This window comes from Protomyctophum bolini, assembly GCF_963924005.1.
Source record: "Protomyctophum bolini genome assembly, chromosome: 8".
Classification (NCBI taxonomy): domain Eukaryota; kingdom Metazoa; phylum Chordata; class Actinopteri; order Myctophiformes; family Myctophidae; genus Protomyctophum; species Protomyctophum bolini.
The window spans coordinates 41179869-41250721 of NC_137869.1; the positions used below are offsets into that span (position 1 = coordinate 41179869).

Here is a 70853-nt window from a genome sequence, read left to right on the forward strand (position 1 = left end):
ACAGACACATGACTAGCAATAGCACATATTTAAGTGTCATTTACTTGAGTTGAATAAGGCGTCATTTTGTCACATCTTCAGTCTTGTCAGACTCTGAATCACTCTGTTTGTCATAAACTGTGAGTCAGACTAGTTGTTGAACAAATTGATGATGATCCTCACAGCATGCTGTTTTTTTGGTACTGATAGCATGTTGAGTTGTAAGAAATCTACCAAACTGTACCAGTAGGTCTTGTCTGCTGGTTATCTATCCTAACAGTGATATGTCTACTGCTAGGTTTGAGTCTACCAGGACCTCTGCCTACTGCTGGTTTTCTACCCCATCAGGAACCTTACTACTATATTACTACACTACTATGCTATAATATGTTTTAAATGTGAATCTTAACATTTTAGGACTTGTTTAGTAAAATGACTGTTTGACATTTACTCAAGTACAGTTTTCAGGTACTTTTACTTCTACTCCACGATAGCCCCATGTGGTAGGTGCCTAGTATGAGGTATAAAGTACAGCAGCCTTGTGTTCCTAAAACAGAAAGATTGGGTATTGGGTAAGACTGACGTTATGTATCTTTCAGGACCTTTCACTGCTTCGTGACTCTCAACCATTACTCTATGGCTCTTTCCTCAGCTATTATTCTTTGTCTGAAATAATTTCTGCATTATCGACATAATGAATTATGCTCTGTTGTATTTAGTACAAACCTCTGATATTCTCTGCAGGTTCTGTGAGAAGATGAAGGCCATCCAGGTGATTTCTGTGACTGCTGTGTGTTCTGGCAGCCAACGCTCAGGTCCTCAAGCCTGGCAAATGCCCCCAGCCTGCTGTTCAGCAGAACTTTGATGCCACCAGGGTGAATACGGAAATACTATATTACATAACATATATCTGGCCTTGGTTTTCGTGTTTGCTACTATCTGATATCTGCTAAGGAGCAACACAAACATTTCTTTACTAATTCAAATGTACGTGCATGAATACTGTAAAATAATTTTTGATTGATTGAACAGGCTACTTTATTAGCAGTTTGCAGAAAAAAGCACAGGAAAATACAGTTCAATACCAGGTCTGCTAAGAGGATTTAAACCCAAGAAAACGTATGGCTTGTTTCCATTGGCGTCCTTTTGTACTATTTAACCCATTTTGGGCGGGAACCCCTTTTGGTGTTTTAACTAAGCAATATGTTATACTTTAGCTATTGAAAAATAGCAGATCTCGTGGCGCGCTACGAGCTTGTAGGTCTGCTATTTTTTTTTAATCGTTAAAATGTGGCGCAAATCATTGAATATATATTTCAGAGCGAACATTTTTAACTAAAATATTTGCTTCTGGGGGTCCCTGGAACTACATATTTTCAGATGGGGGTCCGTGGCCGAATAGAGAGAATTCTGGGGGTCCTTGACATGAAAAAGGTTGAGCACCACTGACATAGAAACATAGGTTTTTCAGAAAAATGGGTTAAAGCTGCAATCTGTAGGTTACATGTACTACCTGGGACTTGAACCTCCGTATCCCGCATGTTTACCTCCACAAGTTTATCCAGGGGAGATAATCCTCACCCTAACCCTAACCTCCCACGGGGCAGCACACCTAAACCTAACCTTAACCCCTGTCTAACCATTGACTTGTCTAAACTATTAAAGTATGCACCCCTCTAGGGTGAAATGACGAGATGACCAGAACAGCTGGTAGTGGTAGTGACAAGCATTCTTATATTGCCAAAGCATTACATAATGGCATTACATAATCTAATGGCTCCTACACAGTGTATGAAACAAAATAATAAATTATACATAATCAGAACAAATAATGTAAACAAGACTCTCTCTCTCTCTCTCTCTCTCTCTCTCTCTCTCTCTCTCTCTCACTCTCCTCTCCTCTCCTGGCTCGCACAATCATCTTATCGGGGCTCGACTACTACTGTCTGAATTGGACTTCCTGTTTCAAAGTCCAGCTGTAGAAGAGAAGAATGGAGCAGTGTTTTGGTTTAACGCAAATGTTATGCTGTCACTGGCAATCATGAACTTGCTTTTAATGGATCTTTATCATGCTTTTATTTTATCGTTGGGAAACTGAGAACTGTGCGCGTTTCATGTTGATTTTCATGTAGATCTATATCTGCAGTAAATGTGGCTGTCCTCGTGCAGCATAGCTGTGACATAAGGTAAAGTTCACTTTCAAACATTACAGTAAAGGCGCTGTATGACGAATATAGCCTATATGATATTCATAACAATAAAACAAAGTAACAGACAGTGAAATGGGAAGTCAAAACAGGCAATAACAAAGACAGTAACACAACACAGAAAAACAATTTAAGTGCTTGTTTTATGGCTGCGTTTTAGAAGCTTTTTTAAAGGAACGTTTACCATTTAAATATCTTCTATAGCTGCTTACAGTAATATAGTATCATCTCAATTCTCTTCAGTTAGACCTCAGGACTTTTGGGGGAGGGTTATCCTTTAGTTTAGAGTCAGACCAAGTGTATGTCTGTTTGCATTTCTGTCTAGTATTCAATCAATCAACCGGGTGTACGACTGTGGAGGCTCCGTCACTTTGTTTTTGGAGGAGAGTGAGGGACAGTAGGACACATCTGTCCTGCAGACTGTACTGTGTGTCATGCAGGATTCATTGGAGGCTCTGGTCAGTGTGCTGGAATCATATAGAGGAAGAGATAAAATTGTGAGTATTCTTTATCATTCATGATGTCAAACAAGCCTAAGATTTAGACTCTCATAGATGTATTTTATGTTTTTGTATGTATTTTATGATCAAATACATCTACTAAGCCTAAGATTGAAATCTTAGGCTAAGTCAGCAACATCACACAATAGTATACAGTAGTAGCAGATCCACAAGCTCACATTACGTCGCCTTGTAGATTTGCTATTCTAGAGCACAATTAAAGGGTAAGACCACTTTTTTTGAGGTTTGGGTTGTGTAGTTACTTTGCCATGATGCTACTCCAAATGTGGACAAGAGATAAAAAAATACTGCTCCAGTGATTAGAAATTGACAATTCAAAATATGCTCCTCATTGACTTGCATTGTAGCTCAAATAGCTCTCAAAGGCACTCTTTTAGTACGTATACAAACACAAACAAAGTTGATTCAGACAATATAGAGCATCACCAAAACTCATGTAGTTTTATTTTTTCATAAAAATGTTAGATTCCTGTTGATTTTACTATTTGAAGATCTGGATCCGGATCCACGGATCCAGTCCGGGTTTTCTTCCCAATAAAATGGACAAATCAACAGGAAGATAACATTTTTATGAAAAAATAAAACTACATGAGTTTTGGTGATGCTCTATATTGTCTGAATCAACATTGTTTCTGTTTGTTTACGTACTAAAAGAGTGACTTTGAGAGCTGTTTTAGCTACAATGTAAGTCAATGAGGAGCATATTTTGAATTATCAATTTCTAATCACTGGAGCAGTTATTTCTTATTTCTTGTCCACATTTGGAGTTGCATCATGGCAAAGTAACTACACAACCCAAACCTCAAAAAAAGTGGTCTTACCCTTTAAGTGCAATATATAGGGTTGAAGTGGTTAATCAATTATGCTATATTTCTGATCGTGTTTATTGATTTGACTATGGGTACCGTTGGATAAATAAGAATGCTGCTTCTCAGACACTTTTATATCTTTTAGTAAGTACTGTGTACTAGTAACTTGAACGCATTATGATATTATAATGATCAGTAGGCTAAAATGATCTACTGTAAATACATCAAGACACTAATCAACTCAGGATTCAAGAGTGACATTGGTTCCACATGTTTTTTTTAGCACCAATTAACATACATACGGGTAACAACACAACATAACCCTGCAAGCTGTGTAAGGAACAAAGGCCAAGGACACTGGTCACTTGCAGGGACGGATTAACCCCAACGAGGGCCCCTGGGCTGGTAATTTTTGCAGGGCCCCTTGTGTTTTTCCGTGTTTTTATCATCTTTTTTACCTAAATTTAACTAAATCAATGGCCAATGAAGGGCCCCAAAGAGCCCTTTTCAGGGCGTCAAACCTAGTACAGAGCGGTCCAATTTCACTGAAGGGCCCATGAGAGCCCTGGGCCACGGCCCTACTGGCCCAATGGCTAATTTGTCCCTGGTCACTTGTTTAACAGCATCTGCTTGCTCACAATGTGTTTATGTGAGATGTTGATAACCTGGGTGTCCAAGCACCTTAAGCACTATAGGACAATGGACTAAATTGTTCTGTTGTTGTGTATACACATTTCCTTTATATATTGTTTTCCATTACCATTACTAATAGTGCTACAATGTCTGAAGAGGAGCTGACCATTGATTGATTGAAATATATTATTTACAGTTTGCAGAATTACAGTACATTTCAAGCACAAACTCAATACAAAGACTGTTAACTGTGAGTGGACGACCCAATTAAGCATTACACTTGTTTACAAGAGGGTCCACCTTGTTCAAATCATCAAAACATTTAGAGACGTACAAATAGACACTTCTATATAGTCAAAGAACGGAACAGAAATTCATCATAAAGGAGGTAAAATGGGAAAAGAAACATACCGGTATACAGTGAGGGTAAAAAGGGGTGGGGGGGGGATTCATATTTGCAAATAATGTGACATTCACTTGATGGTGAAGATTTATTTCCCCGTGGCACAAAAGGGTGAATGAATAACGACAAAAACAGATATCGGTATCGGTCTGCAATGGAATCTTCACGTCGTGCATCCCAAATAAAGACCATCTTTAACCTTCATGTGAGAGTTCATTATATACTGTATTTCAATAACATATTTCAATATTAAACCCATGTATTTGTCTCATTCTTCCTGCGGGTCTAGATAAGAACCGTGTGTTATGGGTCCCAGCTGGTCGGTGGGGTTCTGTCGCGGCGGACGGAGAAGAATTCGTCTCAGCTCGGTGGCAGCCTGCTGCTGCTGTCCGCTCAGCTCAGCCACTGCAGGACGGTGCTACGGCTCTTTGACGACTTCTCCATGTTGACCTACTCCCACAGCTATGGACTGGGTGCAGGGGTGAGTTCAACGAGGGTGATTTGGTTGGCGCGTAGTGTCATGCAGAAAATAAATTGCTGATTTTTTTCACTCCAAATGACTCGATCAGTGTTGTTCGGTAATTTAATACCTGATCTGGAGAAACCGATCTTTTATAGCATTTACGTGGTATAAAAGAAAAACCGGATATATAGTATAATATCGTTTTGCATCTTTGTGACACTGTTCTACATGCATAACACATAACGGGTCCTGTCTGCATGGCATCACATTTCCCCCTGTCTGGCCCATGACAAAAAATGCGTTTCAACAGTTAAAAATTTTAACTTTTTTTTGTTCTTAGGAGGAGGACTGCGCCGTGCGGTGGATCTCAGTGCTGAACAACGTGGCTGATCAGTTGTACTATCCCTGTGAACACATAGCCTGGGCCGCAGACGCAGAGCTCATCGGAACCAAGTCTGACAAGTGGTGGCTGCTCAGCACTGTGCTGTGGGGAACCTCCCTGCTGCTGGGGATCCTTAGGTAAGGCTCAGGTCAACTCCTCTTAAGCCCTGCGCTCACAACATTTCTAAAAGACCTCCTAAACATTTTGCTAAATGTTTCAAAAAATTGCAGATCTAGAAGGCTTGAGGTTGTAGTCGTTAAGTCTATAGCTGGAGCAACCGTGTAGTTGGTCTAGTTCAGGGGTGCCCAAAAGGTAGATCGTGATCTACCAGTAGATGCCCTTAAAGAATATTTCATTAAAAAAAGAAGAAAGAAAAATGGCATAGTTTTAAGATGTTGATATTGATTTTGCATTCATCTTTAGGGCCCCAAATCTCACCTTAGCATGAGTGTATTTAAAACAGAAACTCATATTTTGACAGCAGAAACTGTCATAATTTCACCCCCCTCCCTATCTAATTATTGGACAGTATTAGGATGTTGATTTTGTATTCATCTTTAGGTCCCCAAATCACACCTTAGAAAGCACTAGTGTCTATTTAAAACACAAAGTGTTTTTTGACTGGGGAGTAACGAGACTCGTTGGACCTCAACCACTGTTAACGTCTTAAAGGGAATCATTTTAACAGAAAACAAAAGAAAACAACCCCTGACCAAAAGGTTGGGAATGTGGCGCAAATGGTGATGAAAATGATTGTCCTTGTCTCCAGGTCAGTCAGGGTTGTCATGAAGCTGAGGAAGAGGCTGAAGAGATGTGAGACAGAAAGAGCTCACAGCAGGTATACTGCATGTCCTTTCATATCACTGACATTCTGTTTCTGTTAGGCATGTAACGATATATCGATATTAATCCCGACGATATGAAAAAAAAAAGAAAAAAAAGGGGGGGGGGGTAGTGTGTGGTGTGAAATGTGAGCTTTAGTCATATTCCATCATATTCAAGTGCTTTTGGAGAGAAATGATAGTCACTTTCAGTAGTAGAGCACTGTAGAGGGGAGCTGTGTGTGTCTGTGACTGTGCCCAGGTGATGATGGTCGTTGATGCTCATCAAGGAAGGCAATTATGTTTCTGCACTGTCAAAAGTAATGCTACTTCTTTTGCAATGTAGTTAAATAAAAAATAAAGATAAAATAAAAGATAAATTATATAAAATAAAATAAACTGTAATCCTTCTTTAAAATATATATTTAAATATATATAGTTAATTTTGAGGACTAAAGACTAAGTCGACTAAGGTTTTTGATATTTCGTCGACTAAGACTATCAAAAAATAATTTCAGAAGACTAAATGGGACTAAAGACTAAAGACTGTTATTCAAAAGACTAAGACTTAAGACTAAATCAAAATATGCTGAAAAAATTAACACTGATTGGTCACCCACAACTCTGGGGTGAGTGAAATGTAATTCAAACTTGCCATACAGATCTGCCCAGGGCATTTTCTCTTTTTTTGCTGTGACAGATTTGTCTGTTTTCCAGTCTAGTTGTATTGGTTATAAACATGTGAATGATGATGTAGTATTCAGGATGAACGAACTTTTAGACGCAACTGAAAAGACGTTGTAACTCTTGGTCTCCCACAGCGAGGCCAGTTCAGCGAGCCGCTCTCAGCTCCATGGACAGATGAGAAGGGAGGTCCTCAGCGTCGTCAGCAGCATGGCCGACCTCAGCAACGCCGTCCACTGGATGCCGCCCGGCTTCCTGTGGGCGGGACGCTTTCCCGTCTGGATGGTGGGCCTGATGGGCACCGTCTCGTCTCTGATTGGCTTGGTCCAGATGAACGACAGCAGCAGCAGCAGTAGCAGTGCATAGATGTGGCCTAGTAGCCGACTAGGGATGTTTTAGACTCTAGTCAGCTAAACACTCTATGCCAGTGTATTATTTGAAAATCACAACTATTTTCATTGCGACCTCAGACTTATAAACGGATCAGTTTAGTGTGTGCTGGCACAATCACCTCAATATACTGTATCAGAAACGTCTAATTAGATAGAGAGATTGTCTGGTGGGACATGAAACCAGAAGCCTTAAAATTATGAAATAGTTTGTATATAATGGTTTCATAAAGAGAATGTGAATATAGCAGGACTGGAGGATGTTAAAACCATTTCACAGGGATTAGTCTTTAGATCATGTCACAATAAAACATGCAGTGCATGTGTGTGTGTTGGCATGCAACAGTCCAGCATTCAATCGCTTATAAAACATGTATAATCAACCCCTATTTTAGGTGCTCAACATCACAGGGTCCAGGGACCCTCAAGGAGGGAGTTCCAAATGAACCCTTAAAGGAACCAAGTGCATCCATTTGGTTCCACTTGTACGATGCGAGTTATGGGGGGGTCATTGAACCACTGCTCTAAGCTTTCCAAAATGTCAATCAAATAAGTGGAAAACTTTGCAACTCAGGCTAATTTCAACTTGTAAACTTTTGTTATACACACACACTCTGGGCTTAAAGTTCTCAGTCCTGGGGACGGATTTCAGTCCTGAGGATTTCATAGTCCTGAGGATCTCATTTTAATGAAATCAGTGCAGATTTGCAAAAAAAAAGAAATCAGTTTTGGGATTATCTTTGGCTTTAAGCCCTGCACACTCCAGTCTGTGATTTAAATCTCTCATTATTCCTTAATAAGTAAATGTTTTATGGAGGAAATCAAATTAAATTATTTGGTTTTATCCATACAGTATTAATCGCGGTCGGGTTTTTTCTGCACTGAGCGAGAGAACCGGTCAAGACACCACACACAGGTATTTGGCTCTTCAAAATAAGGGTTGCAAGCGGAAAACCTTGGCAATGCGTGATAAATAGATTAATCAGTCCTGGTGACCATTTTAAATATCATTGTTCTTCACAGCAGTCGTAATCGAGCGGGAAATCTAGAACTCTTATTTATGTAAATACTCTTGGAGTCGGAGAAGTATTGAGAGATCTTTTTGTTGGAACTGGTGCTGCATAGACTGTCAAAAATAAAATATATTGTAGATTATTGTATTATAGATTATTTGTGAAACATCCCACAAAATGAACATGATTTTATTTTTTAAATAAAACTACTATAATTCAAATCTTGTGTTGTCTTTGCAGATCTTTCCTTTCAACATTTCATTGAAAGTGTCAGTGTGGAGTGACGCATGCGCACTTCATTGGCGTCCATTAGCGGTTACAGGACGACTCGCTTAAAGTGCTAGTGTAGCACTTGCAGTGGTAACCGGAACAGAGTGAGCACCCAATATTTCAACTATGTATGTATGTAATGTACGTATAACGCTGTCTCTTGGTGCCCAAGACAAATTTCTCCTCAGAGACAAAGGCTAATTAAATTGAACAAATGGTACACATAAGACATTGCTACAAAACCTCTGATAGTCATTTTGGACATACAGTAAACAAGAAGCTGAAGGGTACATTTAGGTCTGATATTTACCCTGCATGTTAATCATATGTACATTATGTGTATATTATTTCCAACCATTTATTCATTGTTTTTACAATTTAGGCATTTAGCAGACGCTCTTAATCCAGAGCTAATTTAATGTTGAGGTACCCACTAGACTGGACCTGTATGTCTGTATCCCTTGAAACCATGGTGACAACTAGTGGTTCTCAACCTTTTTTGGATCAGGGCCATCAGGGCGCACTTGACAATCTCAAGAATTCACAGCCCACCCAGCTGCACACGGCTGCTGAGTTAAGTGGTAAAATGGGTTGGCTGTGTGCATTTTCAGAGCATGTTTAATTTAATGATCAATCGATTGTGTTTTCCGGCTTGGATCAATGGAACCACTTTAGTATACCTCCTAATTAAGAAACATTCTTTCTAGACGAGGTTTCAAAGAATAGCGTGAAAGTGTTATTACCGGAAGTTATTTTTAACATTTCTTATGTCATTAAGAATATTGTTTTGACAATTTGGTGGCCCGCTTGCACCGGTTGAGAACCAATGGCCCCTAGACCAACTTCTGTTCACATACCAGGTGAACTTTGGTGAAGAGGATGCCATCATCTACCTGCTAAATGAATACGGCCTATACCACCGTGACCCTGGGGGCAACATGGTTGGGTTTTCTTTTTGAAATGTCAAATGTAGATTTTATTGTAAAACATCACCTAAAATGAAAAGCATTATTGCATTATTATTACGGCTAAATCTTGGTTGGTCTTGGCAGATTTTATTTCAAATAAGTTTTAAACATGCATCATCGTATACAAGTCCATGTGTGCACTGAAGCAGGAGGTCTCTCCACTATTCAAATCATAACCCCATACATTTTCAAGCAGTTACGTTTGTAGCAAATGCTAGATATGGAGTTAAGGATCCAGGACATCCAGGGAATGGTCATAAAATATTAGTATATTAATCTCCGTCATTAAAATAGACGGAATACATAAAATATGCAGGCCACATTGCAGAAATTGCCTTTTCTGTCTGTATCCAACATCGTTAATTTATTTAGTATCTTATTTAGTAACTGTGTGTGTCAGACTGTAGCAGGTTTCATCAGAGCTTGCTCTCCAAACAGCTGCTTGAAATGAACCACATGCTCCTCACAATGTTCCCCGGGGTTAAAGGAGGGGTTCCCTCTCAGCCTGTGGTTCCGCTGTTGGAAGGACCTGAACACCGTGTAGAACAACATGTCGTCTGTGGTCTGCCGCGCCGCGTCCAGGAACTTCCTCGCCGACACGTTGTCGTGGCTGCCGACGCTCCGGATGAAGCGCAGCGCTCCCAGCACCTGCTGCTTGGACAACAGGACCTCGACGATCTCGTCGTTGGCCGTGGACAAGCGCTTCAGCATGTCCAGTGACAGCTGGTGAGCGGGCGGGTAGGTGCTCTCCAGGGACAACAGTAGACAGGCCAGAGGTTTGGAGTCACTCAGCACGTGGTACTGCAGGAACTGGTGCAGCATGTAGAACAGGTTGTGTTGAACTAGGGTCTTTATCACCAGCTCGTACAGGTAATGCTGAACGGTGATCTGGAACTGGTTGAGAGATCGGATGTACTCCATCAACACGGCGATGATGAACTTGTGGCACACGTCCTTCCCCTCGGTGAAAGACGACAGGACGTGCGTGTACATGTCCGACTGGTCGATGACGGCCTGCGTTCGGACCGGGCGCTTCTGATTGGCCGCGCTGCCCCGACTTGAGCCCGCCTCCATCGCCACGGAGTACGTGTGCTCGGCCTCCAGGTACTCCTTGTAGACCTGGTTGAGCTTGTCGAACACCGTGGCTACCACCGGTAGACTGCTGCTGTCTGACGACCTGTCCAACACCTGGGAGCAGACGGACAGGATGACCATCTTACAGTCTCGTCTGCGCAGCAGGAAGTCCATCAACTTGCCTTTGTCCTGCAGGAGGCCTACCGTAGGAGCCAACTTCACCTGGAGATAGGGAAGAGATATGAAAATTACACGTCACGATTATTGTATCGCAATAATCAAAACATGCTTAAAACTTACAATGCCACTTTTGTTAAACACTTGAACCCCCAACATCCCTATTCTGGGGATTCAGAAGGAAAATAACTGGATGCAACTGGGACGTATCCTCAGTGATGTATCCCAAGGTCATCATTGGGATACATGCCACCAACATGTCGCGTCACAACACATTATGAGCTTGTAGATCTGCTGTTTTCGGCGAATAGATTTGTGTAGCGTGAAATACAGGTTAGTTTTTTATCAAGTAGAGGATTTAAGTGGCACTGGATTTGCAGCTCCGTCATCCTAGTGTATGACGGAGCACAATTTTCCGAAATCAAAATCTCTGCGTCTGTGTGGTTATTGTGATTGATTCTTTTTTATCGATAATGATTATCGTCCCGAAGATTTGGGGCAGCGGTGGCCTAAGGGTTAGAGGAGCGCCCTTGTTGCCGAAACGTTGCCGGTTCGATTCTCCGGACGGGCAGGAAGAATCTGGGTGGGGAAGTGATTGTCATCACTCACCCAACACCGCTGAAGTGCCCTTGAGCAAGGCACTGAACCCCCAACTGCTCCCCCTGGAGCTGCTTAGTGGCCAACGGTATAAGACTGTGGTTGTACTGGTCAGCTCCCAGGTTTTAATGTGTGTGTGTGTGTGTGTGTGTGTGTGTGTGTGTGTCTGTGGGCGTTGCTGAAAATGAGCACCTGTGCACAGCTACTTCCCTGGGTAAAAACAAAACATCCCTACCTGAAGATACCACAGGTAACCTTCACTGGCGCTGATGATGATGTCAGGCTGGAACACGCTCCAGGACGAGGAGTACAGCTCACACGGTGCCGGAGGCGGCACCGCGACCGCCGCCGGGCCCGTCGCCACGCACATGGCGTACGGCTGTATGGAGCCGGCGGGGAGGACGGGCTGGTGCGTGTTGACGGCCGAGTCGGGATCCCTCAGCCGGATGTCAAATATGAGCGAGGTCTGTGAACTCTGGTGGTGGACCACCACCAGGTTGTCGACGACGTTCAGCGCAAACTTCCCCGTCGTGTTCAGCGTCAGCACGTGGCTCTTCTTGCACGTTCCCTCCCGGGGCAGGTGGTACAGGACCACCTCGGCGCTGGGGCTGTTGGCCGACCTGCAGTGGTGCTTCAGGTACATCACGTACAGCTGTCCGTAGATGGTCGACATGGCGATGTCTCTCTCGGACAGGCTCAGCTTGGCGGGCTTGGGCACGATGGGAAGTTCAATCTCGAACTTTGACATCTTGGACATGGCGCCGTTCTTGAAGGCGAAGGGCTGCAGCACGTTTCCCTGGACGGTGGAGGACAGCAGGATGACGGAGGTGTCGGGACAGTACTGGTACCAGTTCACGTTGATGCTCTGGCTCTTCAGCAGCTTGGCGCTGCGCTTGTCCGGGTACACCTGGTAGAACTCGATGCCCTGGTCCGTGACGAAGACGATCTCGTTCCAGCTGGTCCAGCAGAAGCCCAGCACGCTGGCGTTCTTCGTCTTGCACTCCTGAGAGAACTCGATGTGAGGATGATCTGGGACGAAGTTGATGAAGTCCACAGACTTGGCTGTCCTCTGCACGGCCAGGATCTTGTTTCCTATGGAGAACTTGATGCATTTCACCTCTCCTTTGTCGTCCATCCTGAAGGCCACGGAGCTCTTGTCATCGGGACCCTTCACCACCACGCCCGTGGCCCCTCCCGAGCGCACTGCAAACACTTGTTTGTTGGCTTCATCGAAGAACACATTGTTGACACCGGAGGCGTTCTCAAACTGCACCGGATTCTCGCACAACGATAAATAATGTTCCCCACTCATCCTGCCCTCATTGACTACTGATTAATGATGATTAGTTATGAATGTGTTTTCAAACCGTTTGTTTTGATAAAAACAACAACAAACTCCAGCTCCGTGTCTTGAACTGTCTTATCTTCCGCGGCCGCTTCCTGAATGACAGACACGTCACATGCCATGGTCACATGACTGTCACACTGTTCCTCCACAGTGTTGCCAGATTTTGCCAGAGAAATAAGCAACCAGGTCTTCGAAAACCCTCCCAATTAAGTGACTTGATTGATAACACATACAACTTACAGTATTATATACGATAGAGTCGGTATACTACTTGAAAATCTCAGGGGAAAAGGGGAAAATGTAACACAAATCTATAAATCTGGCCTTGGGTAGCTCTGGTCCATAGCTCATATCAAGGCCTGGGAAGTTGGATAGGCAAATTAATTGATTGAAGTATTTATTATTAACAATTTGCAGAATGGGTACATTTCACATGAAAGCACAACTCAATACAAAGACTGTTACTGTGGAGTGGACGACACAATGAGTATATAAATCCATTTTGGGGTCTTTGACCTTGACATGAAAATGTGGTTTAACTGGTTTAAACAGTAGAAAACTGTCTCAAATAAGAAATTAGAAACAAGCCCCAAAAACTTTACAACTAAGCAACTTTACAGAAAAACTTCCACAAAGCCGCTTATAATAAGCACACATGCCAACAAGGTTCCTCCTCGACATTCGATTGAGCGTGACTTGCTTCCACCAGAGCTCTGGCTTCCACTCTAAAGGATTTATTTATTTATTTTAATGTTTAGGCCGACGCATGCGCACTTCATTCGCGTTCTAACAACAGTCAGAAGCAATTCCGGTGGTTCGGATCCAAACATGGCACAATGTAACCATTTAATTGACACTATGTTGTCACAGAACGCCGGTGTCATTTGTTGTGGCCGTGTTTAGATTAAGAACAGAATATAGCCGATTGTTTGCAAACAGCCGTCAAAAGCCGCCAACTAGGCTGTCGTGGCACTATAGTTTATTATAGTTCAGCAGCAGATGTCTCAAAGAGATTCCTCCCACAAAGAAAGAAAACCAGCGACCTATATCTAAGATACCAGGTGAGAGGCAATTTCATGATACCAGGTTGGGACTCCTTCATTTATTTCTGGACATAAGCAACGCATTTGTACATTTTGACACTTTTACTTTTGTACTGCATGCCTTAGCTCCTCTGCTCCTGTAACCCTGGTTAACATGTCTTAAATTAATGTCTTTCTTTCTCTATGGTGATTCATTATGCATTCTGCACACACCAACTAAGCCATGGGCCATTTAGCTTTACTTGTTTGCTCATTGGTGAGACACATTTTATAGAACGGTACTGTGGCTGGATTCTATATGTGGCTTTATTGAGACACAGAACATTTCAAGGTGCCCCACTTTGATATGAACTAGGGCACCGTTATTTGAAGATTTATCTCTGGGAACCCAAATCTAAGACATTTTTTGTCAAGATTTCAAGATGTCAAGATATGTTTCAGAATTCCTTTACTGTTATGTAAATGGTAAATGTTGTTATGTAAAGCGCCTTTATCCAAGGCGCTTTACATAGGCTAGAATGTACTCGGGGATATGGAGATACCAGTGAAACTCTGACCAAAGTAGTCATTCTTAAAAATTCTGTAGTTGTACATAACATAACTAAATAATTACTTGCACAGTTATAACATAACTCAAATAATTTTATTTTGAATTCCTGGAACCCCCTCAAGGACCCCTATATGGTCCCTGGACTCCGGAGCCCTACACCACTTCTGAGGGGTGTTTGATGTGTACACGTTCGTTTAATACATGATGATGTGTACTGTGTGTACTACACACATGTACTTTGAGCTTTTGACTGAAAGAACCGTCTGCCTATCTTGATGGTCATAGGGCAATGAGGGTGTATTATGGATGTCATTATGTTCCCTGTCTGTGGGGAAACGACAGGCCCAGTGTGTATGACATGACATCTCTGACTCTGTACAGTCAGTGGCCACTTTACCCTTCCATTGATGCAAACAACCTATTCTAAGCAGAGAGTGATGTGACTGCAACTCACTATACAACATAGTATTGTATGCGGAAAGGGCCAATAGGTTAAGTTACAGTTCCACCAACATCAGAATTAGCAGGTGTTGGACCTAATCTGAGTTGGGTTGACCTGATCTAAGTGACTTTGAATGTGGAGTTGTTATGGCTGGTCCCAGCATCTCAGAAAGAGCTACCCTGGCCTCCTGTATACTGGAGGCCACTCTCAGAGTTTCAGACCGTATGGTCATTCAGGGCTATCTGTTCGTGTTTTTCTAGTAATATTATTGTCCGCTCATCTTGTATGTCCACAGGAACAAAAGTAATTTTGACAAAAATAGAATTTGGGCAAAAAAATGTTTTGTCAAAAATGTAGTTTTAACAAAAATAGCCACGACAAGCCAACATGGCGATGTGACCCGTGCCATGAAGATATTTGGTGCTCAAGGCAAGGGCACTTTGGCTGCATACCTAGCTGTTGATGCACAATGCATCTTTTCAACATAGTTTTGTGTGGGTTGAACCTGTGAGGTCACGCTATGGGATAGCCAGTCTTTCTAACTAGAAGGCCATTATGCTGTCCATGTACCCTTGAAAATGACACGGACCAGGCTTTATCGATCCCGTTAAGGATCCTGGCTTTTCACAGCAGAGAGAATAGGGAAAACTGTATTGTTATATAACAGTGGTTGTCAAAGTGGGGTCCAGCCAGGAACCCCCAGTGGTTCCCTGAGGGGGGTCCTCAGAAAATGACATAACATAATATTTTATGTTCTATGCTCTATTATGGTGGTCCCTGGCACAAAATATTTTTAGATGGGTATCCATGGCCAAATACAAATCACTACACTGTTATAGAACGTCAGAATGCAAGCAAGACATTTATTTTGTGTGTGTTTTTACAGTTCAGAACCCACTGGCAGCAAAAGAGACTGGATTTGAAAAGACCACATCTTAAAGCACAGAGCAATGCCTCGCTGCCTCTGACCATCGCACAAAATGGAATCAGAATTGTGCCTATCTGATGAATCAATCCCAGCTGGCGGAGGCAGCCCACAAAATGCCGAACCGGTGCCCGGCCCTGAGGCGACGGAGGACCTGGACTCCTTTAATCTGATCGAACCTCCTCCGTTGGACTGGAGGTCTGATACGTCGAGTGAGGCCGGTTCCGTCAGTCCTCCTGTGGGCGAGGCCTGTTCCCTGGGGGCCAGCGAGGACCCCAGCCTCCGTCCTCCTGTGGGCGAGGCCGGTTCCCTGGGGGCCAGCGAGGACCCCAGCCTCAGTTTTCCTGTGGGCGAGGCGGCAGGGCCGGGTGACATCATGGCCCCGGCGTCTCCGGATGCGAGTGACTCTGCTGCTGCTTCACCTGCGACGGTAGGCCCGTCGCAATTCACAATTATTTGAGATAGTATTTTGCATAATTGTCACAATTGTTTACATTACGTCTGTATTACATCTGTTTTTTGAGCGGCGCTAGGGTTATATAATACTCGATTGCTAGAGTGTTCAGTACCAGGTCTCCCTGTCTCTCCAGCTTGTTAGTAAACAGAAATTGCATTTTCAAGTCGGGATACCACTTATATCCGGAGAGAACTCACACAGTATACATCTATCAAACAACTAAAATTGGAAGTGATGACGCAAAGCAATGAATAGAAAGAATTTAAATGGAAGCCGATAAATGTACTCTCTTCCGATTGGCTCAAACTGGCAACGCACCTGGAAATGTATTATTAATTAAAGAGCTGGAGAGATGGGGAGACCCCTGTTATTAAACAAACACCCTATAGCTATAATTCCTATCACAACATAGTGCTTTAATCAATAACTATCACTTACCTTATTTTTTATAAAACATTATAAATAGTGAAATAGCAGATTTACAAGCTCACAGTGCATTACGATTTAACTGTCACAAGTCGTGTGACAGTTACATGTCACATAAAATGTCATGATGGCAACAACCGTACGTGCAGGAGGAAGAGGAGGCAGGGCAGGGCGAGATGGCTTCCACTCCGGACGTGAGTGAGCCTGCTGCTCCTTCGCCCGTAGACCGGCAGCCGGAGCTGGTGGGCGAAGAGAAGAAGATGCCAGTCCAGCTGGAAGAAAAAGATCTGGGAGTGGAAGATGAGAAGGCAGTGGAGCTCGTGGAGAAGGGTAAGGAGGGGGCTGAAGATGTTTTTCTCTGCCACAAATGTACTGCGTGTTATTTAGACGGATACTAGGTTCACTGATTAGTTGGTGTAAAGAAGGCTTTCACTCACATTCACGTCATATCGGTATTCGATATAGGTCGCCAGAGTTACCCCACTGAATATTGGTACTCCATATATGGAGATATCCGGCATATCTTAAACACATTATGTGCCCTTTCATTCTTTCAAAATAGCGACGTGGGGTGCCCATCCGATTTCGCAATTATTTTTATTTATTTTTTATTTTTCCCAAGACGTGTACAGACGGGCACTGCATGGGATAGTTCCGAGGACGTCTGTGGACATCTTGGGCACAAATTGTTAATAACACATCCAAGTCAACTATCTCGGTTAAGTTCTTACCGGACACCACTGGGGCGTGTTCTAGGACAACCAGTCCCCTTTGAGTAGTATTTTATAGGTATAATATACCTGGAGTTTCAATTGTACAGAATGTTATTTAGGTAAGATGTTGTTGAGATAGATGTTAGCTAGGTTCATTGTTCACCTGGTATCCTAGTCTTCTTTGAGGCTATTCTCTCTACACTCTATTTATGTGATTATTAACAAATCTATTGACCACTAGCGTTCATGCTTACTCTGTTTATTCGGATAAGAATGTCTGCTAAATGCCTAAATTGTAAATTGAAGACCAAGAGGATTCGGCTGTCGGGGTCGAGGGGCAAACCGTCGAGGAGGAGGAGGAGGAGGACGCGGTCATGAACGAGAGGCCGGGCGACGACGACGACCACACCCGCATTCACGCCCTCCTGAACCGCCTCCAGCTGATGGGAGAAGAAGAGGACCCTTGCCCCGAAACCCTGCTGAAACCCTTTCCCCACCCCTGCCACAGCCCTACAGAGCCGGAGCGCACAGCGGACACCGGCGCTTTGCACGAAGAACCACCTACCGAAACCACAGGCCTGCTCTTCTCCGAGAGCCACCAGAGAGATCTCCTAGGTAGGGCTGAAGCCATCCATTATCATCTTAGCAATTATTCAATCAATGACTATTTCAGTTATAATCGAATAATTAGAAAAGAATTGTTGCAAAAGAAAGTATACATCCACAAATTGACGTGATTTTTATTTATTTTTACTATTAGTCTGATTTACGTGCTATATAATATTTGTTGTGCAACAGTATCGTGGAACATTTCTTTGAAAAAAGCTAAATTGATTGAAATGGATGTCGTTAATTAGTTTGATTAAGTGCATCCCTCTCCCTATAGGACTATTGGAGTGCACGGAGATCGGACCTCCTCTGCGGCATCGAGCCGAGCCCCAGGGCTCATACCAGCGTGTGCCCTCAGGTACGGTTGCGTATCAAAGTTATGTTCCAAGTAGGAACACAATTCCAAATGGTTGGGTACCCGTACACATACTATCCTAAATCAGGTTAGGGGGTCCAGTAGGTTATTTCAGGAGAAAATGTTTCAGCATTGGCGATATCTTGGGTAATATACACAGTTTGCAGTAATAGTAAATACTATTCACTTCAGTTAATGCTTCCAATTATGAAAAATAGAAGGAAAAAAAAATAGAACCAACACAAGGTTGAAGGTTTCTTAATTTTGTCTCCCAAGAAAGAAATTTGTCTTGGACCCCAGCATACAGATACAAAACAATACACAATACAAGACAACAAAGGCACACATTGACCCGTACAACATTAAAAAACCACACACCAACATACCTAGTGCAAAAAAAATAAAAAACATCACCTCATAACCTTCGACCCCTACCCTGTCTGCCCTCTGCAAGGACACTGTTGGCACTGTTGGCAACACGGGGAATCTACCACAATCGATGAGCAGAATCTGAATCAATGAAATCCTAACGTTAAGCGTCCCAACCCACAGGGGATGTGGACGCCGTGGTGTCCGTGTCCTATAGCCAGCAGGATGCCCAGAGGTTCTGGCCTTGTCATACTGGTAACGGCCAGCAGCAGGCGCCGCTGCCGCGGTCCCGGGATGATTCGTTAGATTCTCTGACCGAGGAAGATGAGTACCCCGAACCCGTGTGGATGAAGAGGGGCGAGGAGCCTCCGCGAGAGGAAGAGGAAGCCGCTCGAGAGGGTGATCAGGTGGGTTGCATATATATATTTATTTATTTTTGTAATCAAATAATTGGTGTCAATTGTTATCATTTCTAATATGCAGTGCCTTTAACAACATCACCAACATGTTCTGTTCTATCTGAAAATATGTTGAGCCAGGGACCCCCTTGCGAGATTTGCATTGTTAAAATGTTTGAAAACAATTCCACCAGACGTCTCATTCGATCGATCGGCCATTATCAAAGAGCCGATCAATGTGTATATAGTGTTAAAAAAAAACTTGTTTTTGACTACTGGATATGAAGACATGTGTGAGCTGAGCATAGTCGAAAATAATCGTATAGATTAATTAAAGAATAAAAATAAAAACAGATTGATAAATTATGAAAATAATCGTTAGTGAGTCCTTGTTTTCTTCTATTCTGAGGGATAAGGAAAGTCACTTTACATACAGAAGTACTGTATGTGTAATGTTAAAGCCCAATTCATGCTCTGTCGTGTGATGGTGTCACTCACCTAGAATGGCACAGATTAGCAGATTTACAAGCTCACAACACAACAATTCAACACGTTGTGAGCTTGTAGGTCTGCTATCCTCATCTTGCAACATTCGAACACTCGAAGGAGCAGTGTATACAACAGTTCATCATCAACCAAGTTGAACATTAAATCTACTGCATTTAAGTAGCTTCTTAGTAGCCATCTATTTTGGTCTTATTAAGTAAAGTTAAGTAAAGACTTCCTCTTTTTGGAGGCAGAATACATTTATACTAGTAGATTACAGTGTATTTATTTTTCTTTTCTGTGTTTATTGTCACAGCACTTTTTCTTGTTGACAGTTGGAACAGCATAGTTTTGACTAGACCTAGAATGCCTGTGATCATTTAATTATACTTCGTAAATGTTCATGTATCTCAGGCATAGATCGCTTGCACCAGATCCTGGTAGATATGAACATTTGCGGCATAAATGTGATAAATGCTCCGTTTGTACTCACCCATTAAATAATTCCAAAGACGTGGAGTGAAATATGGTCCTCTAGTTTTATATCCATGTGAAAGTTCTGGCACAAAACGTGTATTTAGTGAATTATCTCCACTTTTTCAAGAGATGCACACGGACATCTTTCTCTCCGGGCGAGGGGGGCCGGAAACAATCGATGAACTGATTTTACAAATACGTCCTGTTTACCGCAGACGCCATCACCAATTGACCAGGGAAACACAAAAGTTTGCAGTCACACAATTGGCAGGTGGTGTGATTAATTACCCAGCACAAACGGAGCATTCATCACATTTAGGCCGCGTATGTTAGAGTTCTACCACAAATAAAAGAGGGTGTACTATGGCTCTGTATGTGAAATACTGTACATACTGTATGTAACAACAAGAGCCGTTCTAGGGCTAAGTTTTGACGCGCCGTTTTTGAACCACATGACATTCATGATTTTTTATTTCATTGCAGAGTGCCGACGACCACCCAGCCTATAAAGATGGTAAGAGTCACTCCGGCGCACATTTAATTCGGCTGTCATAATTACCGGCTGTGTGATTTTTGACATTTTGTCGCTCCTCTCCCAGTGCCTGGTCCTTGTGACCCAGACGACCTGCTAGACGGGGTCGTGTTCGGGGCCAAGTACCTGGGTTCCACTCAGCTGAAGTCGGAGAAGAACCCGTCCACCAACGCGCGCATGGCCCAGGCCCAGGAAGCCGTGGACAGGATAAAGGTGTGGGCCCGCCTCCACCCGATGCTGTGCAAATCTGATGCTCTTTGTTTGTTTATTTATTTGTTTGCAGTATTTCCCTGCCAGCCTTTGGTTGTCTTTTCTGTCGTAGCACTTTCAGATTTTAACCCATTTTAACCCAAGACCGGGAAAGCCTATACGTTGTTGTTAAACCTTTCAGACTGGGAAAGCAGCTGTGTAATTTTAGACGCTGCTATGTATATAGAAACACGACTTATTTATTATTTTGAATAAAGACATAGAAGATTTTCTGGATACTTAGGTTAGGATTCAGCAGGTGTTTTTAAAATCGACCTCGGGACTAAATGGGTTGTTAAGATGAGAGAGGGATTCCTGGATGGATGGAAGGAGAGCAACATCAATGTAGAAGTGAAAGAGGGAGCAGTTGGAATACTTGTAATATACAGCATAGTAAAATTATGATTACTATTTACTAAGCTGTTTTGTCTGCAGGCTCCAGAGGGTGAGACCCAACCAGAGACGGACGTGGATTTGTTCATCTCTACGCAGCGTATCAAAGTCCTCACTGCTGACACACAGGTAAGAACGTTGTACTGAAAATAGGCAACCTAATCCTATGAGCCTATAGGCAACCTATGAGGAGAGACAGTAGAAGGTGTGTGAGAGAGAGTGCACGTGAGTCTGTCTGACTCTGAACTAGCCAGTAATTTTATCTGACATATTATAAACAACCACATTCTGTAATTCAGCTCTAAGGTATTGGCCACAATAGTACATTATATAATAGTAGGTAGCGTATTAGCGTTTTATGTCATAATTGTGACAGGCCTAAACATACAGTAGGGTGTCCATGCCTTTCTTAAACCCTCTTTGGGTTCAAGTTACTTCCGTGTACATAATACGTGCGTATTATTTTGCAACAATCCATGGTTTATAACTTGGGGTTATCTGCTGTTTCCCAGGATGACATAACATCTTTGCTTACGGCTTCTGTGTAATTTATACACCTGCCCTTCACTTCCAATGCGGTAGTGTACCACAGCAGACATGATGATACTTCCCACACTAATTCTCTGTTTACTAATGAAATTTATGAAGTCCATTTTCCATGAATGACAAACAGTTCAAACTGTTCTAAAGCCCCACACGACACACAACTCATTGTGTTTCTGCTTCTTTCACTCAAAAAGCAGGTATATTTATAGAAATGTGGAAGTATAGTTCTCTACTCTTGGCACAGTCATGGATTGAGTAAACCTTGCTGACCGAGGTTGAATGTGGACGGGATGGTGATGGAAATGTTTTATGACATTTTTCTAATCATTGCTTACCTTCTCTATACTAGTTCTCTATAGTTTGGTTTGGATAAATGTTCATGTATGGTGCATGAGGACTCTGTCAGTCTTTAGGACATGTTTTAGGTTAAAGAGCCACAAATGCAACAACTAATGTACAAATCGTTCAATTTACATCTATGTTGCTAAATTTGCACAGTACTTTTCATGTTAATTTTGCACAAGGTTGACTTAGATTAAAGTTGTGCTGTTGCCTTTCTGTGAAATTCTATACATGTATATTGCTTCACAGCATCTTGTCATATGTGAATTATACCTCATGTACATTGTTCCAGAAAACTGTAATAGCCTACCATCATTTTTCCAAAAGTTATATTCACTCTTCCGTATTCTCCCATGTCAATATTTCAACCATTGATACACACACACACACAATAAAGCTAAATGCCTCCAAAGGAACATGGACATGCAAGGTTATGCACAAAATACCAGATAGGCCTATGTATTTTTACAAACGTTTAGGTCAAATGGAAGCCAAAGTGTCACATTTCACAGTTTCACACAGGGAAATGTTTTTTTAAATAGCTCTGTCTGAACTTGGCTCTGTCTCTCGCTGCATGTTTGTGGCATGATTTATCTTGTGTGCACTCACTGCACACCTAGCTCTGTGTCCAATTAGTTTGACTCAGGCCAGGTGTGACTGCAATCCCCAATCCCACGCAAGGATGCTTGGGTAATTTCTGAGAAGTGTTGAAGTATTTGGAGATTTTGGACAAAAACCGACTACTTCAAGGATGGACGGGCAGCCTCAGTCGACTCCCGTGGCACTTTCCCAGGTAACGTATAAACTCCTAATGTGTTGTGAAAGGCACTGATTTCTATCCAGGGGGTCATCAATGTGTCCAGTATAGTGATGGGAGATTAATCGGCAAACACATCGGTATCGGCCGATACTAGTTGTTTTTAGATTAATCAGCATCGGTTCTATTAACCAATCAGACCAATTAATTTATCGGTCCGATTAATCGGTCTGTCTTTACTGATAAACGAGCCCAAAGTAACGGCTTGAACAGATCTACAAGCTCACAATATTAAATGTAACGGTATTTAAGTTAAATCTGACTTGCCTAACTAAGCCTGCAGTGCAGATATGCTGTTGCATGTATTTTTCAGAATGGACAAAATTATTATAATCTTTTAATACAGAATGAGATCATATCGACATCGGTTATCGGCCGACGGCCATAATGGCAATTAATGTTATCAGATATCGATATCGGCCAAAATGTCTCATCAGCACATCCCTACTCCAGTACAGTTATGGCTGACTTGCCAGTCTCCAGGTTTTCTTCAGAAAGGGTAGTGCACACTGCACAGTTTGAACTAATGCAGAACTACACAAAAGTATGTTGACCTACACACTATGGCACATTTGGAGTCCACTGGCACTAGTGAAGTGTTTCTCAAAGTGTAAGGTCTATCTCTGATAATATTGTAAAATGTCCATCAAAAGTCGGCATGGTGATGACCCCTGTTTTTCTTTGGGGTTTTTTTCTCATATTTGACAGTCAAAATAGTTTTGACTGACCATTTTCTGCGAGACTAGTTCCCTCAACTTCCCTGTCCTGTGCATGCAATGTCTCCACCTAGTGGTGGTTCTATGTATAACCTATCGGGCAGTTTGACTTTGACCCTTTGAGGCTGCTGTAGCTGTCAGTGTGTTTACATTAGCAGGTTGAGTTTATGATGTGAAATAAAGCAAATTAGTTCGTTCTACAGAGCACAGGGAAAATATGCCTGTAAGTATGAACCATAGACTGGTATGAACACACGTGTAGTATGTTAAGCAGGTGAAGTATAATGGTTGTTTATGGGCTGGCTCGTTGTTTGTTAGCCGTGCTAATGTATGTGTTAGCTTCGAGCTAACACCTCTAAGGCTAACACTAACAGACTTGAGCTCTACAGTATAGCTCCGTTTGGAACCTCTACGTTTGGAGCTAAAGCGTAGACGTAGAGGTTCCAAACGGAGCTAGCTCTACACTAGTAGATTGAAGATGATTTTGCAGCTGTATTTGACCCGTTTTAGTTTTTTCTCTCTCATTTGGAGAACTGTTTACCTAATCGGGGGTTCTCAAAGTGAGGTTCACTCCACAGCAAATAAGCACAATTAGAGCATATAACATGAAAATTAGGTTAACTCTAGCTCTGGTCCATAGCAAGCAGTAGAAGGCTATGGACCAGAGCTAGGTTAACTCCAACATTAACCATATTTAATACTCTGGATATTCGAAAATAGCCTACAAGTTCACAATACAAAATAAATGTTTTTTAATTGTGAGAAATGTATTTTCACTTTTTCAGATAAGGGTCTTTTGGGCAAAAACAACATTTTGGGGGTCCTTGACATGACAATGTTTAGAACTACTAACCTAAAGAGGCCCCTTTTCCACCGGTTGGTTCCCAATGAGAACCGGTTCAGTTCTTTTTGGTTCTTAGTCCATGAGCCAGAATTGGAATGTTAATTATGAATTGAGTGGGCAAAACCATACCTATATTAGATTGTTGCCATCAAACTTCTCCAGTTGATTACTTACACGAAGACAATGATTTATTGTGTTACAGATTTTACATTTTAAATATGCAAAAAATTAGGCATTATGTATCGAAAATATGAAAAAGCTACTACTGTGGAAGGGTTATCATGTATTAATGTAGTTGTATTGATCCTATAAACAATTTAATATATGTCTAGTTTTTCCCGCCAATTTTGGAGCTCTGGCTCATGGACTAAGAACCGGCTAAAAGGACTGAACCCGTTCCCATTGGGAACCAACCGGTGTAAAGGGGGTCTGAGAGGGTCCCCTGGACCCCACTTTGAGAACCACTGCACTAGTCTAGGAACTAATATGCAACAGCTCTGTGACCTCAACCCCTGACTGTCCTTCTTGTGAATCCTATAGTCTTCTGAAGACGGCTGGACGCTGACCCACGTGAGTGGGGATCTGTTCCGCTGTCCAGAAGACGAGTCCTTAGCCCACTGCATCAGCGAGGACTGCCGCATGGGTGCAGGCATCGCAGTGCTCTTCAAGAAGAAGTTTGGTGGAGTGGACGAGCTGAAGGAACAGAGTGAGTCACTAGTTGATTAAACATTATCTGTTGAGTTATTGTTTAGTTCCACACAGTAGTTGTATTATTATTTTTGCCCCAATCGTGGGGAACGATGCCTAGTGGCAATCTGCACGTTCACCATGTGTGAATATTGATGATGCTATTTTCAACGAATGTTCACCCCAGAGAATTGGAGACACTAGGGTTTAACCCATTAAAGGCCTGGACAGAGTCGGTTTGTGCCTTGCGTGGGGGAGTCAAACGTACACAAAAAAAGTTTATTTTTACATAGCCCTTCCCCTACCTTGGTCTATAATCACTATTAATGTGCAATCATCTATGCGTCCACTAGATGGCAACCTGTGTGATGTTGAGTGACATTGAAACTGGTTTATTGTAATCCCAGACAGACTGATGGGTGAATACACCACCTGCAAGTGTCTGTGGATTGAGTAACCCCTCACTCTGCTTTTCTGCCCAACTCTCCCATAATGAGTCTCATATGACGCCATTTAAGACATTTGTGAAAATAAATCATCTACGTGGGTGACTTGCAGTTACTTTTAACTGAGTAGTAAACGTAAGATTTTCAGATTCTCACATACAGTATACTGCATGAAATGGATACTCGCATACAGTATACTGCATGAAATAGATATACATTTAACCCATTCCAGAAGGGAACCCCTTTGTGTTTTAAGCATTATGTTATACTATTTTCACCTCCGTTTCTTCAAACGATGTCATGTTGGCGTCCAGTGAAATAATGTGATATAGCCAATGCCTGGGTTTATGTGTACAACTGAAGCCGGAAGTGGCTTCCCTCTTGCTTCGGGGGTAGGAGGCACAGAGGAGGAAAACAAAACCTCGCTCTCTGCTGCCTCAAGCTGGCCAGGGGTATTCTTGCTCTGCTTGCGTCGAGGAGCGCTTCTTGCGTCACTTGTGCTCCGTTTGGATTGGGATTCACTCCAAGACTGACGGATCACGTAACTGACGTGACGCAACGGAAGAAATTTCTCACACTCGGATGCGTAGTGCTTTTTGCGTCGATTACGTTCGACTCTGTAAAGCACTTTTAAGACCTGAGGAGGTCGATTCTACAAATGTCTTCTGAAAAACCTATATTGCTATTCAGTGGTTCTCAAACTGTTTCATGTCAAGGCCCCCCCCCTCCCACTCTAACAATAATTTTGTTAAAGGGAGGAACTCTCAGCAGCAAAAAGCTTTAAAAAAATATATTCAATGTAGAGGGAATAAAGGAAGGGGGCTGAGGACTTACCCCTGGGGAAGCCCGGTCAATGAAGTATACAGGGTTTAAGTGGTTAATCTAGTGCCACCCTTTGCGAAACAAGGTGGTAGAACAGCTGGTAGAACAGCTGGTAACATTCTTTGTGTTTACTGTACGTCTTTCCACCCATACAGAAAAGATCTCAGGACAATGTGCTGTACTGAGAAGAGAAGGACGCTTTGTCTACTATCTGGTAAAGATTGAATCTCTCAAATGGTGTTATTATTACAGTGGGGCGGACTGAAAGTGGTTAATTCCACTATGATTTTAACAGCTAGAAGCTAATCCAAATGGAGAATGTACTGAATACGACGGACTATTCAGATCATAGATTTCTCTCTCCCCATCTACGGTAGAATTCTGTATTTAATGTAATCTAACAACTAAGATCTTCTCTTATGAGGGTCCCTGGCATCAGATCTTTTGAAATGGGGATCCATGGCAATACATTTCTATTCATCCATGTACTGTATGAATTAACTGTTGTATTGCATTAATTTGATTGTATTCCAACTGTTTTGCAGATCACAAAGAAAAAGTACTGCAACAAACCCACGTATGACAGCCTCAGACAGAGCCTGGAGGGCATGAAGTCTCACTGTATAAAGAACGGTGTGACCAAAATATCAATGCCAAGGTTTGTACAATGTTATGTCAACAGAGCATTGACAAACCAGGTCCATGAAAGAACCTTCAAATATACAATAGAGATTTTAGTTCCAGCTACTATATTTGTATTAATGTTTTTGTCTCTCTCTCTCTCTGATCTGACAGAATTGGTTGTGGCCTTGATCGCCTGAAATGGGATGGCGTGTGTGAGATATTGAAAGATGTTTTCGAACACACCGATATCAATATCACAGTCTACACCCTCCCTGAGACCACAGTGAAGAAGGACCAACCGCCCAGCTGATTGATTGAACTTTTGTTTTACTTATTATTTAATTCCTAAGCCACCTTCCGATAACCCCTTGTTGATGCTGCTTGCTTTGATAAAACGGTAAAGCATCCGTGTCATTTTAGATTTGAGCTATGATATATATAGCACATTTGTTGACTATTGTTTGAGCACCACTGATACAGAAAACTGTATTTAGAAGACATTTCTTTTTAGAATTGTCACCAGCTTCTTCTCCTAAAGGTGAGGAGTTTCACCAGGAGGGCGTGAATACACGTGGAGGAGCGTTCATGGTGTCCTTCACAGTTCTACACCCCCACTCAACGGGCTCAACCTGTAATAGTCGTTAGCGCAGCCACTTGTGTTTATTGGGACCTGATTGACGGAACTTGTAATAATACAGGAAATGTGATACTTGGGTGTTTGCTAAAATGTTTGTAAATAAATACTGTAATAATAAATACAAATGCTGTTCTACAAATGCACGCGTTGCTTTATTGAATGCTTGATGTTGTACATTGTCCTATATTTTCTCAGTGACTTTCTTTTTTTTTCATTTTACTTTTCACTTTAATTAGCTGTTCTTCATTTGCTGATACCTACCTTGTTATAATCCTGAACTACATAAAGCCTTCCATTGATCTATTTACAAGCCTGTAGATGAGCTATTTTTAAATTAATGTTCACCTATTATTATGAAGCTTTAGGTTTAAATGTGGTTTAAATATCACTTGTTTTTAAACGGTTAATGAGGATGGATGGAACATAAATGCTCGGTAGACTTCAGACCTCTTCCAAGAAGGCAGCCTGTTATTGTGATCTGGTGTACTGTGTATGGTTCAAATGACCGGAGGATACAGAACGGAATAAACTAAAGAATGCATTGAACCTTTGGAAAGATCTTTATTTTTTTTTGCCTTGCTAGCAATGATGCGGCTGATGTTTCTGCCATCCACCTCCATCCAGTCCGATCTAAATCCTATCTGTGCCAAGCAGTTTGATATGAGCGAAACCACAATCAAAATATTTAACTCGATCAATTCAAATTGATCCTTAAATGAATCCTTGAATTTATATCAATGTTGCTAAAGTGATCTGTAACATGCAATGGTGTCCATTGCACTGTACGTGTGCATGAGTTGAATGTATTGTAAACAAAATTTGACCGCTTGTGGTTGTTGAAAATGTTCACTTCTTTCTTTCTCTTCAAAGGAAACTTGTCTCTAGGTAACACAAAGGCGATCAATAAGAATATAAAATGCATACATCAATTATTATGTGGTATGAAGGTAGGAAACTGGGGGCGGGCGTCTTAAGTGTATTGAATGGACATTGGGTGAAATTTGTTAACCTCCAGAACGTATTGCGTAAAAAAAACAAGAAAATAAATATGGTGTAGAAAGTTCCCCCGTCCTCTCTGTTGCTTACAGTTCTGTCATGAGCTCCATATGCGTCTGTTCTTCTTCCAGGAGGCGATGATGGACCATTCTCTCCAGATGATCTCCTACATCGCCGACATTGGCAGCATCGTGGTGCTGATGGCGCGCAGGAAGCAGCCTGGCCGCAAGGGACAAGACGCCGAGCCGGCTTCCAACTCCTCTTCTTCGTCCTCCTCTGGACCGCCGCAGAAGAAATTCTGCATGATCTGCCACGTCTTCTCTTCGGATGATGTGAGTAGGGGTGCAATCGGACCAATTGATTTGTCGATATCGGATCATTAGACATTTCCGTTGATAGAATAATCGTTGGGAAAAAGCTCAATAGTTGCGGCCCTCCAGCCAGTTGCCAAAATAAAAGTGCTGTCTCTATCCTTCCAGATCAGATGCCAGCTCCTGCTGGGTGTCTTTGTGCCCTCCGGGCTCATGTATCATACTATTCAATTCTATAGTATTCTATTTGAATTCATGACGTAGTATGCCTTTGTTGATAGTCCACAGTGAGGAGAAGATACAGGACACGGGGAGACAGGGTCGGGGAGTTACAGACATCAGAGAATAGGTGCACCTTAACCCATTCTGAACGGGTACCCATTTTGGTGTTAGCACTATGTTATGCTTTAGCAGATCTACAAGCAGATCTACAAGCTCATAGCGCGCCACCGAGTGGCGCGCTACGAGCTTGTAGGTCTGCTATTTTTGAAAAATCGAAGAACGACTGACATTTGTAGAATCTGATCTCAGGTCAGAATGGGTTAATCAGACCAGTGTGTGTCCAGTGGAAACCTTGTATGAATCTGATCTCAGGTCAGAATGGGTTAAACCTACCAACCCTCTCCTCCTCTCCTCAGGCCCAGGTCATAGCCCAGGCTATAGGCCAGGCGTTCGGCGTAGCCTATCAGCAGTTCCTCCAGACCAACGGCATCAAGCCCAGTCAGCTGAGGCCCGGAGAGTACAGTGACTTCCTGGGAAGCCAGGAGCTCTACAACGGAGATCTGGTCCACTTCTCTGACTCGCAGAACATCAGAGACGTAAGCTGTAGACGCGGCAGAACCTGTTGGTTTGAACTCTGCCGACATTGCTATAGTCTGCTGTTGTACTGTTGTGCACTACAATCTAAGTGATTGTTGTTCAGTTTTTGGTTAATTTTTTTGTTTGTGTGTGCAGTGAAATTCAATCATTAAAATTTTAAGCTTTGCCATGCATTGTAAGCTTGTACATTTGATATTGCCATTGTCACTGATCTTTTTTTGTTTTTTAACTTACTGCCTAGAATAATGGCAAACTTTCAATACAGCAATGCACTGATATTAACCCCTTTTGGGCGGGAACCCCTTTTTATTTGGTGTTTTAAACATTATGTTATAATTTAGCTACCGAGTGGCGCGCTACGAGCTTGTAGGTCTGCTATTTTTGAAAAATCGTGAAAATGTGGCGCAAATCTTAAGAATATATATTCTTTCAAAGTGAATGTTTTTTAACTCGGGCCTGAATGGGTTAAAAAGAAAATGTACTTTGTCATTTCCGCGTTGGAATCCCTAATTACATTTATTAAAAGCATGTACTTTTGAATACTATATTTTTTTATAAAGTACAAAACTACAAACGTTTGCGTGCCTCCTCCCCCCCCATCCAGGTGATCATCACCAAGCCGGCGGGGCAGATCGTGGGCGTGGCGGTGGTGGAGTCGGGCTGGGGGTCCATCCTGCCCACGGTGGTGGTGGCCAACATGCTCCACGGAGGCCCCGCCGAGCGCTGCGGAGACCTCAGCATCGGAGACCGCATCATGTCCGTCAACGGCACCAGCCTGGTGGGCCTCCCCATCACCGCCTGCCACAGCATCATCAGGGTGAGGAGGGAGGCGCTTCTTCTTTTTAAGACTTTATTTTTTATTTATTGATGCAGCAATGAATAAACATAATGTGTACACTTTGTTGTATCCGACATGTAAATATCCCCCCCAACCAAGGTCAGAACAAGACAAAGACAGACAGTACAAGACAGTAAAAGTAATTAGTAAACTAGTTTTGAAAGTAAAGGGAAAAAAATGAAAAAAAAAAAAAAACAGCATTTTCCATCAGGGTATGGTATTACATACATTGTATCCATCATTCAGTTTAGATAGTAAATTGCTCTATATCCAACTGTCTACTTACTGAGGGCCTCTAACCAGAGGTCGCCCAATGTCAGACTTGGTGTGAGGTATCAGATTGTACAAGGGTTCTTACACCTTTTTGACCTAAGATCAGATTCTAAAAACGTCTTCTACATCCTGACAGTTTTCTGAAAAAGCCATGTTTCTATGTCAGCCGTTCTTCGATTTTTCAAATATAGCAGACCTACAACCTCGTAGCGCGCCACTCGGTGGCGCGCTATGAGCTCGTAGATCTGCTGTTTTTCAATATCTAAAGCATAACATAATGCTATAACACCAAAAGGGGTTCCCGCCCCAAAATGGGTTAAACCTTTTCATTTCAACAAGGAACCCCCATAACTCTGAAAGTGTAATTAGAATGGAAACAAAATGGTTGTAGAACTGGTTCCTTCCCGGTCTAGATTCGTGAAACCTTGGTGCTTTCACGGAACTGGCTGAGATCACCTGGCTTGCGGCCAACTGAACCCCTAAATGCTCATACATAGTCTGGATTTACGGTGGTGGGGTGACCACCGAACTACAACATGACGTCACGAGCCGCCACTGCTCCAGCCCTTCTCTCTGTTTTTACTCACCACCGCTCAACGTTATTTCAGCTCCGGTGGTCAGCTCACCACCGGAGCGGTGGTCACCTCACCACCGAAAATCCAGACTATGAATAGGCCTTAATTGTTCTGATGAGCAGGACCAACCTGCTCATCAGAACAATTAGGGGTTCAGTTGGATGCTTTGCATCATTGCATGGTTTCCTCTACCATCGCTGTGTCAGTGAGTGAATCCATGCAACGTGTGAAGCGCTTTGGATAAAGGTGAACTATTATTTTACAGCTGAGCATAAGTAGTCTATTTGATTGATTGAATATTTTATTAACTGTTTGCAAAAGGTACAGTTATAGAATAATGCTAAAACGATAACGCAAAAGCTGTGTATTAAATGAATGAAGACATGAAGCAGTAAAAGTATATTTGCAGAGAAACATTGGGCAGTGATGTCTTTTGGCAAGCTACCTGTATAAGACTTCTATAGCATTAATATTTTATCCAGCTTGTTTTAGATGCATCTCTTTAGTTCATTTAGGTCATTTTACATGAGCATTTTTCCCTGAACTTATTGAAAGTGAGTTTGCGACTTGCGTAATATAATAATTTACTAGTACTATTAATTAGTGCCTTGTGACAGTACATGTCATTTATGTTTCTGGATTTTCACAGTTTATAATCTAAAATCTTCTTGTTTCAATAACAGGACTTGAAAGGCGAAACCATTGTGAAGCTCAGCATTGTCCACTGTCCTCCTGTTACCATGGCAATTATCAAGAGACCAGACCCCAAATACCAGCTGGGTTTCAGTGTGGAAGACGGCATTGTACGTCACTGTTCAGATTGTTGAATTGTCGAATTTTTGTTTTTCATGTTTGATCATTTGTACATGTTAATAATCAGTGAGAGTTTAAGCTACAGTATATAATCTATAACCAGTGTTGGAGGTAACGGCAATACATTTTTTGGGGTAACAGCCTACCGGAGTAATCTAACACATACGTTTGCAAATAGAGAAATGTAGTTACCTTTTCCAAAATAATGGCGTTACTTGGTTACAATTAAGACCTATATTCCCCTATTTATTTTTTTACAGTCTATGATATTCCCCTGTTATTTCTGTTGCCACAAAGGAAAATTAATCCATCTGACGTATTTGCGCTCTGTCAGACGTGTGAGGCTGCTGCAAGCAGCACGGTCATGGGTGTTAACACGAAAATCAGTGACCCATGCTTTGAAGTCTGTGGTAATCATTCTAATCTACCGTATTCAATAGGTCACCACTTTTGGTGTGACACACGACTGGGCATGTTTACTTTCCGTTGCCACACACGTGTGCGAAATGGCAGAGATTGTGAGAAGACGGAGAGTTTATTCTCTATTTTTGGATTTATTGGTGAAAGGAGGAGATCAACATCAATGAAAATTAGTCAAGGCGAAGGCCCAGCACAGCTCCACAACACTCCAGTAGGCAGCGCTCTTGATTTTCTTCTCTTTTTTTTTTACCAAACTTTAAAGTGAGGACACCGGTGGGTTTGAATTTCCGGCAACGGCAGTAAATTACTTTTCTCAGAAGGTAATCCTGTATGTAATGTAACGGAATACTGTTAGAAGTAACGTTCCCCAATAACACGGTTTATAACTCTCACTTGGGCCTTCATCCCACTAAATGTGATGCGTTTTCTATTCAAGCAAATGTCCTGGGGTGAGAATTCTACCAAAATAACAGATGTACAACCTTTGTAAACCCTGCAGCATTTGTTCTGGGGTGGTACTTACGTGGTTTTGTTTCCGACTGAATTCTGAGAATCTTAAGTTCTAACTAAAATGGATGTCTGACTTTAACAAATTCCTCTCCTTTCCTACCAATCAGATCTGTAGCCTGATGCGGGGAGGGATAGCGGAGAGAGGGGGCATCCGCGTGGGACACCGCATCATCGAAATCAACGGGCAGAGTGTAGTAGCCACGCCTCACGAGAAGATCATTCATATTCTGACCAATGCCATTGGGGAGGTGAGATGGGATTCTAGCTAGCAACCATAAGTTTAGACTAGGGCTATGCATTGTTTTATTTTATTAAATGAATCATATTTTTTTTGGAATATGTCAGTGAATCAGCAACAATACATTCAAATTGTTTTATTTTATTTTATATAATTTACTAAAATGAATTAGTCTGATTGACCACTAATTTACACTCCTTTGTTGTGCAGAAATAGAGAAAATACCAGATGTACAAGCTTACTTTGCATCACACGTAGATTGGCTAATAAATAAGAAATCTCCCTAAAGCGTATTATTGGTGATGCATTGGGAACAATTTTACTATTGATATTTTATTTTCATAATTGATTAAGTTGATTAATTGGATTTACTGTGGCACCCCCTAATGTTACAGTATATTGATTTTTGACCCTCTCTTTGGACAGATTCACTTGAAGACCATGCCGGCCTCGACGTATCGCCTGCTAACTGGACAAGAACAGGCAGTGTTCCTCTGAGAGGCCGATTTAAGGAGGGACCTCCTTGCCATTTTAATGCAGGACAGAATTTTTAGAAGCAGAATACTGTATTCTACTGTTGACGCCTTCACACCAACCTCAAGCACATTATGCAATGTATTGTATCGTTCCATAGGCTGCTGTTACTTGTCATACTAGAATCAGAATCATCTTTATTGCCACATCACAGGTTTACAAGTGTAAAGAAGTGATGATGAGTTTGTCAAGCGATATATTTTTGAATTTGTACAGTGCGTTGGATTGTTGCCAAAAAATAGCTGATCTGCAAGCTGTTTTCGGCGAAGAGATTTGGTGTAGAGGGAAATATTAGGGACCGCAGTCAACTAATATAATTATATACGGTTTGACTTGATGTGGTTTGAAATGACGGGTCTAAAGATGGTTCTCAATATGTATTTATCTGATATTTAACAAGACAGATGAAATAGTAGCGGACATACAGAGAGAAAGAAAGTATTTTTTTGAGCTACATTTTTACATTTCTGGGAAAGATTCCGTTATGAGTCTTCTCATGTCTTCCACCTTGCTATGACACCAGTGTGCCTGAGCAGAGTCATAAGAATCATCAGTCCGTGATGTCCAAAGAAAGCATATTTTGAGCTGCCAGCTTCTTTCCAACATGCATTTCTATAGTGTTGAAGCACTCCTCTACCTAGTGTCCAAGCATTGCACTTCCCAAGCTCTCCGCTGCCAGCATATTTTGCCGGAGGGCGCTGGGTACTACAAGCAGAAATTCTTTCACCTTTTCACCTCATTTGATCCTCTTAAAAGTGTCTTGACACAACGTGGTCTTTTACGACCGTTACCACAACCATGACTAGTCCATGTTTACCAATGTTTCGGCTAAGCTTTTTTGTGTTAATTACGCAGATGACTGGAGCAGCGGTTGATGCACAATGCGTGCATCAATAAACGCAGTGTGGACACAGCCCCTTATGGGCTTCCTGAGCAGAATCATGCAAATTGTTAATGATAGACTGTACTTGACAAGGACCGTCTTATCACAAGGACTCCTTGTGATATGATTATGGTCTTCCACATACTGGCATTGAGCTGCGAGTGTTACTCATAGCTGACAGAGTTGGTCCAGGGACTCAAATTCTTGAGGGCTTTGGAGGACCTGACGAATATTCCAGTTTTTAGGTGATAACCTAACCACAGCGGTGTGGTTAGTAAAAACAGGGAGGTGTTTGGGTGAGCGGTGAGCGGTGAGTTGCGTACACTGCGGCTCAGTGACGTCATGTTGTAGTTTTCCCCAAACACTGCAGTGTGTAGTAGTAGGTTGTCACCTAAAAACTGGAGTATGCGTGAGCCTTTACAAGTCAGTGAATCGGACTCATCGGAGAGTGTGCAAGTGGAACCACCTGGGCCCGTTGTTCGCTCTCAGAGTTATGGGAAAGTTTGAGAACCACTGCTGTTATGAAATAGCATTTTATTACAATGCTTTTGCGTATCATGCCCATTATTCTACTTTTCTACTGCTTTTTAGCTCTGTGCCTGAAAGAAAGAAGGTTATTTGATAAAGGTATATTTTTAAGAATTGTTTTGGATGTCCATTAAAATTATGTATATGATGTCTTATTGATGTTCATTGCAGTATTGTTATGACTTGTTCCTGTGTCTGTGTAAAGAGCTGTGCACACTAAGAACAATCTAGTTTATAAAATCATACTAACTCAAGTGGATGGCAAAATTCACACCACAACTGTAACACAAACAGTGGTGAACGTTGTAGTTTTACTAGCATTATAGTTGTGCTTGGTGTGAATGACCATCCCGTCATTGAAAGATATCGATATAGATGTATGGATAAGTCTTGTATACACTTACAAGAGCCAAGAGCACTTGGTCAGTGTGATGTCACACAACACAACCTGTTGCCAAGCACGGGGCGGCAGTGACTCGGATGGTAGCGTGGTCATCTTGGAATCCCAAGGTTCCAGGTTGGATTCCCCGGCTCCTCCTGGCTATGTGTCGAAGTGTCCTTGATCAAGACACTGAACCCCTAACTGCTCCCGAAGATTATCCCTTGTCCTGGTTTCCTATGCCGACAGTGTGTGTGTGTGTGTGTGTGAGAGAGAGAATGACTGAATGTGAAATGCATTGTACAGCGCTTTGGAGAAAAAAAGCTATATGAATGTAGTTGCGGGTCTGTAACTCACAATTGACATTGCTATAGCTCGTGTTTGATCTGATATGGTTATAATTATGGCTATATGTGTATGTTGAAAATGTACATGCACATTTTTGTATTAATCATTTGGCAACTTTATTGATTATTATTGAATTATTGAATTCTCTGTAGCACCCATCTAATTGATTGATATAATTGATATTGAAAGATGTCCCTTGCATTGGCAAAGGCTTTTGTGTTACAGTAGCTCCCCATGCTGATATTTCATACATTGATATTTTGTGTACAGGTGATTGCACCTACACTGCGCTGAAATGACTTGACCCTGAAAAACTCATTTCTAACTTCAACTTAAAAGTTTATTGTCACATTGCAAGCATACCAGTATAAAAGAGTGGGTCAATTATTTTCTGTACAAGCTCCCACGTATTACATTTACAAAATGGATAATCAGTAGAGGAGGGGGGAGAAAAAAAAGGACATATCAAATACTAAAACATATTCAAATATAAAGATGTGATGCCACCCAAACTTCTATTCATATTTTGTTCACAATAAATTATTTATATTGATTACATTCTTTTTACAAGTAACACTGTCACGGATTCGACACTTGTGACAGACAGGCTGCTCTGGGATGGCGAGGTCGAGCCACTTCTGGTTGCTGCTGTACTGGTTATTCATGACAGTGGTGTTGCCAGACGAGTGGAGACGGTTCGTTCCCATCACCAGCGGCAGCTCCACACACAGCTTGGACGTCCCAGGAACATCCACACAGACCTGAGGAAAGGTAGAGGACAGTTTTAGCATAAACTCTTCGCTGTATATGAGCACATGTATTATATAAAACAAGCTTCTTTTTTTTTACAAATATATTTATTTCCCGAGTATCACAATCGGCAGAGCACAGGGTTCCGTTCCCACTGGGACCACAAACTGATACTAAAGAAAATGACATGCACTCTGACTTCGGTACATCTTCCATCGAGTGGCCTATTTTTTCCCCCCTCATTACAAACCCACTAAGAACGGAGAATAAAAATGCTTACCCTGAGCATGTACTCCACTTTGATGATGCGGCAATGCAGAATGGAGGAGGGTACAACGGAGGGGATCTTGATGGCGCAGCCGTGCCACAGCTGCCTGCGTCGCGCTCCAACCGCGTCGCCTTGCAGCGTCGTCACCACGACCTGCTTCTTTTTCAAGTTTCCCTCGTTGATATAGGTCTGCACCTGGGTGATGTAGACCGTGGGCACCAGTGGCCGAGGGGTGGAGTTGTTGAACTCTGCGAACACAGGAATGACCTCGCCTGCAAGCACAATGGGGGTGGGGGGTGGGGGGGATAGAGATTTAGGATGGTAGTACTTTCATTTTTCTGATCTCAGTCAGAACAAAGAAAACACTTTTTATTGACTGCATGGCAGTAACCGAAATGGCATGTTGATTAGAAAAGAGCTTCTCTTACCTGGTGTGTAACCTGTGCGGTCGATCTTAGCCCTTATGGACACCTGTCCAAGGTTTTGTACCCACACACGTGCCATCTTGTCTTTGGTGCAACCTTGTGGCGCCTGAAATCGGAAAAACATGTTTACATGAATGACTATACCGGCAACGCCATATAGAAACAAGGAAATGTTTTGTCACAGCCATGCATGGGGTCTATGAAAGGGATACAGTTGAACTGCATGCATCTTCTTACCAGTAGGGCGGGTGTGTTGATGTCGATGGGTTGGATGACAGTAAACTCTTTCCTGGTCTTCTTGTCAGTGGCCCAGGGCCGATGGAGCTTCACTTTCACCCAGTAACGAATGCTGCCGTGTTTCCCCTCAAAGGATGTCCCCAGGCGTTCTGGGAGCTGGAAACTGAAGGGGAACTCATGTATGCCTGCAGAGAGTGTTGTCAGCTCTCCGTTATCTGATGGGGAAATAAACAAATAAATACATGTTAGTATGCTCTCATAATATTCATTTCCATTATTATAGTAATAACAAATCACTACCCTTTACCCGTCCCTAACATATAGGCCTACATTAACATTAACGCAGGATAATCAACAAAGTGTTTCAGTCTATTTCTGTAAAAACATTAAATGGGTTTGTTTTGAGACCTGCAGGCTGCAGCCAACATTAACACTAATTGCTGCAATTTAAATGTTAAAACACAAAATGTGTTTTATGTCTGTTTTAATCATCTGATTCATGCTCGAAGGAAATAATTATTAAAATCCCTGAATTCCCATTTTAAAGATATTTTCGTCCAAATTATATTATTTCCATCCAATAAGCGCCACAATGGATATGGATCATGATACGAGAACATTGAACATTGATAGTGACCTGCATGCAGAAGCTCTTCTTTCAGGTCCAGATACTCCACGTCCTCCCTGTAGTAACAGGCGTCAGCAGCGATGAGGAAGCGGGTTTTCGCGATGCCCTCGGCGTGCAGTCTGATAGCCTGCACTCTGCTATGTCCACTCAGCTCCAGAACCACCTTGCCGGACACCACATCTCCACTGCTGAACTCCGGGGGAGAGCTGAAGACGATGGAGAACTTTTTCAACTTGTCGAAAAGCATCTTGGGTGAGATCTCTAAATGTGTGCGTCCACAACACAGTGTGATTTCTTAATCCTTCCTTCTTTCCCTAGCCCAGAGGTAAGTTCTGCTTGCTTCTGTTGTTGAGTTGAGCAAAGGATGTGTGGATAAGATCTGCATCTGAGATGAGCGTCTTTATAGCAGAAGGGGCGGAGCCTCGTGTCAGTGACAGGCTGTGATTGATGTGAAGAAGTGAAACCACTTGGGCATCATGGGGGGTGTCTCAGAGAAACTTCTCAATTTGAATAACAATTTAAATGTGTCCAGATTGATTTCCTGTTGCACTCGTTTGTAAATACTATATAGCCTATCATTTTAAAAGCATACAAATGGAATTCAAACCCAAAATGGCAAGTTAACACTAGCCTACTAAAAAGTTAAACACATTTCAGTTATTTTAGAACAGTTTCTCAACCAGTGGTCCATGGACCACAAGTGGTCATGACAATTACAAGGCTAAACATAGGCTATTTGTTACTTTCCTTATCAAAAATGTGCCCATAAAATGTAAGACCTTTTGAACAAATGGCATAAGAGGGGGGGGGGGGGGGGAGTTTAAATTAAATAATGACTGTTATAAAGGCAAAAGGCTTGTTTTTTGTGCTAGGCATATTATAGGCTTGTGTAGGCATATAAGATTTATACGACTCCTTTATAAATGTTTATAATAATCATGATTCATGTATGTGGCAACTTTATTATTTATTGGTCATAATGCATAAGGTCAGTGGAACAGCACATTATAATTAATGTTGTTAGGTAGTTACTTTGTTACACGTTGTTAATAACAACTCTTATTAAGTCTACATTATAATGTATAGGTAATGATGCATTATACATGTGATTATAAGGCATGCTTCACGCCATAATTAGCTATACTCCAATTTTTAGGCTAATGCTTAATTTCCAATATTGTATATAGCCTACTTTTACTTCTCCACATCTCAGAGACAGAAATTGTACTTTTACTCCACTACATTTTTTTGGGAAAACTTTAACTATAGTTTACTTCGTAGATTTTGATTATTATTTAAAAACATAATGTAACCACTTCAGCCATATTTAACCTTTGGCTATTTTCTGGTTTAAGGACTTCAGTGTTTTGTACACACACTTGTATGTCTAAGTACAGAACAAAGAATGTTTGTTTTTGCCATCTTTGTTGAAGAGTCTGGGCAATTATGTTTTAGTTTATTTTGTGCCATTGTTGTTTTAGTTGGCTAAGACTAGATAGTTTAAGTAGCCTAGGCAGGCCTAAAGTTCAATGGATTGTTCAAAGACTGAGCTTAAATCAGAATTTGCTACCAAAAGTAACACTAAGTCTTCCTAGGTTAAAATTACTAGGTTAGGTTTCTGGTGGTTTAGGTTAATTCTAAGTGGGGAACAAAGAACCTTTTTTGCATGGTGGGGAACATAGAACCTGGGGAACATATAGGTACGCTATGAGGTTTAGTTTCAGTGAAGGGGGATTTGTCAACATTTCTATAGGCTGTCTAGACACACATTGTACTAATTGCTTCTGATTGTCATGTACACATGTATATGAATAATAATGGGGTGAAACTATAGTGATGTCTGACTATATGTGCGATGCCAAGTTTCATCATCATCACCATCATATCACACCACACATTAAATGTGTGTACATGACAAGGAGAGCAATTATGTGTGTCAGACAGGCTATACACATTGAAACAACCCCCCCTTCCCTGAAACTTAACCTCATACGTATGCACATTTATTATCAGTGGTGGAAAAGGTATAGGCCTACTCTTTGTTTTTAACTTAAGTAAAAGTATCAATACTGCAATGTAGAAACATTTTGCAAGTAAAAGCCAGATAATTATTGAAATAAAAATAAAAGTAGTCATTATGCAGAAAGTTATCATATAGGCTAGCTATGTCTAAAATGTATATATATAAAAGTTAAAAATGAAGTGGTTAATGTAGTCTGTTTTGTACTGGGTGCCGGGCAGCTAAAGTGAATATCAAATAGCCTATCGAAATAATGAATGAAGGAAAACACACTGTCTGGGGTGAAATAAGGCATATCCCTTTAATTCATTGAGTAATTAAGTGTATTGTTTAAGTCAGACATCCTATTTGCACAGAGCCCACTTCCAAAAAAAAAATCCAGTTTCGAATTGCAGGTGACCTTTGAGAGCGGTTTTGAAGGAGTCAAGGGATTTGCATGTCTTAATGACTGTTGGTAGGGCGTTCCTATAGTACAGGCTATTAGTAATGGTCATAATGCATTTATAAACTCAGTGGACCAGCACATTATAAAGGTACAGGTAAATAGTATGATGCGTTAACACTCGTTATGCATGTTTATAATAACTAGCTAAATTAGTTAAGGTATAAATGAAGAGTGATATGTCATATGGGAAAATAAATAGACCTAGCACATTGATTGATTGAACTTTTTATTTCACACTGTATGCAGAATGGGTACATTTCAAACGAAAGCACAACTCAAAGACAAAAACTGCTATGGACTTAATCGTTTACAACAAATTCATCATAACATAAATGCGCCCACCACACACACACACGCACACACACTGTATACACGCATGCTTTTCACCCGGACAATAATATTTTTGTAATATTTTCATAATGATAATGTTGCTGATCTTGGTGGGTCTTGACTCTTTATACCTCCATGATGCTGCAGTGACAATGTGACATAATAGAATTAAGGTAGGTTTGTATTCTCCCTGCCCACATCCCTGTTTTTTTTTCTACAGGCAGTTTATAGAATGATACCGTCCTCCACTATGCTGGGCTGTTTTCTCTCCTTTTCTTTTTTTCACTGGACCATTCTCACATGTCCCCAGGTACCCGCTTCAAATGTATAGGCTACCAAAGGAGCTCCATAAATTTTTTTAGGAATATTTTTTAAATAATAGGCTACCCACATTTTTCACCGATGTTGTCCCCCTATATAATTATGATTCGTTCTGTGAAAAGTCATGGTGAATCTTTTTTTTTTGTGATCAAGTTTTTATTTTATTTATTGTTAAAAGAAAAAGGGGGTTTCCCCCACCCCACAGATTGAACAGCGAAACAGATACAAAATGACAATACATCCATTGTGAGACCTCAAGTTTACGGGGAGGTTTCCATCTTAGGACGAGTCATGGTGAAATATGAAAGAAGATAGCCTACCTCAAGTTGCCATGTACGGTATTGCTGTAGGCCTACTTCAATATATTTTGATGATATTCTTTTTATGATAGCCTATATATTCCATTGGGTAAAATATAGGCCTATACCCGGTTTAGTGATGGTTTGACAAAAGTTAAGTTTAGTGTTCTAAGTTTAAGCTCCCTTCCCAGTATCCCCACACTATCTAGCATGGCCTATTTGTTCAAAATGGATTTTCTTTTAAAACATATTTTTACAATATTGTTTAACATTTCCCGTGGATCACCTGTAATTTGTCTAGGCCTATATTATGTCAGACTAATGACTACTCGTGGTCCGTGGACCACAAACCAGTGCAACAGGTAAATCAACCTGGAGTCCTGGACTCATTTAAATTGTTCTATGAGAAGTTTCTCTGAGTCTGAGACCCCCCCCCCCCCCTTTTCCCCCTCACTATATGTTTCTTTTCCCTTATTTTTGCTTCCTTTATGATGAATTCCTGTTCTGTTCTTAGACTATATGGAAGAGTCTATTTCTACGTCTCTAAATGTTTTGATGAATTGAACTTGGTGGACCCTCTTGTCTTTGTATTGAGTTTGTGCTCGAAATGTACTGCAATTCTGCAAACTGTTAATACATATTTCAATCAATCAATGAGACATCCATGAAAAGTGAACTTTTCTTAGAAGAGATTAATTTGAAGCACAGAATCCAATTTCAGTTACAGAGGGGTGGTGGAAGTTTTACTTCCTCTCACTCCTTTTCGGATATGCTTGAAGATTTCATACTTTTTGCTTTTCCTTTTATTTCTTCATGCTATATTTTAATCTAATTATTTGAATTGTTTTTCTTTGTGATGAAATGCAAAGAATTGTTTCTGTTTTATCTGTTTTATATATGACAAAAACAAAAACAAACAAACTAACAAAGCTCAGTGGTTTCACCTAAAGAAACATCAATCACAGCCTGTCACTCACTAGACTCCGCCCCTTCCATCCACGCAGAGTCGCAGACTATTAAGGAAGGCGTACGCTCATCAGATCTCACATTCTCAACTCAACAGAAGCAAGCCGAACTTATCCCTGGAAAATAAGGATATAAATCACATTAGCGTGGGAATAATCTCAGGAGTCAAGATGCCTTATTTCGGCAACGTGAGAGACCTCTCCATCGTCTTCAGCTCTCCCCCGGAGTTCGGCAATGGAGATGTGGTGTCCGGCAAGGTGATCCTGGAGCTAAACGGACGGAGCAAAGTGCACGCTGTCAAACTGGACGTTAAGTATCTGAACCTGAGAGAAGAGCTTCTGCATGCAGGTCACTATCAATTATTCTCATATCATATATTCATTGTGCTGCTTATTGGAAATGAATTTGGACGAAAATGTTAAATGTGCACAATTTAGGCAATTTTGTTTCCTTCGAGGATGAATCAGGCAATTCAAAGTTTAAAATGTGTTGAGTAGCCTAGTATTTGAAGGCTTTGTGGCTCCACACACATTTACAAACCCTAATGATGCACACTGCAATTGCTGTACGCAGGCCGGACACATTCTCATCATCTCATGTCATGTCAACACATTGTCTACAGGTTGTCGTTCATTTAGGAGAGATTATCCAAGCATGTGCAGAATGCACAGGCTTTGTGGCTCCACACAAATTTACAAACCCTAATGATGCACACTGCAATTTCTGCGGCTACGCAGGCGGACACTCATGTCATGTCAACATATTGTCTACAGGTTGTCGTTCATTTAGGAGAGATTATCCAAGCATGTGCAGAATGCAGATACAAACAGGTTATTCCTAACCTCGGTGACACCAGGTTGAGGTTATTCATGCCGGCCATTCTCTGGCAAAGTGGCTCTAGCACTGGTAAAAACCATCTGTCAACACAGGTGCATGTCGTTCCCCAATCACCTACGTGCCCTTGCTGGGGAGGCGCGTGCCCTTTTACTGCCCAACACATAATCCAATTAAGTGAATTAACTAATACGTAATCTATTAAACTAATATAAATAATAATGCTTTGGCTAAATAATATCAATCCTAATACAAACACAAACTGCCTTGAGAAATCTATCTATTAATGTTCAATTCATGTTGGCTGCAATGTATGTCTCAAAATAAACCCATTTTAAGATGTCAATGAAATACAGAAATAGACGGAAACACCCTTTCTTTTTATCCTATAGCCTCCTGCATGAGTTCTCTCTAAAACGTATTTTCTGTTTACTGAAGACTAAGAGCAGATGGAGAGAGCCCTGCGATTGCAAGTGTGGTTGCCTCTTGTAAGACATTTTAACAGACTTTATATAAGTCTGATGTCATACTGTATGTCATAGTCTACATCATAATAATGGAAAACATCAGCGTGGTGACATAATAATGGAAAATCCCATAGAGCCACATGACGTCAGAAGTTACTCTAGAAAGAAACATACAATAAAATGACATTAACAATAGTCTGGTTGCCCCGTAGCCAACCACACTAATTAATTAATATTAGGAGAGCATACTAACATTTATTTATTTCCCCTCAGATACACTCTCTGCAGGCATACACGAGTACCCCTTCAGTTTCCAGATCCCAGAACGCATGGGGATGTTCTTTGAGGAGAAACACGGTGGCAGCATTCGTTACTTTGTGAAAGTGAGGCTCCACCGACCCTGGGCAGCTGTCAAGAAGACCAAGAAAGAGTTTACTATCATCGAGACCATCGACGTCGACACACCCACCCTGTACTGATGATGATGAAATCCAAGAGACTTGTCAGCGCACACAGTCAGACACCACCGCTATAGTTTCACCCCATTATTATTCAATTAGGTATACATACAGTACATACATGTAGTATCTCCTGACATTCAGCCTGAAGTTTGCACAGTGGTGCAGCCGCTCCAATGCGCAGCCGTTTTGCAAGAAATGTCTGTGACATGTTGACATCATCAGACGTCCTCATTGTGAGGAAAGGCACCGCTCACTTCACACAGTGTGCTTTTTTAAATGGGTGTGGCTATTTTTAATGGGTGTGGCTATAGCTATTCAGGGCGAAGCCCTGACATGACAATCAGGAGCAGTTAGGGTACAATGTGTGTGTCAGATGGAATCTCCCTTCCCTGAAACTTAACCTTATACACGTATGCACATTTTTTGAGTGTGAATGTTTGTTTTGTAAACGTCATTGATAATGAAGGGAAAATGTACGTCATAATATAACTCTAATATTGTCTCTTTATTGTTAATGGCATTTAATGTTTGTGTTGGCACCTTTTGTTTTACCTTTTGTTTTACATCACTATTACATAATATATTAGCGCCCCTCACTTCACACAGGTGTGATTTTCATTATCCGACAGTCATTAGACTGACAACCTACCTCAAGCCTTAACCTAACCCTAACCGCAAGCACGGGAGCAGCGCATGTTCGAGCGCTTGTCCGACTGTTGTTCCCACATGTCGGACTAATGCTCCAGCCTGGAGCATTCACATAGCCTAATGTGATTTCTCAGAACAGGACAAATTAAGTTGACACTTCCTTCATCTTTCTAAATAAATGTTTTTTTTATTTGATTTGATTTGATTTATCTTTTGTGTTAAACACATTACAGGTTAATGCCCTGACGATTTGCAGCCCTAACCCTAAAACTATACAGGAGTTAAGATATTGTTATCCTCAGATTCATCTGGCCTAGGCCTACTTCATATATTTGTTGATGAGGCTGTTAACAAATAGCCAGTGGCCAAAGGCCTGACTCTTTATTTATTTATTTCTCTCTTATTTTAATTTTACATTTAAAGTAAATTCACAGTCTGTTGCTCACCATTAACAATGTATAGCCTAAAGTCAATTTGACTAATTATAGTTCAATGAATTGAGAAAATAACTGTACATGATGAATAAAAGTGTACAGCATTGCCAAGTCATGCCAGATGATGACGTTGGAAGAGACTTGGCAGTGTACATATCAGACATTTGCCTCTAGTTTCACCCTATTACTATTCAATTACATGTAAGCTTACATGACAACCAGGAGTTAGGGTGTGTGATGGGGATGGGGTGCTTGGAATGGGTTCAGAATCATGAAAACCCCCTAGTTTGACACGTAACCCGTAAAATTGCAGCTGTACGAAAAGCTTGAATGATGCTCTTTCTATCTGCAAAGTGTTTGTTTAAGAAAAATCCACCATAGACATGTTATGAGCTACTTTATGTCAAGAAAGAGATTTTCCAAGTGTTGGAGTTTGGAAGCACTCCCTTTCAGTAATGCAACATCCTGCTGCCTCCTGCATTATGTGCAAATTCAAAACAGGTGGTACGCAGGGCTGTTGAGTGATTAATCAGAGCGTTTCCAAACTCCAATACTCCAATCACCTGCAAGGAATTTCTTGACATAAAGTAGCTCATAACATGTCTACCGTGGACTTTTATGGGCCCAATTGACCCAATGGCTAATTTGGCCCTGAGGAGTGGACCTGGTGAGACGTAGGAGGGGCCAGGACAGGAGTCAGCCCACACAGAGCCCTAGTCCTTCCATGCGCCAGAAGCGTACCTCCCACCCCTGGCAGAGTAGTTCTGGAGTAGTTCCAACGGATTGTGTGGCCCTGTCTTTCCCTAATGGGACTGATCAAGGGTAACTACTGGGACGTAAGTCGGGACTTGATATCCCCGGCTGGGTCGCCTGAGTGAGGGGTATGATGTGGGTAGACCCGAAACCCCGTTGACCTCAGGATACATCACTGAGGATCTAAAAAAAAAAAGGTATTATCATATTAATTTATCATTGTTAATCATCATGATGATGCCATTACAAAACATGGGCTACATGGAAGAAATGTGTTTAATTGTGAGAGTGTCGAGCGGTCAAGGCAACAAATGAATAGAGACCAGTCCAGGGCACCTTCAATAAGGCTTTATTTCTCCATTGTTTCTCAATCACTTTGACAGTCATATGCATAACAACCTGTCATATCTCGGGTTAAAGACAACTGACTGCTTTTTATAGGGCAGTCCATTACCTGGTTAGCCCATACCATTCCCCATGGGTAACCATAACCATATTCCCCATTCTTAGAATCACACAATGCCATTTTATATAAACTTACTCCCTGTATATGCACCCTCAATACCTATTCACAGTTAGTAGTTAGCATAGAATATATACACAACACATACAGGATTACATTCATTATAGTCCATCCCAATCCCCCTGCTATCCATTTCCCACGTGGTCCCTCCCGGAACTATAATAGGGGTGCCTATACCCGGAGGGAACTCATTTGCCCGAACACCACCCTGAGAGGAGGATGAGAGTAAACCATAGAGTTATTATATACTCTAGGAGTAAACAGAGGTAAGTTTAGACATCAGAGATTTACATTCCTTCTTCACAAGTCTTCTCATTATACTGGTCAATTAGAAAGTATGCTGTCCTATTTATTCCTAAACTAATGTGCCTTATATCTGTTCATTTGTAGTTGTATGAGGAGATCCGCCACTTCAGAGAATCACCGACAACTCAGTGTCCCCCCTTAACTTCAATAAATGCATTTGTTACAATTTGTGTCCTTATTTACATTATACCCTACATGTAGAATTGTGTTAGCATCTGCATTAGGTATAGTGACGGCGTCCGCCGTTACATTAATAAAACGAAATTAACTGCTAGAAGGTCCTAAATTAACTTCTTCTACTGTAGCCTATCACAACCTGTCATAAAATAAGACTCTGCTACCATCTAGTGGAAGTTGACGTAGCGCAACAGACCAATCAACCAATTAACCACCTAAAGTTTAAGCCCTGAACCCTACATAGTTGACCGGGGTCCCCCAGGGCTCTATATGCTTGGTTAAGATCTTTTTTTTTTTACCCCATATATACCAAATCTCTTTGCTGAAAATAGACGATCTACAATCTCATAATGCATCAGGTTCCGTAATTTTCTCTGAATGCAGTACATGTATGGAGTTTGTTTTTGTCACAAAAAAACAAAGAAAACAATAGCAACACACATACAGTACAAACAAACATGAAACAAGAAAAAGAAAATAAACTAAAGTCGACATTGCGTATCAAAATGTACATCACATATTCCTAGGCATTTACTGTTGTTCCTCATTCCCCCATACCCTTATTCTTTCTGTTCAGTCTTAAATGTTGTCCATTTGGACCATTTGTCCTCCATTAGTTCTTTCTGCAGTCTCAGGCGGTGTGTCAGTTTCTCCATGAGACGTATCTCCTGAATCAACTCCTCCCATTGTCCCTGTGTTGGAGGTTCCATCTGTCCCCATTTTCTTGTGATAGCTTTCTTTCCTGCCGCCAATAAAATGTTTACCAGATATCTATCCTCTCCTCGTATCTTTCCCCCCCATCAAGTTTCCGAAGTACAAAAAAATCACATTCATAGGCACCTCATATCCTAATATCATCATGTATCATTTTCCAAAAAACATCAATTATGTATGCAGTTTATACAACAAGTAGTAGGCCTACATGTTCAATCTTTGGCATTGACACTTTCTTTTGTAGCCTAAATGCACTCCTACTGTTATGACAGTAATTATAACATAATTGAAGTTATAAAAACATAGGATATATATACACACATACAGTATACCCACCCCCTGGAGTGTGTGTGTGTGTGTGTGTGTGTGTGTGTGTGTGTGTGTGTGTGTGTGTGTGTGTGTGCGTGTGTGCGTGTGCGTGTGAAGTTCTATTTCTCATCTGTTATAGAAGCTATTGAAAATTGTAATTACTTATACTAATACGTAGAAATATCTTTCAACTATCCAATATAAACCACCTTTTGTTTCTTTGCGTTTCATTCTCAGGGCTTAGGTGTCCCTTCCAACCCTAGTGCTCCGGACCATAGCAGCCATGTACACGGGTACACCAGCATGCTATGTGCAGCATTAAACATCAACCAGGATGAACACGTTACCAACAAACATCTGTATGGAGGGCTACTGAGGGTGAGGGAGAAGAGAGCAGCCAGGAGAATGAGGCCAGTCACTGCCATCGACACTGGGAGCCAGAAGACATCTCAGGGTAGGAACCATGTTTATTTATTTGTTTTCTTTGCTTCTGATTGTGTTGTGTATGTGATTCATGCTGTTGATGGATTGTTGTCATATTGTGCTGTATGTTGTGTAGGAAGGAAAGGAAATGTTCAGTTAACTGTTTCTGGCTCTAGAATTGAAGGCATATACTAACTAGGCTGTATACTGTATGTTGTGGTGTTGTTAAAGTTGTGACAGGGTGGATTTATTCATATGATTGGCTTGGTGGCAACACTATGTAGGCCTTTCTTCATGGCCGTTATTTCTTTCTTTCTTTCTTTCTTTCTTTCTTTCAGTAATCAAGCAAACTATGTATTAAGTAATCATGGCAAATATGCGTGCCAAAACAATGTAAAAGTACCATATAGACAACATTCAGTCACTAGATGGCGGTATACACCTCCCCTCTCCACACTATTGATCTCTGTACTGCATAGTTTCACAATTCAAAATTCAAAAGGAGTTAGCTGGTTTGCCTTATTTTTTTAGGATCCAAATGAGTTGGGTTTTCACCGAAGCACTTTTTAATACTTTCCATTAATCCATTGGTTAATTTTTTTTTTTTTTTAACCAACACACAGACAGTGTTCAATAGCATTGATTTACGACAACAAAAACAAACATGAAGTTATAGGTGGTTTCTTCTGTTCCGGACAGCAATAATATATTAATTACAATGTAATTTTATAAAGCACTTATCAAAACAAAGTTACAAAATAATTGGAACAGAACAGAATAGAAACAGAATAGAAAAGTGTGCTCCTCGAGAGAGAGCATATAGGCCTCCGCCAGGCCAGGCTGCCTATACAGAAACTATGGTCATATAGCCACTTGGAATGGGATCTGACTTATCTCAAACTTATCTTGATCACATGACCCCGGAGCTAATGTGTACCGATTTGTGTGAGTTTTGGACAAAATCAGTATGCTGTGGGATTTAAAGAAAAAATAATTAATTAATCATAATAATTAGGGTCATCTGGCACAGCGTTCAAACAAGGCCTATAAGTCGTGTCATGATCCAAGAGATCCAGGTAAAAAAATATATATCTTTGTATGACCTACCATTCAAGATTTATAAAACATAAAGAACACCACAGAGATGATGCATATACCACGTGATGTACAAAGAATAGTCCAGTGTGCTTCAGCCAGTTGAAGGTAGAAGCAGTGATGTAAAAAGTACTCGCAACATAGATGTACTCTGTTACAAGTGGATGTCCCATATTCAAATGGGCTTGAGTAAAAGTACAAAAGTATTGGTATAAAAATGTACCGAAAGTATAGAAACTACTAATTTTACAGAATGTCCCCATTTCACAAGTTTTCGAATATATTTAGAAAATAGCTTGTGATCGACGATTGTGAGCTTTGATCAACTTGTAGATCTGCTATTTTCAAAGGGCCGAAACTACGGGTGTCCCGATCACGTTTTTTTGCTCCCGGTCCGATTCCGATCATTTGATTTTGAGACATGCCGATACCGATTTTTCCCGATCCGATCTTTACATTTTAAATAATACAACACTTATGCCACGTGAGAAATGTATGTCACTCTAGTCTAGTCTGTTACCTTTCAATTATTCAAAGGCAAAAATATGTGACGACTTTTATTAGAACTATAGAAGGACTGTCATTGTGGATTGATGTCATATGAAAGCAGGGAATCATAGCAAAAATAATGATTTTTTGGTTAATTAGATTGAGTGAATCTTGCAACTACAGCAAGACATTATCATATCATGCATAGTGGGGGTTGTGTTCCTTTAATTGTTTGGGTCTATTTCACACCTCTGTGAATGTCTTTCTTGCATGATATTTGAGACCAAGTGTTTGCCATTTCTGGAACTAGTGCCCCAGGAGGACAAACAAGTATAAACATGACAGTTTTCACAAAATATCATTGTTTATACATCTTTCTTTGATATTTACATTAGACACAAGCCTATTTAGACACACTATTTTATTGAAATAAAAAAAGAAAATCATTTGAAAATGAGATGATATAGGCTCCGATTTCCAATCACCCGATCCGATCGGGACATCCCTAGACGAAATGTATAAGCTACTGTAGGCATATAGGCTTACTGTATGGCTGAACGCACGAGCGCGCACACACACACACACACACACACACATACACACATCGCCATCAAATGCCTTGGAAAAGACTTGGCCCGATGCTAAATGAACTTGACGAGCCCTGACCTAAACGGTGAAATGTGAGGACCCACATTTTATGTTGGGGTCTCGTACCTTGTGCCACATGAGGTATATCTGAAGCGGCATGAAACGGTGTACCACCAGAATCTCCCTGTAGAAGCAGGGGTGATGGGGATCTATCTTTTTCGATGGGACCTGCAGCCCCAAAGTCATGACACCCATATGGCCAGCAGGCTTGAGCCCTGCTTGGGCCAAACACATCCCCATATACACGTCATCGATGGGGTGAAGAGGGATGTTCTTGGACATGTTGTATATGACTGAGGCTGTATATCCTGACAGGAGGAACCCCCCGCCGTCACAGTATGAAGGGTACTCGTTTGACTGCTGCACCTGAACAGGGACATAGTATTTGCTTGATGGATCACGGATGGGCCTGCCCCCATTCAGGTGCCCTACGAAGAGGTGTGTGCCGCTGTTTCCGTCCTTGTTGCTGCCAAGGAGGTACTCCACCATGTTGTCCGTGTTGGCAAAAATGTCGTCGTCCCCATTGAGGAGGAAGTGGACGTGTGGACAGTTCCTGTCCATCCACTCCAGGAAGAGGACCTGCTTCAGAGTGAGGTTGTAGAAGGTGTCTTTGAACTCCCACTGCAAGATGTCTCCGTGCTCGCGTTGTTCCAGTTCTAGCATCTGATCCAGCCTCTGCCGCTCGAACCCACTGCCCGCTGTTCCCACGAGGAACAGCCTACGGATCTGCTTGCCCCTCTCCATCCTCTCCTCGCCCCAGGTCTTACGCAGCACCTCTCGTCGCTCGTAGTTCTCAGGAGAGCTCTTAATGACAAGCAGGAGGAAGACGTCCCCGGATTGTTCCGGCCCTCCACATTTATCAGGGACGTCCAGCAGCAGTGGGAGGTGACGGCAGTGGCGGTAGTGCAGGAAGTCTTGGATGTGTGCGGGAAGAGTGGAGAAGCCTGTCACGTTCACGTTGTCTGCCATGATGGACGTGTTCCTCTGGCAGGTTAATGGCCAGGAAGATGGAGAGGAGGTGCTTTGCTTGGCTGCCGTAATCCTCGGACCTGCTGTGACTTCTCCCACGGTCCCGTTGGTAGGAGGGCTTTGCCTAAGAAGGAAGACCAAGCACAATGCCGCAGTGGCTCCAACCAGCATGAAGCCCATCCGCTCCACCCAGCGAGAAAGTTTCGTTCTCATCCTTCACACTATAATGGGACAGAAAAAACTATTGAAAAGCAGTGACATGATCTCTCTGGAACTCTCTATAGCTCGATCCAATGGGGCACAAGAAAACACACTTGACGTCTTATCCACAGCATTAGAAACACTTAAATCATGACAACATCTCTGATGACTGTTATTTTCCTTTTTAATTTTCTTTTTCCAATGGTAAAGTACCTGTCTCGCTTTATTTATTTATTATTATTATTAGTGTGGTTGCCTATGGGCAACCATACTATTGTTTTTCTACCCTTTTATTTCTCCTTAGATAAACTTTATTTTGTCTCTCGCTCAGGGTACACCAGAATTACCTTGGTTTACATTTCTTTAACTTGAGGTAACCTCAACCACACTCTAGTGAAGAGCACGCCTATCAAGACGCCCCCTGCACTCTATAGTGAAGTTCTACATAATCGTCAACCCTGAACAGAAAGCGTGGCAAAATCAGCCTTGTTCAGACCTAGTAATACTACCGACTACTATATGTTTCAAGCATACGAAGCATAAGCACCACACAGCCCTTTCAGTGCGCAACAGAAAAGATGATCTAACTATGAATTGATTGCACACACAATCACTGAATTGTGTATTTGGTGTCCCACCCAGGGGCACCAAATATACAAATATACAATAACTGACTTTGTCAAATACATGACACCTGAACGTACCGAGTGGGTCAAAAAGGAACATTTGTCACATGTCTCCTGTCATTGTCTGTAAGCTTGTTCTTTTTTTTTAAATATATTTTTTATCCCACGATTTTGTAACCCATTTTTCACCCCTGTGTCAATCATCTAATGTGATCCTGGGCTATACACACCCTCCACCAACCTAGTCCCCATATATGAGGGACATGGGGAGAGCAACGGACTTGAACTCATGCTTCCTTCATGCCTGAGTGTCCAAGTTGCTCCTTTACACCTGACAGGGGAGAGTTTCCCTGGTTGGACGTAGCGCGTGGAAGGAACACTGTCCCGGAATCTAATATTTTCACCTTTATTGCTGCCTACTTAATTGATTTGTTCAATCGTGCACAATTGAGGTAATTATATCAGACCTAAGGCCCCTGGGAAGGCCTATAACATCTAAATAGTTTCTATTAGGCGAATTACTCAGATATATACTAAAGCTTGAAACTGTTATTCCAGTGTTTGTTTAAATAATCCAACCTAATGTCTTTTACATTATTTATTACACATAATCAAAGTACAGATTGGTAGTATTTACAAATGGATTGAGTCTGGCTGTTGGCCTAAACTCTAGATTGCGAGAATAGCAAGATTAAACAAGACAGTAATAATTAAATCAGATCAGTGGTGATCAGGTAGATCAGTGGTGATCAGTGGTTATCAGGTAATTAAAACCTGTATGGAAAACAAAGAAACACAAATAGCACATTATGTTTACAGCTATTTAACTGGTATACTATATGCGATGATGATACATTGTTATTACAGAAATAGAATGAACATACCGTTAGTCCATTTAGATGTTAGATTGTGTTTAAATAAAAACACAAAAAAGAAAAGCAGTGACCTTCTGATTACCAGACAGCCTCTCCCTTGTACTTCTCCCTTGTCCCTTCATGTATCAAATCACCTTTTAAGTAGTGTCTCTGAGCCCCTATTTCCTATCACTGAATTCCACCACAATTGTTGAAGCAACCGTCTTATAAATTCTGGATTATCGGGACGTATTCTACTTTACAGACACGCTGCTGCTCCTTATCCACTTTGGTTTCGTTTACCACTCACCTCAAAGGTTTATTACTGCCTTGTGATATACAATACAATGTACACTATATACAAAAAGGTCGGTTGAGCTTCTCTTAGAGACTCTCGTAGTTACAATTATTAGTCATTGGTGTCTCTTGGTGTTAATTTGAATAATGAAAAAAGGATTCGATCCAAAAATGACTTGGCAAGTTTCAAGTAAATGCATGTTGATTTGCATAATGCATACCATACTGGTATGAATGAATGAAGGTCAAAACTATACTGTATATGATTCTTATAGTTTACTTTTACGGCTGAAATGAACATTGTCAATTAATTCATGGAACAAATGTGATTTAAAACGAATCCTCTCTTCTATAAAAATCATTATTTGCAGCACCTGGGTTTTAGAAATTGCAATGGTTTATATAGGCTGTATCTTTAAAACGGCAGAATAATTAAACATACATTACCAAAGCTGACCTCTGTGCAGAGACGGCTTGGTTTCACCCATGAAGTCAAGCACTTACAGTAACTGCACTGAACAAGGGCAGCTAAAAGTGTCATCGAAGCATTTGTCATAAATGTACAGCAACATTCATGCTTGAATGCCCCCACCCCCTGTCAAAAACAGCTAAAATCTCTAAAACGAAAGAAAGCAGAAACCCTGTTGTGGGATAAAAGCAAACGTGGTTGGTTTGCTAAAGTAAAAAAAAATGTTAACATAGCTAAATCAGTTTAACCACTTTAAAGTTTAACTTTAAACCATTAAGACCTGAGGCCTACAAATGCTTTCTATATCTGTATAGTTCTCACACTTTGATTTTTTTTTATTGTGCACTGCGAAAACAGCAGATCGTAAGTGTGTGTGTGTGTGTGTGTGTGTGTGTGTGTGTGTGTGTGTGTGTGTGTGTGTGTGTGTGTGTGTGTGTGTGTGTGTGTGTGTGTGTGTGTGTGTGTGTGTGTGTGTGTGTGTGTGTGTGTGTGTGTGTGTGTGTGTGTGTGTGTGTGTGTGCTGTGAATATCAGTGCATGGTCAATAGACGGCGGTGAAGCAAGACTTTTATTGCAGTGAATGGAATGAAGTTGGCACGGACTTAAAAGCATGATTATCAAAAGGACAAAGGACACTTTGTACTTTAATCATCTGCAATAAAAGCCCTTTGACCGCTAGTATTCACCGTTTGACGTGGACAGTCAATAAAAATGAACAATATTTGATTACAGTATTCCATAATACATTTGTTCTGGCCTCGCATTAACTTTGGCAGAGTAGAATGAACGGAGGCTATGTACATCTGTCTACCATAGAGAGTGGAAGAAATGCAAAGGGACCCTATGGGGGGAAGCGATGAAAAGAGCTTAACCGAGAGGGTCCCGAGAGGGGCTATGGTGTTGGTAGACCCGAAACCCCGTTGACCTCAGGATACATCACTGAGGATACGTCCCAGGTGCATCCATGCAATGTATTCTTTTAGTTATAGTTCTTCTATTTATAGTAACTCATAGGGCTGTATTTTGCGTGTCTTAAGTACCAGGTCTTATTCCCTAACTTGAGTAAACTAAAGACCTGGAGGCGTGATCAATGCTCTTTGGCCACTCAGAATAGCCAAATGGCATTGATCACGCCTCCAGGTCTTTAGTTTACTCAAGTTAGGGAATAAGACCTGGTATTTAAGACACGCAAAATACAGCCCCCAGGCTCATAGACTATGTGACAACCAGGTATAGTCAGGTGACCACCGGAGAGACGGGTGACAGCCGGAATGTAGATGGCACCCGGGTGAGCAGTATGGGTTGGCAAACCTTTTGAGTTTCTATCAACTTTTTGACCTAAATTTAACAAAATCAATGGCAAATGAAGGTCCCCCAGGAGCTTTTTTCATGCAATTTCCCCAAAGGGCCCCTGAGAGCAGAGATGGGCAAAATACATTGAAAATGTATTTTGATACAAAATACAAATAATGGGTCAAAAAATGTATCTAAATACAAAATACATCTTCCATCCCAGCTAAATACAAATTACAAAATACAAAAAAGTATTTCAAATACTGCCCATCTCTGCCTGAGAGCCAAGGGCCCCTGGGCCACGGCCCAATTGGCCAAATGGCTAATTTGGCCCTGAGGAGTGGACCTGGTGAGACGTAGGAGGGGCCAGGACAGGAGTCAGCCCACAGAGCCCTAGTCCTTCCATGCGCCAGAAGCGTACCTCCCAGCCCTGGCAGAGTAGTTCTGGAGTAGTTCCAACGGATTGTGTGGCCCTGTCTTTCCCTAATGGGACTGATCGAGGGTAACTACTGGGACGTAAGTCGGGACTTGATCACCCCGGCTGGGTCGCCTGAGTAAGGAGTATGATGTGGGTACTAGACCCGAAACCCCGTTGACCTCAGGATACTGATACAGGATCACTGAGGATTAATTTATTATTATTTTTTAAATAAAAGGTATTATCATATTAATTTATCATTGTTAATGTATATCCACGGGCATAATAGCATGATGATGCCATTACAAAACATGGGCTACATGGAAGAAATGTGTTTAATAAAACGAAATTAACTGCTAGAAGGTCCTAAATTAACTTCTTCTACTGTAGCCTATCACAACCTGTCATAAAATAAGACTCTGCTGCCATCTAGTGGAAATTGACGTAGCGCAACAGACCAATCAACGATCTACAATCTCATAATGCATCAGGTTCCGTAATTATGTATATGTGTATATTGTGTGCGTGCGTGTGTGTGTGTGTGTGTGTGTGTGTGTGTGTGTGTGTGTGTGTGTGTGTGTTATAGAAGCTTGAAAATTGTAATTACTTGTACTAACGTTGAATATCTTTCAACTATCCAATATAAACCACCTTTTGTTTCTTTGTGTTTCATTCTCAGGGCTTAGGTGTCCCTTCCAACCCTAGTGCTCCGGACCATAGCAGCCATGTACACGGGTACACCAGCATGCTATGTGCAGCACTAAACATCAACCAGGATGAACACGTTACCAACAAACATCTGTATGGAGGGCTACTGAGGGTGAGCGAGAACAGAGCAGCCAGGAGAATGAGGCCAGTCACTGCCATCGACACTGGGAGGAGGGTAGGAACCATGTTTATTTATTTGTTTTCTTTGCTACTGATTGTGTTGTGTATGTGATTCATGCTGTTGATGGATTGTTGTCATATTGTGCTGTATGTTGTGTAGGAAGGAAAGGAAATGTTCAGTTAACTGTTTCTGGCTCTGGAATTGAAGGCATATACTAGGCTGTATATGTTGTGGTGTTGTTAAAGTTGTGACAGGGTGGATTTATTCATATGATTGGCTTGGTGGCAACACTATGTAGGCCTTTCTTCATAGCCGTTATTCCTTTTTTTTCTTTCTTTCTTTCTTTCTTTCTTTCAGTAATCAAGCAAACTATGTATTAAGTAATCATGGCAAATATGCGTGCCAAAACAATGTAAAAGTACCAGACAACATTCAGTCACTAGATGGCCATTGGCGGTATACACCTCCCCTCTCCACACTATTGATCTCTGTACTGCATAGTTTCACAATTCAAAATTCAAAAGGAGTTAGCTGGTTTGCCTTATTTTTTTAGGATCCAAATGAGTTGGGTTTTCACCGAAGCACTTTTTAATACTTTCCATTAATCCATTGGTTAATTATTATTATTTTTTAACCAACACACAGACAGTGTTCAATAGCATTGATTTACGACAACAAAAACAAACATGAAGTTATAGGTGGTTTCTTCTGTTCCGGACAGCAATAATATATTAATTACAATGTAATTTTATAAAGCACTTATCAAAACAAAGTTACAAAATAATTGGAACAGAACAGAATAGAAACAGAATAGAAAAGTGTGCTCCTCGAGAGAGAGCATATAGGCCTCCGCCAGGCCAGGCTGCCTATACAGAAACTATGGTCATATAGCCACTTGGAATGGGATCTGACTTATCTCAAACTTATCTTGATCACATGACCCCGGAGCTAATGTGTACCGATTTGTGTGAGTTTTGGACAAAATCTGTATGCTGTGGGATTTAAAGAAAAAATAATTAATTAATCATAATAATTAGGGTCATCTGGCACAGCGTTCAAACAAGGCCTATAAGTCGTGTCATGATCAAAGAGATCCAGGTAAAAAAATATATATCTTTGTATGACCTACCATTCAAGATTTATAAAACATAAAGAACACCACAGAGATGATGCATATACCACGTGATGTACAAAGAATAGTCAGTGTGCTTCAGCCAGTTGAAGGTAGAAGCAGTGATGTAAAAAGTACTCGCAACATAGATGTACTCTGTTGCAAGTGGATGTCCCATATTCAAATGGGCTTGAGTAAAAGTACAAAAGTATTGGTATAAAAATGTACCGAAAGTATAGAAACTACTAATTTTACAGAATGTCCCCATTTCACAAGTTTTCGAATATATTTAGAAAATAGCTTGTGATCGACGATTGTGAGCTATTTTCAAAGGGCCGAAACTACGGGTGTCCCGATCACGTTTTTTTGCTCCCGGTCCGATTCCGATCATTTGGTTTTGAGACATGCCGATACCGATTTTTCCCGATCCGATCTTTCTATTTTAAATAATACAACACTTATGCCACGTGAGAAATGTATGTCACTCTAGTCTAGTCTGTTACCTTTCAATTATTCAAAGGCAAAAATATGTGACTACTTTTATTAGAACTATAGAAGGACTGTCATTGTGGACTTTCATGTCATATGAAAGCAGGGAATCATAGCAAAAATAATGATTTATTGGTTAATTAGATTGAGTGAATCTTGCAACTACAGCAAGACATTATCATATCATGCATAGTGGGGGTTGTATTCCTTTAATTGTTTGGGTCTATTTCACACCTCTGTGAATGTCTTTGTTGCATGATATTTGAGACCAAGTGTTTGCCATTTCTGGAACTAGTGCCCCAGGAGGACAAACAAGTATAAACATGACAGTTTTCACAAAATATCATTGTTTATACATCTTTCTTTGATATTTACATTAGACACAAGCCTATTTAGACACACTATTTTATTGAAATAAAAAAAGAAAATCTCAGATTTATTTCTCCCGATCCCAATCATTTGAAAATGACATGATATAGGCTCCGATTTCCGATCACACGATCTGATCGGGACATCTCTAGACGAAACGTATAAGCTACTGTAGGCATATAGGCTTACTGTATGGCTGAACGCACGCGCGCACACACACACACACACACACACACACACACACACACACACACACATTCACACATCACCATCAAATGCCTTGGAAAAGACTTGGCCCGATGCTGAATGAACTTGCCGAGCCCTGACCTAAACGGTGAAATGTGAGGACCCACATTTTAGGTGAGGGTCACGTGTTTCGTGCCACATGACATATATCTGAGGGGGCAGGAACCTGTGTGCCAGCAGAATGTCCCTGTAAAAGCAGGGGTGAAATGGATCCACAATCTTTGAGGGAAAGTGAAGCCCCCAAGTGTTAATGCCCAAATGGTGAGCAGGCTTGAGCCCTGCTTGGGCCAAACACATCCCCATGTACACGTCGTCGATGGGGTGAAGAGGCATGTTTTTGGACATGTTGTATATGACTGAGGCTGTATATCCTGACAGGAGGAACCCGCCACCGCCACAGTACGGAGGGTACAAGTTTGACTCCTGCACCTGAACAGGGACATAGTATTTACTCGATGGTTTCCGGATAGGGCCTGCACCCGTGATCAGGTATCCAACAAAGAGGTGTGTGCTGTTTCCCTCCTCGTCATTCACGGTGCCCAGGAGGTACTCCACCATGTTGTCCGTGTTGGCGAAGACGTCGTCGTCCCCGTTGAGGAGGAAGTGGGCGTGTGGACAGTTCCTGTCCAGCCACTCCAGGAAGAGGACCTGCTTCAGAGTGAGGTTGAAGAGAGATTCGTTGAAGTCCCACTGCAAGATGTCTCCGTGCTCGCGTTGTTCCAGTTGCAGCATCCTATTCAGCCTCTGCCGCTCGAACCCACTGCCCGCTGTTCCCACGAGGAACAGCCTACGGATCTGCTTGCCCCTCTCCATCCTCTCCTCGCCCCAGGTCTTACGCAGCACCTCTCGTCGCTCGTAGTTCTCAGGAGAGCTCTTAATGACAAGCAGGAGGAAGACGTCCCCGGATCGTTCCGGCCCTCCACATTTATCAGAGACGTCCAGCAGCAGTGGGAAGTGACGGCAGTGGCGGTAGTGCAGGAAGTCTTGGATGTGCGCGGGAAGAGTGGAGAAGCCTGTCACGTTGTCTGCCATGATGGACGTGTTCCTCTGGCAGGTTAATGGCCAGGAAGATGGAGAGGAGCTGCTTTGCTTGGCTGCCGTAATCCTCGGACCTGCTATGACTTCTCCACTAACGGTGCCGTTGGTAGGAGGGCTTTGCCTAAGAAGGACGACCAAGCACAACGCCGCAGTGGCTCCAACCAGCATGAAGCCCATCCGCTCCACCCAGCGAGAAAGTTTCGTTCTCATCCTTCACACTATAATGGGACAGAAAAAACGATTGAAAAGCAGTGACATGATCTCTCTGGAACTCTCTATAGCTCGATCCAATGGGGCACAAGAAAACACACTTGACGTCTTATCCACAGCATTAGAAACACTTAAATCATGACAACATCTCTGATGACTGTTATTTTCCTTTTTAATTTTCTTTTTACAATGGTAAAGTACCTGTCTCGCTTTATTTATTTACTTATTATTATTAGTGTGGTTGCCTATGGGCAACCATACTATTGTTTTTCTACCCTTTTATTTCTCCTTAGATAAACTTTATTTTGTCTCTCGCTCAGGGTACACCAGAATTACCTTGGTTTACATTTCTTTAACTTGAGGTAACCTCAACCACACTCTAGTGAAGAGCACGCCTATCAAGACGCCCCCTGCACTCTATAGTGAAGTTCTACATAATAGTCAACCCTGAACAGAAAGCGTGGCAAAATCAGCCTTGTTCAGACCTAGTAATACTTTACTTACTTACTTATGCCTATCGCTCCTTTTTATGGAGCATAGGCCGTCGACTACAGTTCGCCAGACTCCTCTATCCTGGGCCTTCTTTTCCAGCTGTTTCCATGTCAGTCCACACTGTTTGATGTCAGTCTCAAGGTCCCTGCGCCAGGTGTTCTTCGGCCTCCCTCTCTTTCTTTTGCCTTGTGGGTTCTATGTAAGGGCTTGTCTCGTGATGCTGGTATTGGGCTTCCGGAGTGTGTGGCCTATCCATCCCCACCTTCTTCTCTTTATCTCCTCTTCCACCGGTGGTAGACTCGCTCTCTGCCAGAGGTCATTATTGCTGATGGTGTCTGGCCAGCGGATGCTCAGGATTCTCCTCAGGCAGCTGTTGATGAAAGTTTGCACCTTCACTGTTGTTGCCTTTGTTGTCCTCCACGTCTCTGATCCGTACAATAGTACTGGCTTGACATTTGAGCTGAAGAGTCTGAGCTTTGTCCGCTGGCTTATTTGTTTGGAGCTCCAAATGGTCTTAAGTTGGATGAATGCGCCTCTTGCCTTGCCGATTCTGGCTCTGACGTCTGCATCCGTGCCGCCCTGACTGTCTATGACACTGCCTAAGTATGTGAAGGCTTTTACTTCCTCAAGTGGTGTTCCCTCTAGTGTCACTGGATCTCTGAGTGTTGTGTTGACCTTGAGGACTTTTGTCTTTCCTTTATGGATGGTGAGGCCAATTTGTGATGAGGTGTCTGCCAGCACTCTTATCTTCTCTTGCATCTGCTTTTGAGTATGTGAGAGCAGAGCGATGTCGTCCGCAAAGTCTAGGTCATCGAGCTGTGATGTCATTGTCCACTGGATCCCGTTTCTCCTGTGTGTTGTTGTGACCCTCATTATCCAATCAATGGATAAGAGGAAGAGGAAAGGGGACAGTAGACAGCCCTGTCTGACTCCAGTCTTCACGTGGAAGCTTCGAGTGAGCTGACCTCCATGGATGACTCTGCATGTCGTCCCTTCGTAGGAGTTCCTTATCAGGTTTACCAGTCTTTCTGGGATGCCATAGTGTCTGAGCAGTTTCCAGAGGGTGTCTCTGTCAACACTATCAAACGCCTTCTCATAATCTATAAAGTTTATGTAGAGTGGAGAGTTCCATTCCACTGCTTGCTCAACTATGATACGGAGAGTCGTAATTTGGTCAACACAGGATCTATTTTGCCGGAAGCCTGCTTGATGGTCTCTTAGTAGCGGGTCCGCCGCTTTCTTTATTCGGTCCAGGAGAATCCTGTTAAAGATCTTTCCTGGCACTGACAGCAGCATGATTCCTCTGTAGTTATGGCACTGGCTGAGGTCTCCTTTCTTGGGGAGCTTGACCAGGTATCCTTCCTTCCAGTCGGTTGGAATTTCCCCTTTCTCCCAGATCTCCTTGAACAGTGGATGTAACATCTCTACAGAAGCATCTGTGTCCGCCCTCAGTGCCTCTGCTGGGATGTTGTCTGGTCCTGTCGCCTTCCCGTTCTTCAGTTGAGTGATGGCCTTCTTTATTTCCAGCTTGGTTGGGATTCCACAGTTGATGAGGAGGTTTGTCTCTGCTGCTTGTATATCCGGCGGGTTAGGTGGCGTTGGTCGATTTAGGAGCTCCTCAAAGTACTCTGCCCATCTTTCCTGTTGTTGTTGTGGTTCTTTGCGTGTATTTCCCTCCTTGTCTTTCACTGGTCGCTCCGGTTGGCTCCTCTTTCTTGACAGTTTCTTAGTGGTGCTGTACAGCTCCGCCATGTTTCCTTTCGCAGCTGCCTCTTCAGCTTCTTTTGCCAGGCTGTCGATGTAGTCCCTCTTGTCTTTTCTGGCACTTTTCTTCACCTGTTTGTTGGTCTCCGTGTATTCTTTCTGGGCTTTCGTCTTGCTTGACCGTGTGCGGCAGTTGTTGATGTCGGACTTCTTCTGTCTCCTCTCCAGGACCTTTAGTAGTGTTTCTGCTGATATCCATTCTTTCTGCTGGCTCTTCTTTGGTCCAAGCACTTCCTGGCAGGTTGATGTTATGGCCTCTTTTATATTTCCCCATCTATCTAGTGGTGTATCTTCTTCACTATTTAGATCTTGTAGGGCTTGAAATCTGTTTTTTAGAGTCAGTGTGTACTCCAACCTTTTATCTGTGTCTTTCAAGAGGCAGATGTTGTACTTCTTTCGTGTTGTTGTAGTTTGTGTCCAGTGTTTCTTCAGCTTCAGCTTTAGTGTGGCAACTACAAGGTGGTGATCTGATGCCACATCTGCTCCCCTCCTTGTTCGCACGTCTTGCAGTGATCTTCTGAATTTCCTGTTTATGCAGAAGTGGTCGATCTGGTTCTCGGTCACTCCATCTGGAGAAACCCAGGTTGCCTTGTGTATCCTCTTATGTGGAAAGACACTTCCTCCAATAACTTGGTTGTTTAGGGCACAGGTGTCCAGGAACCTCTCTCCATTATTGCTCATCTCTCCTAATGCTTGCTTTCCCATCACCTCTTCGTATCCTGTGTTGTCTCCTCCAATTTTTAGTAATACTACCGACTACTATATGTTTCAAGCATACGAAGCATAAGCACCACACAGCCCTTTCAGTGCGCAACAGAAAAGATGATCTAACTATGAATTGATTACACACACAATCACTGAATTGTGTATTTGGTGTCCCACCCAGGGGCACCAAATATACAAATATACAATAACTGACTTTGTCAAATACATGACACCTGAACGTACCGAGTGGGTCAAAAAGGAACATTTGTCACATGTCTCCTGTCATTGTCTGTAAGCTTGTTCTTTTTTTTTTTATATATATTTTTTATCCCACGATTTTGTAACCCATTTTTCACCCCTGTGTCAATCATCTAATGTGATCCTGGGCTCTACACACCCTCCACCAACCTAGTCCCCATATATGGGGGACAAGGGGAGAGCAACGGACTTGAACTCATGCTTCCTTCATGCCTGAGTGTCCAAGTTGCTTCTTTACACCTGACAGGGGGGAGTTTCCCTGGTTGGACGTAGTGCGTGGAAGGAACACTGTCCCGGAATCTAATATTTTCACCTTTATTGCTGCCTACTTAATTGATTTGTTCAATCGTGCACAATTGAGGTAATTATATCAGACCTAAGGCCCCTGGGAAGGCCTATAACATCTAAATAGTTTCTATTAGGCGAATTACTCAGATATATACTGTTGCTAAAGCTTGAAACTTTTATTCCAGTGTTTGTTTAAATAATCCAAACCAATGTCTTTTACATTATTTATTACACATAATCAAAGTACAGATTGGTAGTATTTACAAATGGATTCACTCTGCCTGTTGGCCTAAACTCTAGATTGCGAGAATAGCAAGATTAAACAAGACAGTAATAATTAAATCAGATCAGTGGTGATCAGGTAGATCAGTGGTGATCAGTGGTTATCAGGTAATTAAAACCTGTATGGAAAACAAAGAAACACAAATAGCACATTATGTTTACAGCTATTTAACTGGTATACTATATGCGATGATGATACATTGTTATTACAGAAATAGAATGAACATACCGTTAGTCCATTTAGATGTTAGATTGTGTGTAAATAAAAACACAAAAAAGAAAAGCAGTGACCTTCTGATTACCAGACAGCCTCTCCCTTGTACTTCTCCCTTGTCCCTTGGCCTTCATGTATCAAATCACCTTTTAAGTAGTGTCTCTGAGCCCCTATTTCCTATCACTGAATTCCACCACAATTGTTGAAGCAACCGTCTTATAAATTCTGGATTATCGGGACATATTCTACTTTACAGACACGCTGCAGCTCCTTATCCACTTTGGTTTCGTTTACCACTCACCTCAAAGGTTTATTACTGCCTTGTGATATACAATACAATGTACACTATATACAAAAAGGTCGGTTGAGCTTCTCTTAGAGACTCTCGTAGTTACAATTATTAATCATTGGTGTCTCTTGGTGTTCATTTGAATAATGAAAAAAGGGCGTCACCAATCCTAGCTCTTGTTCAGCAGTCTAATTGTGGACAAGTAGAAACTGTTCAAGAGTCTGGAGACCCCGGAGCTAATGTGTACCGATTTGTGTGAGTTTTGGACAAAATCTGTATGCTGTGGGATTTAAAGAAAAAAATATTAATTAATCATAGTATTTAGGGTCATCTGGCACAGCGTTCAAACAAGGCCTATAAGTCGTGTCATGATCTAAGAGATCCAGGTAAAAAAATACATATCTTTGTATGACCTACCATTCAAGATTTATAAAACATAAAGAACACCACAGAGATGATGCATATACCACGTGATGTACAAAGAATAGTCCAGTGTGCTTCAGCCAGTTGAAGGTAGAAGCAGTGATGTAAAAAGTACTCGCAACATAGATGTACTCTGTTACAAGTGGATGTCCCATATTCAAATGGGCTTGAGTAAAAGTACAAAAGTATTGGTATAAAAATGTACCGAAAGTATAGAAACTACTAATTTTACAGAATGTCCCCATTTCACAAGTTTTCGAATATATTTAGAAAATAGCTTGTGATCGACGATTGTGAGCTTTGATCAACTTGTAGATCTGCTATTTTCAAATGGCCGAAACTACGGGTGTCCCGATCACGTTTTTTTGCTCCCGGTCCGATTCCGATCATTTGATTTTGAGACATGCCGATACCGATTTTTCCCGATCCGATCTTTATATTTTAAATAATACAACACTTATGCCACGTGAGAAATGTATGTCACTCTAGTCTAGTCTGTTACCTTTCAATTATTCCAAGGCAAAAATATGTGACGACTTTTATTAGAACTATAGAAGGACTGTCATTGTGGACTTTCATGTCATATGAAAGCAGGGAATCATAGCAAAAATAATGATTTATTGGTTAATTAGATTGAGTGAATCTTGCAACTACAGCAAGACATTATCATATCATGCAAGTGGGGGTTGTGTTCCTTTAATTGTTTGGGTCTATTTCACACCTCTGTGAATGTCTTTGTTGCATGATATTTGAGACCAAGTGTTTGCCATTTCTGGAACTAGTGCCCCAGGAGGACAAACAAGTATAAACATGACAGTTTTCACAAAATATCATTGTTTATACATCTTTCTTTGATATTTACATTAGACACAAGCCTATTTAGACACACTATTTTATTGAAATAAAAAAAGAAAATCATTTGAAAATGAGATGATATAGGCTCCGATTTCCGATCACACGATCTGATCGGGACATCTCTAGACGAAACGTATAAGCTACTGTAGGCATATAGGCTTACTGTATGGCTGAACGCACGCGCGCACACACACACACACACACACACACACACACACACACACACACACACACACACACACATTGCCATCAAATGCCTTAGATAAGACTTGGCCCGATGCTAAATGAACGTGCCGAGCCCTGACCTAAACGGTGAAATGTGAGGACCCACATTTTATGTTAGGGTCTCGTACCTTGTGCCACATGAGGTATATCTGAAGCGGCATGAAACGGTGTACCACCAGAATCTCCCTGTAAAAGCAGGGGTGATGGGGATCTATCGTTTTCGATGGGACCTCCAGCCCCAAAGTCATGACACCCATATGGTGAGCAGGCTTGAGACCTGCTTGGGCCAAACACATCCCCATGTACACGTCATCGATGGGGTGAAGAGGCATGTTCTTGGACATGTTGTATATGACTGCGGCTGTATATCCTGACAGGAGGAACCCCCCGCCGCCACAGTATGGAGGGTACTCGTTTGACTGCTGCACCTGAACAGGGACATAGTATTTGCTTGATGGCGGATCACGGATGGGCATCATGCCCGTATTCAGGTGCCCTACGAAGAGGTGTGTGCTGCTGTTTCCGTCCTTGTTGCTGCCAAGGAGGTACTCCACCATGTTGTCCGTGTTGGCAAAAATGTCGTCGTCCCCGTTGAGGAGGAAGTGGGCGTGTGGACACTTCATGTCCATCCACTCCAGGAAGAGGACCTGCTTCAGAGTGAGGTTGAAGAAGGAGTCGTTGAAGTCCCACTGCAAGATGTCTCCGTGCTCGCGTTGTTCCAGTTCTAGCATCTGATCCAGCCTCTGCCGCTCGAACCCACTGCCCGCTGTTCCCACGAGGAACAGCCTACGGATCTGCTTGCCCCTCTCCATCCTCTCCTCTCCCCAGGTCTTACGCAGGACCTCTCGTCGCTCGTAGTTCTCAGGGGAGCTCTTAATGACAAGCAGGAGGAAGACGTCCCCGGATCGTTCCGGCCCTCCACATTTATCAGGGACGTCCAGCAGCAGTGGGAAGTGACGGCAGTGGCGGTAGTGCAGGAAGTCTTGGATGTGCGCGGGAAAAGTGGAGAAGCCTGTCACGTTGTCTGCCATGATGGACGTGTTCCTCTGGCAGGTTAATGGCCAGGAAGATGGAGAGGAGGTGCTTTGCTTGGCTGCCGTAATCCTCGGACCTGCTGTGACTTCTCCCACGGTCCCGTTGGTAGGAGGGCTTTGCCTAAGAAGGACGACCAAGCACAACACCGCAGTGGCTCCAACCAGCATGAAGCCCATGCGAGAAAGTTTCCTTCTCATCCTTCACACTATAATGGGACAGAAAAACCTATTGAAAAGCAGTGACATGATCTCTCTGGAACTCTCTATAGCTCAATCCAACGGGGCACAAGAAAACACACTTGACGTCTTATCCACAGCATTAGAAATCATGACAACATCTCTGATGACTGTTATTTTCCTTTTAAATTGTCTTTTTCCAATGGTAAAGTACCTGTCTCGCTTTATTTATTTACTTATTATTATTAGTGTGGTTGCCTATGGGCAACCATACTATTGTTTTTCTACCCTTTTATTTCTCCTTAGATAAACTTTATTTTGTCTCTCGCTCAGGGTACACCAGAATTACCTTGGTTTACATTTCTTTAACTTGAGGTAACCTCAACCACACTCTAGTGAAGAGCACGCCTATCAAGACGCCCCCTGCACTCTATAGTGAAGTTCTACATAATAGTCAACCCTGAACAGAAAGCGTGGCAAAATCAGCCTTGTTCAGACCTAGTAATACTACCGACTACTATATGTTTCAAGCATACGAAGCATAAGCACCACACAGCCCTTTCAGTGCGCAACAGAAAAGATGATCTAACTATGAATTGATTGCACACACAATCACTGAATTGTGTATTTGGTGTCCCACCCAGGGGCACCAAATATACAAATATACAATGTCCCGGAATCTAATATTTTCACCTTTATTGCTGCCTACTTAATTGATTTGTTCAATCGTGCACAATTGAGGTAATTATATCAGACCTAAGGCCCCTGGGAAGGCTTATAACATCTAAATAGTTTCTATTAGGCGAATTGCTCAGATATATACTGTTGCTAAAGCTTGAAACTGTTATTCCAGTGTTTGTTTAAATAATCCAAACCAATGTCTTTTACATTTTTTATTACACATAATCAAAGTACAGATTGGTAGTATTTACAAATGGATTCAGTCTGCCTGTTGGCCTAAACTCTAGATTGCGAGAATAGCAAGATTAAACAAGACAGTAATAATTAAATCAGATCAGTGGTGATCAGGTAGATCAGTGGTGATCAGGTAATTAAAACCTGTATGGAAAACAAAGAAACACAAATAGCACATTATGTTTACAGCTATATTTAACTGGTATACTATATGCGATGATACATTGTTATTACAGAAATAGAATGAACATACCGTTAGTCCATTTAGATGTTAGATTGTGTGTAAATAAAAACACAAAAAAGAAAACCTTCTGATTACCAGACAGCCTCACCCTTGTACTTCTCCCTTGTGCCTTCATGTATCAAATCACCTTTTAAGTAGTGTCTCTGAGCCCCTATTTCCTATCACTGAATTCCACCACAATTGTTGAAGCAACCGTCTTATAAATTCTGGATTATCGGGACATATTCTACTTTACAGACACGCTGCTGCTCCTTATCCACGTTGGTTTCGTTTACCACTCACCTCAAAGGTTTATTACTGCCTTGTGATATACAATACAATGTACACTATATACAAAAAGGTCGGTTGAGCTTCTCTTAGAGACTCTCGTAGTTACAATTATTAATCATTGGTGTCTCTTGGTGTTCATTTGAATAATGAAAAAAGGATTCGATCCAAAAATGACTTGGCAAGTTTCAAGTAAATGCATGTTGATTTGCATAATGCATACCATACTGGTATGAATGAATGAAGGTCAAAACTATACTGTATATGATTCTTATAGTTTACTTTTACGGCTGAAATGAACATTGTCAATTAATTCATTGAACAAATGTGATTTAAAACTAATCCTCTCTTCTATAAAATCATTATTTGCAGCACCTGGGTTTTAGAAATTGCAATGGTTTATATAGGCTGTATCTTTAAAACGGCAGAATAATTAAACATACATTACCAAAGCTGACCTCTGTGCAGAGACGGCTTGGTTTCACCCATGAAGTCAAGCACTTACAGTAACTGCACTGAACAAGGGCAGCTAAAAGTGTCATCGATGCATTTGTCATAAATGTACAGCAACATTCATGCTTGAATGCCCCCACCCCCTGTCAAAAACAGCTAAAATCTCTAAAACGAAAGAAAGCAGAAACCCTGTTGTGGGATAAAAGCAAACGTGGTTGGTTTGCTTCAGTAAAAATTAGTTAACATAGCTAAATCAGTTTAACCACTTTAAAGTTGAACTTTAAACCATTAAGACCTGAGGCCTACAAATGCTTTCTAAATCTGTATAGTTCTCACACTTTGAACTTTTTTTATTGTGCACTGCGAAAACGGCAGATCGTAAATGGTCGTAAATCGTTATACTCTTGTAGATTGGCTATTTTTGTGTTTGTGTGTGTTTGTGTGTGTGTGTGTGTGTGTGTGTGTGTGTGTGTGTGTGTGTGTGTGTGTACTATTTTTTTAGTTATAGTTCTTCTATTTATAGTGACTCATAGGCTCATAGACTATGTGACAACCAGGTATAGTCTGGTGACCACCGGAGAGACGGGTGACAGCCAAAATGTAGATGGCACCCGGGTGAGCAGTATGGGTTAGCAAACCTTTTGAGTTTCTATCAACTTTTTGACCTAAATTTAACAAAATCAATGGCCAATGAAGGTCCCCCTGGAGCTTTTTTCATGCTTTCAAACCCAGTACAGAGCGGTCCAATTTCCCCAAAGGGCCCCTGGCTGAGAGCCAAGGGCCCCTGGGCCACGGCCCAATTGGCCAAATGGCTAATTTGGCCCTGAGGAGTGGACCTGGTGAGACGTAGGGGGGGCCAGGACAGGAGTCAGCCCACAGTGCCCTAGTCCTTCCATGCGCCAGAAGCGTACCTCCCAGCCCTGGCAGAGTAGTTCTGGAGTAGTTCCAACGGATTGTGTGGCCCTGTCTTTCCCTAATGGGACTGATCGAGGGTAGCTACTGGGACGTAAGTCGGGACTTGATCACCCCGGTTGGGTCGCCTGAGTAAGGAGTATGATGTGGGTACTAGACCCGAAACCCCGTTGACCTCAGGATACTGATACAGGATCACTGAGGATTAACTTATTATTATTTTTTAAATAAAAGGTATTATCATATTAATTTATCATTGTTAATGTATATCCACGGGCATAATAGCATGATGATGCCATTACAAAACATGGGCTACATGGAAGAAATGTGTTTAATAAAACGAAATTAACTACTAGAAGGTCCTAAATTAACTTCTTCTACTGTAGCCTATCACAACCTGTCATAAAATAAGACTCTGCTGCCATCTAGTGGAAATTGACGTAGTGCAACAGACCAATCAACCATCTACAATCTCATAATGCATCAGGTTCCGTAATTATGTATATGTGTATATTGTGTGCGTGTGCCTGTGCGTGTGTGTGTGTGTGTGTGTGTGTTAT

At 41.8% G+C, this 70853-nt stretch overlaps 9 protein-coding genes across 10 annotated transcripts; 4 read left to right on the forward strand and 5 right to left on the reverse strand.

Annotated features, from left to right (window-relative positions):
- Window positions 1–1963: 1963 nt before the first annotated feature.
- On the forward strand, window positions 1964–8513 carry pex11g (peroxisomal biogenesis factor 11 gamma). 2 transcript variants are annotated; one of them, XR_013964488.1, is made up of 7 exons: window positions 1964–2165; window positions 2512–2683; window positions 4842–5033; window positions 5356–5534; window positions 6167–6235; window positions 7040–8257; window positions 8315–8513. XR_013964488.1 is itself a non-coding variant. In XM_080770023.1 (6 exons), exons 2-6 carry the CDS (start codon window positions 2621–2623, stop codon window positions 7266–7268), a joined length of 732 nt encoding a protein of 243 aa, XP_080626149.1. In that variant the 5' UTR covers window positions 1964–2165; window positions 2512–2620; the 3' UTR covers window positions 7269–8513. The 2 variants fall into 2 exon arrangements, 1 of the variants encoding a protein (XP_080626149.1); XM_080770023.1 differs by having other exon boundaries at window positions 7040–8513.
- A 437-nt stretch (window positions 8514–8950) lies between these two features.
- Window positions 8951–12820, reverse strand: rmc1 (regulator of MON1-CCZ1). The gene is made up of 2 exons (XM_080770022.1): window positions 11626–12820; window positions 8951–10838 (listed from the first exon to the last, which is right to left on the reverse strand). The coding sequence occupies exons 1-2, from the start codon at window positions 12700–12702 to the stop codon at window positions 9939–9941; spliced, it is 1977 nt and encodes a 658-aa protein (XP_080626148.1). The 5' UTR covers window positions 12703–12820; the 3' UTR covers window positions 8951–9938.
- A 715-nt stretch (window positions 12821–13535) lies between these two features.
- Window positions 13536–35536, forward strand: LOC308319823 (amyloid-beta A4 precursor protein-binding family A member 3). Its single transcript, XM_080770021.1, has 15 exons — window positions 13536–13799; window positions 15660–16128; window positions 16731–16911; window positions 17601–17909; window positions 18181–18261; window positions 18811–19034; window positions 20472–20502; window positions 20588–20733; window positions 21205–21291; window positions 28771–28971; window positions 29589–29768; window positions 30374–30586; window positions 32139–32258; window positions 33306–33446; window positions 33863–35536. Exons 2-15 carry the CDS (start codon window positions 15754–15756, stop codon window positions 33932–33934), a joined length of 2361 nt encoding a protein of 786 aa, XP_080626147.1. The 5' UTR covers window positions 13536–13799; window positions 15660–15753; the 3' UTR covers window positions 33935–35536.
- Window positions 23701–27775, forward strand: oard1 (O-acyl-ADP-ribose deacylase 1). The gene is made up of 5 exons (XM_080769347.1): window positions 23701–23806; window positions 24968–25133; window positions 26538–26596; window positions 26928–27040; window positions 27178–27775. The coding sequence occupies exons 1-5, from the start codon at window positions 23801–23803 to the stop codon at window positions 27314–27316; spliced, it is 483 nt and encodes a 160-aa protein (XP_080625473.1). The 5' UTR covers window positions 23701–23800; the 3' UTR covers window positions 27317–27775.
- LOC308320238 (arrestin domain-containing protein 2-like) lies at window positions 35278–38663 on the reverse strand (the record flags this gene model as incomplete). Its single annotated transcript, XM_080770556.1, has 8 exons — window positions 35278–35369; window positions 35632–35660; window positions 35786–35922; window positions 36666–36869; window positions 37139–37398; window positions 37555–37657; window positions 37789–38003; window positions 38426–38663. The coding sequence occupies 8 exons, from the start codon at window positions 38661–38663 to the stop codon at window positions 35278–35280; spliced, it is 1278 nt and encodes a 425-aa protein (XP_080626682.1).
- A 4231-nt stretch (window positions 38664–42894) lies between these two features.
- LOC308320622 (arrestin domain-containing protein 3-like) lies at window positions 42895–44704 on the forward strand. The gene is made up of 2 exons (XM_080771170.1): window positions 42895–43145; window positions 44372–44704. Exons 1-2 carry the CDS (start codon window positions 42968–42970, stop codon window positions 44575–44577), a joined length of 384 nt encoding a protein of 127 aa, XP_080627296.1. The 5' UTR covers window positions 42895–42967; the 3' UTR covers window positions 44578–44704.
- A 6392-nt stretch (window positions 44705–51096) lies between these two features.
- Window positions 51097–52260, reverse strand: LOC308320239 (N-acetyllactosaminide beta-1,3-N-acetylglucosaminyltransferase 3-like; the record flags this gene model as incomplete). Its single annotated transcript, XM_080770557.1, has 1 exon — window positions 51097–52260. The coding sequence occupies one exon, from the start codon at window positions 52258–52260 to the stop codon at window positions 51097–51099; it is 1164 nt and encodes a 387-aa protein (XP_080626683.1).
- Window positions 52261–59329: 7069 nt separating this feature from the next.
- Window positions 59330–60496, reverse strand: LOC308320240 (N-acetyllactosaminide beta-1,3-N-acetylglucosaminyltransferase 3-like; the record flags this gene model as incomplete). Its single annotated transcript, XM_080770558.1, has 1 exon — window positions 59330–60496. One exon carries the CDS (start codon window positions 60494–60496, stop codon window positions 59330–59332), a length of 1167 nt encoding a protein of 388 aa, XP_080626684.1.
- A 5875-nt stretch (window positions 60497–66371) lies between these two features.
- On the reverse strand, window positions 66372–67523 carry LOC308320242 (N-acetyllactosaminide beta-1,3-N-acetylglucosaminyltransferase 3-like; the record flags this gene model as incomplete). Its single annotated transcript, XM_080770560.1, has 1 exon — window positions 66372–67523. One exon carries the CDS (start codon window positions 67521–67523, stop codon window positions 66372–66374), a length of 1152 nt encoding a protein of 383 aa, XP_080626686.1.
- Window positions 67524–70853: the final 3330 nt, after the last annotated feature.

Coding starts and splice junctions, on each gene's coding strand:
- pex11g (XM_080770023.1), top strand. CDS start 2,621: ATGCAGGATTCATTGGAGGCTCTGGTCAGTGTGCTGGAATCATATAGA. Junction 2,684..4,841: donor ATAGAGGAAGAGATAAAATT/GTGAGTATTCTT, acceptor CTGCGGGTCTAG/ATAAGAACCGTGTGTTATGG. Junction 6,236..7,039: donor ACAGAAAGAGCTCACAGCAG/GTATACTGCATG, acceptor GGTCTCCCACAG/CGAGGCCAGTTCAGCGAGCC.
- rmc1 (XM_080770022.1), bottom strand. CDS start 12,702: ATGAGTGGGGAACATTATTTATCGTTGTGCGAGAATCCGGTGCAGTTT. Junction 10,839..11,625: donor GTTACCTGTGGTATCTTCAG/GTAGGGATGTTT, acceptor CCCTATCTCCAG/GTGAAGTTGGCTCCTACGGT.
- LOC308319823 (XM_080770021.1), top strand. CDS start 15,754: ATGGAATCAGAATTGTGCCTATCTGATGAATCAATCCCAGCTGGCGGA. Junction 18,262..18,810: donor ATACCAGCGTGTGCCCTCAG/GTACGGTTGCGT, acceptor CCCAACCCACAG/GGGATGTGGACGCCGTGGTG. Junction 29,769..30,373: donor ACTCGCAGAACATCAGAGAC/GTAAGCTGTAGA, acceptor CCCCCCATCCAG/GTGATCATCACCAAGCCGGC.
- oard1 (XM_080769347.1), top strand. Junction 25,134..26,537: donor GGACGAGCTGAAGGAACAGA/GTGAGTCACTAG, acceptor CCACCCATACAG/AAAAGATCTCAGGACAATGT. Junction 27,041..27,177: donor ACCAAAATATCAATGCCAAG/GTTTGTACAATG, acceptor CTGATCTGACAG/AATTGGTTGTGGCCTTGATC.
- LOC308320622 (XM_080771170.1), top strand. CDS start 42,968: ATGCCTTATTTCGGCAACGTGAGAGACCTCTCCATCGTCTTCAGCTCT. Junction 43,146..44,371: donor AGAAGAGCTTCTGCATGCAG/GTCACTATCAAT, acceptor ATTTCCCCTCAG/ATACACTCTCTGCAGGCATA.